The 72,089-nt window shown below is 35.2% G+C and overlaps 1 long non-coding RNA gene across 1 annotated transcript; it reads left to right on the plus strand.

Moving 5' to 3' along the window:
- The first annotated feature begins 37,642 nt into the window (after nucleotides 1-37,642).
- On the plus strand, nucleotides 37,643-51,958 carry LOC113843277 (uncharacterized). The gene is made up of 3 exons (XR_005265074.2): nucleotides 37,643-37,680; nucleotides 41,557-41,843; nucleotides 51,214-51,958. It is a non-coding gene; the product is annotated as an uncharacterized lncRNA (long non-coding RNA).
- The last annotated feature ends 20,131 nt before the right edge of the window (nucleotides 51,959-72,089 follow it).

Below are 72,089 nucleotides of genomic sequence, written 5' to 3' on the forward strand. Positions count from 1 at the left end.
AATGCATAACAATATTGACATTTATTGAATTAGTGTGAATGAAAAAGACTAAAAGACTTTTAGTCAAGTCAGATGAAGTCTGATATAAAGAGAATTATTGCTTTTTTTTAATGAAAGGGAAAGGGAAAGGGAAAGGGAAAGGGAAAGGGAAAGGGAAAGGGAAAGGGAAAGGGAAAGGGAAAGGGAAAGGGAAAGGGAAAGGGAAAGGGAAAGGGAAAGGGAAAGGGAAAGGGAACCTCTGAACCTAGCACAGATCTCTCTCTACCCACTTCTAACCCTGAATGTTATAACTGCTTGCTCATCCCATGTTTAGCCGTCTTAGAATGCAAAACCAAAACAATATATTTTTAACTGATTTTTTCCAATGAAAATCTAGGTCTTGATTCAGTTTCTCCTGGATACCTAACATCATTTAAGATGTTTTGGGACTCCTTAGGACCCTTTCTGGACCATCAGCTTCTTCGCTAGAAAAACTAAATTTTGTCATGTATTTGCCATTTTGTGCATGTCTAGGAACTTCAGGGAATCTCTACAAGGAGTTCAGCTTTCTGTCTTTAAGGCCAGATCTCTGCCAATAGAGATCTGCTCAAGAAATTTTGACTTGTCTTCTTTCCCTGGCACTTCTAGGAAAAGGCTAGAAAAAGCCTTAGCTTTTCCAAAGAAGACTTCCCTGCCTTCTTTGACCCTGACACTGGTCTGAACATTGTCTTGCCCTTGGCCTTGTCCCTCTCTTCAGTGTGCCTGTGGTTGCCTTGGTGCCCTCACTGTCCTGTTCCTGGCAGGAGCAGTAGGACAGGCCTTGGTGCCAGGCCCTGCCCTGCCCTGGGTGCTCCCACACCTCTACGGTGGAGTTACTTGGTCCTCAGAGTCTAAAATGGTAATAGGTGTTCAGTGCATAGGCAACTGAGTTATGACTCATTTCCAAGTAGCAGTTCATGTAATCAGTCACTAAGGGAACTATTCAGATGATGAATGTCTAATGTCATTTAAGATGGCACTGAGTGTCTGAGAAATTTACCCGTCGTTGCCAGATGTGACACATGACCTATACAAGTTCTATACCCTTGTGCAGTGGCTGCTGGAGGCATAGCAGGGAATTTTAAATCATTTCAAGTGTCACTATGCAGTCTAAATACAGATGCCTGAACCGTGCCTTAGATCAGCATTGCCTATAATGGTACCTTACATGCCACCTGCAAATTCAGACACCTATATCTTGGCAGGTAAAATTAGGTGATTTGTTATTCAGAGATTCAAGATTTTCTACCAAGTCAAAATAACTTGTTTTGTTTTGTTTAGGGTATTTAATGATTGTTTTAAAAGAAATTGCAACAAGAAACAGAGGGAAAAAAAGTCTGAGGGCTTGTTTCTAAGGTCATACTGAATATACAAGTCACCTGTGTTATCTTCCTCAAGGTTTTTGACCTCTAGGAAAATTAGCATAGATTGTTATTAATATTATTATTATTATTATTATTATTATTATTATTATTATTATTATTATTATTATTAATCTCTTAAAAAGATTTCGACTGTCTGTGGCTTGTGTGATCTGGACCAATCTTAGTAGGACATTTTTTATCCATACGTGTTCCTTTTAAGGCAATATGAAATGTTCCCTGTAAAAGCATTTGAATCAACAGAGAAGCAGCAGGTTTGAAGAGAGCCACTTGGTAGGAACCTGTTCAAAATGGAATCAAGATTCTGTTTATCTTGTAAATAATCAAAGGACGGTCAATCATTTTTGGCTTACATATAAGAAGAATTTGCTGTTTAGTGCCAAAATGACTATTTCTGAGTCTTTCTCTAAAGCGTGTTCAATTGAGTTATGCCAACATAGTGGTGACAAAATGGTGATCCATGATTCATTAAGATCCATTAACTGCAGCCTCCCCATATTTACCCATATGAGGTGAACTGCCAAGACACAGAATTATCTTAGAGCCAAGACAGATCTCCACTTGATAATAAATCATTTAATATTTCAGGCTAAATTGTGGACTTGTACCAGGTACTTGTAAGCCACATAAAAGTGTTAACAAACTCATCTGATAGAGGTCATTCCTACGGTTATAGACAGATTTGCCAAAGTCATATAGGCCTAAAGAATGAAGCCTTTGGATCTTCTGTAATCAAGTACAGTATGAAAAGATTTCAGATCAGATGGGAGTGGACAATAAAGAAACTCGTGTTTTTGTCTTATTGTCCATGAGCATGTATGCCTAAAGAGTTTTGAACCAAGTACATATCGTCTGTTACCACAATCCAAAAAGTGATTTTATTTTTATAATTAATTATTGTTATTATAATATCACTTGTTATTTTTTGAATATTATCAATTCTAACCTTGATTTATTGTCACTGGCTTGTCTAGCCAATGATTGACAAAACACTTATTAGGAACTCAATTAAAAAAAACAGATCAGTGCCTGCATTCAATGAAAAGCAAAAAGAGAGTAATGCCTTAAATTGAAATGTCAAAGGGATTACAGTTACGTCTAAGTAGATTTATTTTTTTTAACAACATGTAGCACATTTGACTATACACAATAATTTAATAGTTTGCCTGTGCTTGTGTTATTTTGAGTTTCTGTCTCAATGAAAATTTCAGGCTACTGGTACTTGTACAAATGTAAATCTTAATAATCCAGGCTAATTCCTTATGGATTTTACATAGTATGTGACACTGACATAGCATAGGACTCAATCCTTCTTCAGAGTCTCCATGCAGGAGACATTCAAAGAGCCAGGCAGCTCTTTTAACATTTATTGTACATGTTATTACTCTCCAGGAAAGTGACAAGAGAATTAAAAAAAAAATAAAATCGGCAGATAGCTAATAAATCTTTCAGATGAATGATTTTCCTCAGAAAGAAGCCTGAAGCAAGCTCTGTGTGGCCTAGGAATGAACAAATGAAAAATCCTGCTTGTCTAATATCTTAATCTAATCTCATTCCTGCTCCAAATAGTTACCTCCTTCTGAGACATTTGGATTCTGATTAAGCAAAACACTTATGTATCTGGTTAATTCTAACTGACTTCAGTGAAACTTGAGCACATGCTTCTTGAAAGATTGTTATTTAAGTACTTTTTTTGGCCATCCTTCTCCCTGACTATCCTTCTAGTTAAGAGAGAGAAGAAAATTGATAAAATTGCATTAATCTTTCAGATCAAGTTCAACTTGGATTTTCAACAATCAAACAAACACCTTAAGTAAACAGTTTGCATTCAATTAATAGAGATAAATATATAGAAATACATGAACAGGTGTGAAATTTAGAGCTATTGATTTTTTTCGTACAAATTAAAATATTATTTTTTCTTTTATAAAAAAGAATAAATAATAGTTTATATATTAGTCTAGTAGCAGACTGTGCTTGAAAAGAAAAATACCGTTAGATTCTCTCTCATGCTAAGGGTTTTCATATCCAGATCTTCCGTCTCATTTGATAAAGCTTCACCAAAATTTGCCTTGTAAATTTTTACAGTGAGAACACCCATGTAACTGTTGCTCTGGTAATATTTTTGGTTCAGATAAATGTTGATGTTTCTACCATTAAAGAGTAAAATTAGAATATTGCTTCATCTTAAAGGAGATTTTGGTCTGTACAGATAATTCCAGTACAGTAGGGAAGAGAAAAGACAGAACATAAAAGTGACTACTGTCAAGAAGTTTAATGTTAATGAAATTATATTGCCTCTTTGGAGATGTTTTAGATACTTTTTTTTTTTTTTTTTTTTTTTTTTTTTTATCTAGTTCTTTTGCCAGGATTAAATCAAAGAGGTAATTTCTAAATGGATAAGCAAAGAAAGGTGAAGTGAGAACTCAATACCGAATGAGAAATAATAGAATAGTGGGCAAATGATCTAGTTGGGATGAGGATATTCAAAAAGAAACCTGTGGACTGAAGTTTCCGTTGTAGTGTTCAGTCCCTGCTTGAACAATCACTTCTGGACTGCCTGCTCCACCTACAGTCCCTTTCCCCAAACCCATCTTGCTGAAATAAGGGGAAACTTCATGAGATCTAGAAACAAAGAAAAAGTAACATTTTTCTGGTCCTGGGGAAAAAAAAAAATGTCTTGAAGTCCTGTAGGGAAAACATTTCTGAGTTCTCAGTTATGAACATCCAGGCATTTGATTTTATTGAAATTTGGCTCAACATTTCATATACTAGTGACTAATGAGCCCTGAGCACCATCAAACTTTTATGAAGAATATACAGACTTTTATTCTTTGTGGAAGCATCTCCAAAATGATCTTGTATGTAATGATCTTCAGGTATGTAATGCAACTGATACTATTGTTAATGTCTTAAATCATTTGATAGTACTATACTGGAATTGGAAAAGTTTTCAGGGGCTGCAAAGGTGTCTTCCATGAGAAGGGGACAGCAGCTGCCAAATGTCGGATAAAAGCCATTTCCAGCTTTCTCTGAAAAGGACCCATTGCTGGCCAAAGCTGAGACAATCAGTGACACTGGTGGTGCCTCTGTGATAACATAATTAAGAAATGGTTAAAAACACTGTGCTGAGAGGAAAAAAGTGAGAAAATGTGAGAGAAACATCCCTGCAGACACAAAGACTTATGAAGAAGAAACAGGAGGAGATGTTGCAGATGCAGATGGAGAGGTCCATGGTGTAGCAGGCTGTCCCCCTGTAGCCCATGGAGGACCATGCTGCAGCAGATTTCCACAATGCAACCAGTGGAGGAGCCCACAGTGCTGCAGGTATATATGCTCTGCATGAAGATGCAGCCCATGCAGAGTTCATGCAAGAGGAGGCTTCTGGGTGAAACTGTGGCTCATGGGGGATTCACACTGGAACAGGTTGTTCCTAAAGGACTGTATGCCAAGGTATAGGTCAATACTCGAGCAGTTCTTGAAGAAGAACTACATTCTGTGAGAAGGAACAGTTCATGAAGGACTGCACCTTATGGGAGGAACACCATGCTGGAAGAGGGGAAAGTGTGAGAAGGCAAGAGCAGCAGAGACAAGTTGGGATGGACTACCTACAACCCCTCAAATCCCTTAATTCCTATGCTGCTTGGAAGGAAGTAGAAGAGTGAGAAGTGAAGCTGAGTTTTGGAACTAGGGGTTGGGAGGAAGGTTTTCTTATTTTTGTTTGTTTGTTTGTACATTTCTCAAAATCTTACTCCGTTTTAAGTTAATAAGGCAATAAGTTAAATGACTCTTCCATAAGTTGTGTCTATTTTTCCCATGATGGCAATCGGATCTCCCTGCCCTAATCTTGACATAGGCGCCTTTTTATCTTATTTTCTCCCCCCCCGTCTTGCTGAGGAGGGAGATTTAGAGTGCAGCTTGATGGGTACCTGACCATCAGAGAAGGTCAACCCACTAAATGCAAGTTGTTAAAAGAAGATTTCTTTCTGGACATGGACATTATTACAGATTTGATAAAGTTGGTAATATTTGTTAACCAAATATTTAAAATGGCCAAACTAAAAAGCAACGAAATTAATGTCTTGTTATTTTGGACATTATGATAGTAGAACAGAAGTGATAACCATTTATACTAGGGTATGAATTAACCATTGTTAGCACAGGAATATAATTCTGAAGTTCAGCTCAAGTGCATTTCAATATCTGACTGAACCATTCAAACATATCTGGCACAAATTTCCATCCAATTAATAGCTTTGTTAGGAGGGCATCCCAATTCATTTGAAGGTATCTATCAGAGTATACTTGACTGTATTTTCTACTCAGTGGATATTTTATGATATCCTCTGATCTCTTGAAACAATAGTAATCATTTTGCTGATCAGTTTTGCTATGTGAGTGAAATGGGACATTTCCTCTTGTGAAAGCATTAATTTCATTCATGTACATGAAAATTGTGGCATCAAATCTAAATTGATCCTTCTATATTTTATGGGAAAAATAATACACCTACTCTAAATTAAGTGCCTAAAATAAGAAGGATGAATTTTTATTTATTTATTTTTTCCTCCCCATTAATTGTGAAGGGGGGAAGAAGGCTGGATGCCTAATTTGATCAGTCCTTGGGCAGCTAAAGTTATGCAATGACTCCTTCAATGTGTGATTTTCTACATTGTACTATTGAATATTTTCAGTTCTGCCACAGATCATCCACCCTTTCTGTCTGAAAAGCTTCTCTCTTGTGTGTTAATGGTATCCTAGCTTTGTGTCTGGAGTAAAAGCTCATGTAAAAACTTCTGAAAAGTAGGAAATAAAAATGCAAAGTAATTTAAATTTAAGGCTGAGGAACATTGCACTGCCCACTTCATAACTTTCTTTATCTTCCTTCTGTTGAATGTTAATTTTCTTCATGATAATTCTAAACTAAAATTAGAGCCTACATATGGATTTTTGAGATCTTTATTATATTTTTGCTTTTAACTTCAGCCAGTCTTGCATAAGCAGTCCCTATACACAGAATGACTGATGAGCAAAACAGGTGTTCTTCGAAAGTTGCTGCTACTTACAATACATGGATAATGTTCAGATTCAGAGTATGTCACTTTAATCATAACTTTTATGCAAACCCCTATATAAAAAAGCCTTCATTTGCTGTCCAAATATAATTCCCAATACTGTCTTAAGTATTTCTGAGAGTATTATTATTTTACTGTGAAAGTATGTTCAAATCTGCTCTGAAAAGATTATATTGGTTAGGCACTGCATGGTTAAAATACGTGCAAGTACCGTTAATTTTTATTTATTTATTTATTTATTTATTTATTTATTTTTATAACTTCCATTACTATGCATTGAATCCCCTAATGACAAACTAATTTTCTTCAAGCTTCTTGGGAATTACTTGATGATAGAAAGTTTTGTGTGTTTTAGAGCAAGATTTTATTTCACATAATCTGATGATATCTTGGAGCTATTTGTCAGATACGTTGAATGCATTCCCAAAAGCTACACATTGACCTATCACTACAGATAACATTATTTATTTTTAAGTAGCCTATAATAACCGCCAAAGAAGTCAGGTCTGTAAGAATTTACAAAACTATCAGTTAAGTTGCTTTTTGTTGTTTGTTTTGCATTGACTTTTAATATCATAGACAGGATATAACAGAATTTATGTCAGAATATGGATTTATTTAGGTAGTAAACATTTGAAAATACATTAAAGACAATTTTATTATTTGACTAACAATCATGTTTCTATAATCAATTAAAAATATGCATTCTTACAAAACCATTAAGAATTGTTTAACCATAATGTTTATGCATTCAAGTGATACAACCTTAAGAAAATTTACATTTAAAATATCAATATATGGAAAAGGGGAAACATGAAGTGCACCAAACGGTTGTGAATTTGTAATTAAATAACAACAAAGTCCAGGCAAAGCACATAGGGTTTTTCAGATACCTCAAACTTGGACCCACAGGCCAAGGAAAAAATAAATTTCACAGTGACATTTTTCACCTCGAATATCCAGATTTTTTCATTACCCTCTGTGATCATTTATCTAAAGGAACTGTAAAACATATACAACTGGATGGGAGATCCTCCTGACAAATCTGATCTGGTCTTTGGTGGTGCAGTTTATCCCTCTTAACTTCAGTTACATCACAGTAAGGCTTTCAGTCATCCTCCTTGCCTCCCACTAAACTTCCACTGAATTCAACACAGCAAGCCAGAAGAAAGCTCATCTCACCTCTCACATCATCAGGATGTGCCTTATTCTTATCTCTGACCTAGGAAGGAGCACAGGCAATCAGATTTGTTCTCTAGTAGCTTCGGGCAACCAAATACCAATCATAGATGCCTCAACAGAATACAGTTTACCATCAGAGGAATAAGATATGAACCTCTCAATGGGAGCAATGCGAAAGGCTTAGTTAAGCCCATTAACCTCCCTTATGGGACAGGTACATGACTTCTGGTGTACTGGCCTGTAGTGTTATAGGAGCAGAAATGATGATCTGGAGGGTGTCTATCAATAATACAATACTAAATAAGATATCCATGCAGCTGACTTCTTCTAATAAATAATACTTAAGAGTGTATAATAAAATGTATTTCATACTTTTGTTGTCCTAATATTTAATATCATTAAATATTAATATTTTTATTATATAATTAATATATTAATTATTATATTAATATTAAGTATTAAATACTTTTTTATCCTAATTATTCCCAACAACAACAGTTGGGAATAATTAGGATACTCATGTTTAATACTTTTTTGAATACTGCTGATATATAATACTAAATTAAACTGTCTGTTATAAGCTTAGGTAATATGCCTGACTAGAATGTATCATGTTGAACAATTTTCTTCAGAGAACTTTATCTTTCTGTGAGACGCATTCTTAGAATTAAAACTCATACTCACAATTACAATATTAAGAATAAAGAAATGAGAAGTGGACTTTACATTTGAAAATAATGTGGCAAGGCTTAGGAAGAATATAAGTGAACCACAGAAATGATTTTACCTCGGTTAAATTCACTTTTGGGGAATATACCCATGAGATATGTCCAAAGATTTTTTGAGGTGATGTGTATCTTCTGCTAATTCTCTATTTTATGTCACTTCTGTAGCATTTTTAAAAATAATTTCAATAAGTTAAAATGTAACAAAACTATTGCTGAAATATTGAAATTACTGCCTTTTCAACAATATATTCTGAATTTTGATAAAATAATAAAATTATACAGGTTTAATGAACATCTTTTGTGAATACAGATGGCTTAAACTATTCATTGCAAGCAACCTATTTGACGAATCTTCCATTTTTTTCTGTTTCCCAAGTGTTTGTGAAGAAAGTGTAATTTTCATAAACTTGTTTATTAAGGGTAATTGTTGGACTATCTGCCTAATTTCTGAAAATGAGTAACAGCAGAATATCTTAGTACAATAGCTTTCCTCCATAAATAAATAAATAAATAAATAAATAAATAAAAATCGTTTCATACTTAAATAATCAGTTGTAATTGTAAAAACTATATTTTATTAGTTTATAATATATTGCATATATGAAGATTATAAACATGTGTGTCAGAGTAATTTTACCCTCCTTGGGGTGCAGGCCTTTGGTTTATAAACTAATAAAATGCCAGGTCTGATAAAATGCCAGGAAGTGAAGCTCCAACCCTAAATGGTAGCTCTCCTTCCCAGAGGAAAGTCTTCCTGTCTCAGAGGTGACACCATATATTCCTTTATCTTCCATGGAAGCCCTTCTGGCATATTTTCCTGTTTACTCCTAACAGCAGACTAAAAAGACTAAAAGACTGGGAGCCTTCTCTCTTGTGTATCATCCTGTTGGCCAAATAAAATTTGCAATTATTTTCCTATTTAAGATCCTGCTAGTATTGGATGGTTGAAGAATAATTGTTGTAGAGATATTTATTAGACCAGTGATTCAAACTGAGGTATCTGTTGAGAATCACTATTTCCTCCATGTTCACCTGTTTGGATTTGTTCATGTGCTGCGTATTCTTCTAGTAGTGCTAGGAAGGAATATGGGGGATGGCACATTTTTGCACCTTGTTCTTGCAGGTAGGCACACGTTCTTGTATGCCAGAATCAATTCAATCAAATTTAAAACACTCACTGAAAATGTCTAAAGCTAAGATATAGGTGTTTTGTTTTGTTTTGTTTTCCCTCAAGTGATATTTTTGGTGAGATAAGTAACTTTTCCAGTGTATCTTTTTCTCAGTACTGACTATCATGATTTGGTTTGTCTAAGATACTTTTTGGATCTGAGAGGAAAGCTTAAAAATTCAGGCTTGGAGTAGATTATCAACATCAGTATTTTGTGCATAGAGTAGATGGTTCTATTTTAAGTGATGATTCCTTTCTGTGGGAATCTGAAGCCTTTTTCTCAGAAAACATTTATATTGTTTTATTGCCTGACTTGGAAGAAAAATATAATCACACAGAAAAATATAAGGCCACACATGCAGAGCACTTTCAGACTGATAAAACTCCATTAAAGCTTTAGATTTAATCTGAGCATTTGGAAAGTATACTTCTTAGAGATTACTTTTTTTCTATAACACTTCTGAATGTGAAACACCAAGCTAAAAACAGGCACACTCTAACAGCAATAGTTTTCCTCTTCATTCATAATAAATGACCAGTCACAGAAAGAAGGTCAGTGTAAAAAATGCCAATAATGTCTTGTAGCTATATTTTGTTTTCTTATCCAGCCTGTTCTATTAAAGGACACAGAAGTTTGACTTACCGTAATTCTCAGGTGTTGTAATAGAGTTTGTAATACAGTTTGCTCCAATATGAACTACATTCATTTTCGAAGTGTTACTAAGAAGTACAAGTATGACACTGCTGTATGGAGACACTCTTCAATGTATAAAATTCTGAGAAGATTATTCAGTCCAGCCTTTTTCATACTCCACAACAACCAGAACTCTACACACACACATGCTTACACTCATAACCTGATTCAGAACCCCTCCAGGTCAAGGGTACTGATCTTACCAGGGGATAAAAAAGAAGACAGATAGAAATAGAACTTGGCTTTAAAGAAACTTAAAAATAATTATTTTAATTTTATCTATTTTGAGAGTTTAATTACCAATATGCCTGGAGTAAAGTGCCTAAAATTACTGGTTTAGTAAGAAATTGGATTGAGCCCCAAGCTTGCTCTCGTTCTCTTCTGTGGGACTTTACCAACCACAGAGATACTGCTGGGCCAAATGAACATGACACTCATAAGAGTTTTGAAAAGTTATAAAAAACAAGTTTTTTGCTTAGATCATTGTATACATTTTGAGAATTTAGATTCTTCTGAAAGTTAAAACTCAATGTGTAAAAAAACCTCAAAATTTATTGCATTAAGTACAGTGCATATTTTTCCCTATCTGCAGAGTATCAAACTTCTTGGAAAAGATAAAACCTTTACCTTATTTGCTGATTCTTTTAAAAAGAGAGACTCTCCTAATTTTTAAGTATGCTGGATAAGATTAAAACCAACAAATTCCATTAAAAAAAACTTTTTCTGAATTAAAGATTTTACAGTCTGATTTAGTAAATGAGCTTCCTAAAATTAATTAATTATTGTATATTGAAATTTATATTTATAAATATATATTTATATTTATATCAGAATAGAAGTTTTGATGCTCAATCAAGATTTACACAGTGGAAACACTGTTGTAAGTTAAAAATGAGGTAAGATTTGTACTGAACCAGCTGGTCTAGAGAGAAAATGAGAAAGTCCAAGCTCATTGAAGTAAATCTCTTTATGGCAAAATATCTAAGATTTTGTTTATCCAAGACAAAAGAGAGTGGACATCAAGAGGGGAAAAAATAACAGGCAAACAAACTACAGATCTTATCACACTTGTTAAATCTGGACCTTAAACTGTCTTCTTTTTCATTTTTTGTTTGTTTGTTTTCTTTTTTCTTGCTTAGTCTTTTTGTTCCGTGCAAAAGCTATTCATAGGTATCTATACTGAAAGAAATGCACTGAGATACTCATGCAGAATGTGTTATACATAAGAGTGTTTGCTGTGCAAACAGTTTTATGCTTTTGAAATTAATTCTGCTGTGCTGGATTTAGCAATGTCTATTACAGAGATAATAACTATTATTATTATTCTCCCTTCCTTTGATGTCCTATTAAACTGTCTTTATCTCAAGCTATGACTTTTACCTCTTTTTTTTGATTCTTCCCTCATTCCAAATTAGGTGTGAATAGCAGTATGGTGCTTAGCTGCCTGCCAGGTTAAATCATGACACAGGGCAGTATGAGAAGCCAAAATATACTTGTCTCTTTGTAAGTACTCAGCAATAACTAAAATGTGTGCTACCAACCTTATTTTCCTCTTAAATCCAAAACATGACAGCAGACAGAATGAAGAAAATTAACTTTTAAGAAGAGTGAAGAAAATTAACCAGACAAAACCAGGACACACTTACACAGTTCACTTCAAACAGACAATGCTGTATGAAACAATAAAGCAAAGCACCCAACAACCAGACTAAAGAAGAAAGGGAAAGGAATTAAAATAGAGTAGGAAAAAAACAATATAGTGAAAAACAACAGAGAGTGTATATATATATATATATACATATATATATATATATAATCTTTGTAACATTTTTAAACAACAAGGGGTGAAAATGCTGAATTGATCTGTGAAAACCACACAATTTTAAGGGAGATCAGCCAAATGTATTTACAGTGTTATTCTTTACTGCCCAGGATACAGAGCAGAGGTTGGGAAAATTTATTTCTGCCCATTCTACTTCAGTGAATACAGGAAAGGCAAAGTGGCCTTTTAGCATCTTTTACCCTTGCTCTCCCAGAGGATATATTTTGGGGCATATAAAGCTGTTCCACCACACTACACCATTACAAAGCCACTTCCCATTCTGCCCTTTCCCAAGCATTTCACTTCATACTATCAGGAAGCCAAAGATGCTCTCTGTGAGGAGTTGCAGCTGCACGACCTTCTTTATAAGGCTACTTACGAGCCTTCGAACTTCACCCACAAAGTTTTCACACATTATGTAGCTATAAAACATTATCATACCAGGAGTTGCTTCATCCTAATGCCTCACCTAGAATGCATGGGGAGATTTTTGCTGTTTATCTGACCAAGAAAGATGTTGTGCAGCATAACAATAACTAGATGATTTATTGCCAAGATAATACAAAGGTGAATTTATCTTGTATACCATATCTGGACTGATAAACTTTGTTACAATCAATTTTTTTAAGCTTAATTGTTAAAATTATTATTTATTTATTTATTTTTATTAATTCATTTATTTCTCTCAACTAAGTTATTATACCTGTGCTTTTCAAACTAACTTATATCAGGAGATCTTCTTGGAGTTTTCTGGAGACTGGCTGACATTTCTGACTCACTGCTAAATATTTCAGAGTAATAACCATTCTATAGGGTAATATCAGTAGGAAAGAAAAACCTAACAGACTCACTTGACAGACTACAAAAAACAGTATAGAACTTCATCTTTGGTATGGATAAGTAAAGTCATGTAAGTCCAGCAGAGTTATAATTTTCTTAAAAAGGAAAGAAAAAAAAAAAAAAAACAGTTCTTACAGTAAAACCCAAGAACCCTTTGAAAAAACAGTGAAACCACCTAAGCCAGCATATGTCCACAATCCATATTAGAAGCAGATCACATAATCTACTCTGATTTTAGTATTACTGTCTTTTTCACATTGTAAATCTTCCCTTCCATTTGAAAAAAAAAAAAAAAAAATCACAGTTAAAATAATAGCTAAATATTAATGGTACTTGACTGATCTATTATCATGCTTCCCAGAATAGATAGACGAGATACAGGTAATGCCTGTTTTAGCCTCTCTATACCAGTTCTTTAGTCTTTTTAGTTAATCAGTTTTAGTCACTTCTGCATGGGTGGAAGAATGGGAAAATAGGAATTCACTTGGTGAGACCATATGTACATGTATTCCTATCCCTTAGTAGAACCAAACATGCTGCCACACACCAGATAGTGTTTGCTGATTTCCCCATCTGATTCTGTAGTTCTTGATTACAATACTACTTTGCACATTTATGTTCTCAGCAATGTCAGTGACTACTCTTAAAGTAAGAAGCACTGTCATCTGGAATGGGGTTTTGCAAGAGGTTTCATGAGAACTGAACCAACTGAATGAGTCTGTGAGTCTGTGAGTCTGTTAATGCCTCTTGGAGTTGTTGGTGTATTAGAAGTAGAGCTTCTTCTTTCCTACAGAGGACAAGTTCTGATGGTTTAGATTTATGATCTTACAAAATGAATATTCTTACACTGTGTTGGGGTCACTGTCACTGTTATGTTCTTGTGATCACTGTAAATTCCTGTGTTCTTTGCCTGAGAAAAAGATAATTTTCCATGGGTACAATGAACGAATAGTCACTATCATCCTGAGAAACTTTTGCCCCACAGTGCTCTCACAGACAGGAACTTCAGATTTTTTGTCATCTGGCAATGATCTTTGCAATGTTTTCTGGACATTTGATTACTTTTATCATGAACCAAGTCTTATACCAGCTGAACTTCAGATTTTCAAATCTTGTCATCAAAAATATGAACCTACTCTCTCAACTCCAGTAGTTCTCAACAAGACTGCTACACTGTTAAATACAAAATGAAGAGTATAACATTTTGTGTTTGGAAAACTGTAAATAATATGCTTTATAGTTTAATCTCACTTTTTTACTGTTACTTATTCATTGTACAGGGGCTTCATTTTCCTCTGTATAGTATCTTCCTGTGAGTTATTTACCATTTATTCTCTTTAGAACTAGTGCAGCAAAACAGGCACTCTTATTGTACAGTTTGAGTGACAACTATAGGGCATGTTATGAGATGATTGAACCATACTTCAGAAATATCTGTTTTTCTCCATAATTATAAAGGAAACTTGTCGTGATTTGTTCACAAGTAGTTCAGATTTCCATCTTTAGAACCTGAAAAAAAGTTTAGGAATGTAATTTGAGTTACAGCTCTTATTATGTACTATAGAGAAGACATGGTCCAGACCTGTAGAACATGAACAAGTATCTTTTTCTTCCTATATCACTTTAGTGATATAAAGATACAACGATATAAAGAAATAATACGCAGTATCATAAGCTACTTTATAGTAATTTAATTTAGTCTACTTCTGTTTCTGAGAATGCCACTTGCAGGAAAAGTTTCCAAATTAAGGGAATATAATGTCTGTTGTCTCCTTCTTATCTATCAGGCCAGTACTGCATTCCTCACATTTCAGTTTGTTCACTTGTCTTCCTTGGGTTCTTGAGAATCATCACAATTTACTTGTACTTAAAGCTTCAAGTGTTTATCTCTTTAGAAGTAATACTACACTTATATAATTATATATATATATTTTTGAATATAACTGTATGATTTAAAGTCATTTATATGGCAATTAATGGTATTCAGTTAGCTTTCTAATTTTCCAATTTCTACATTCACTGTAGTACTTCAATAATCAATTACATGGTTGTTGGACCAAATTTATTTTATTTACAATGCTTTCATCTTACATATTTATTCCATCACTAGAGAAAATAAATGTCTTGACAGCTCTTTCTCCTATATGGAGACTGATTTATATCCTAAGACACAGCTATGAGACCCAGTGTTGGTATTACTATTGATCATTTTCTGAGTTGCAACAAAATCTCAGGCACAATAACCTGACAATTTACTCTTTAAAAAGATGATTTTTTTTAATTACCAGTATTTAAGAGACTTGGGTGCATTTCTCTTATATCTAGCAACAGACAATACTTACTTAAATTCTTTTGTTGTCCCCAAAAGAAGACTATATAAACCAAAAGAAGACTATATAGACTTTCTAGAAATAGTTCTAAAAGGCTCTCGTTCAGTTTCTCAGCTTTTTTTCTCTCTCCTTCAGTTTTACTGGCGCATGGTCTGCGCCCTTTACTTTTTATCTGGAAAATGTCTTAACTTTATCATTAGCCTTTGGCCACTTGAAGCTTAAGTTCTCAAAACTCTGTATAGATGACTTCTGGGGAGTTGAGAATTAACTTTTCTTTTATGCAGCTGCTTTGCAACACAAAGTAGCCTCCAACATATTTGACATTCTCCACTGGAGTCAACTCCTTTGCCAGGCCTTATCCTGAAAGAGAGGACTTAATCCTCGGAGCCCCCTAAGGACCATTCAAGCAGGATTCCCCTAGTCATTCCACCTGTGGGCTTTAGATAGGTCTTCTGCATATGTAATCTTTTCACTTGACAGTTACATACTGAGTATTTGTACTAAGCAATGCATCTGCTTATCATCTTTTCTAGTGACATTTTTAACTCAATTTATGATCATTTATGGTCTGAAAATAGAGAAATTTACCTGACAACCTGTCTTAACTGTTATTCATGGTAAAACATATGAACTGTGATTTATAAAAGTATTTACACTGCACTTCACTACCGATGTTTTGATATTAAGTGACTCAAAAAAAAAAAACAAGCAACAAAACAAAACCACAAAACATATGTCTGAGCTTTGCCATAACGATACGATTCGTGGTATGTCTGGGGACATTATTTAATGAAAAAGACTAGGAAAACATGTATACATCTGCATTACAGTAAACATATATACAATACACAGGGAATTTACAAAAGCGAACAAAGAAATCTGCTTTTCCTTCTGTTGTAGAGGAAGGGTTGTAAATCTAATACTGTTAAATGAAACATTTTATTAACAATTAAAAAAAAATTACAAAATAAAGTGAATGTTATGTGAAGCACTTGTGTGGATTTATATCTTCCCCCCCAAATCTGTAAAAAGCAATTAAAAATATGAGATATTCTATTGCTACACTTAAATAAAAATAAAACTGGGCATTTTAAGGGCATATTTTAGATGTTTTTTACACATTCAAAACATCTAAAAATAATTCCAGCAGAATAACTATTTTCTTCACTCATGGATGAAAATCTTATTTTAAATAAAAGTTCTGAATGCTGGTTTCAGTTTAAGTTCAATCCCATGTAAGTAACAAAATGCAACATTCAAGTACAACACATTTTGCTCTTTAAGAACATTACAGTGTAATTTATTAATTTATTTAACTAATATTTTAAACATGTAAGAAACAAACTTGTTTCATACATAAAATATTAAAAAAAATGTCTTCGTTATGTCAGAGGTCTTCATTGTTTTCAAGCAAAAAAGAAAAATATTTTATCATCATCATCATCATCATCCTTATGAAAAACAAGATGATGATGAAATTTTCATGTACTTCACATTTTATCTACCCAAGAAAATATTCTGTTTTAAATGCCCTTTCCTAAATGAGAGTTAGAGATTCTTAACTGCAGATACTAATGATCTTTTTGATGACATGTCCATAAAATATTCTTCAGAAAATTCTTTTAAAGAATCAGGAATTTCTGCAAAACCTTTTCAGTCATAGGACTCCTGATTCTAATTCCACTAACTGAATCTTACTCTAATTTTATTCATTTGGGGTATAAAATCCAGAGAAATGTTCGACCTTTTTTTATTATTATTATTTGTTTAAATATTTTATTATGTGTAAGTCTATGCTTTTAAATGTTAAAATCAAAGTAATTTTGAAAATTACCAAATTGTTCTCTTAATTAATCCAAAGTATTATTCCTTTATTTTTGTTTCAACATCAAAACAAAATAAAGAAAAGGAAGAGGAAAAGGAAAAGGAAAAGGAAAAGGAAGAGGAAAAAGAAAAAGAAAAGAAAAGGAAAAGGAAAAGAAAAAAGAAAAAGAAAAAAAAAAGAAAGAGAAAAAGAAAAAGAAAGAGAAAAAGAAAAAGAAAGAGAAAAAGAAAAGAAAGAGAAAAAGAAAAAGAAAAAGAAAAAGAAAAAGAAAAAGAAAAAGTAAAAGAAAAAGAAAAAGAAAAAGAAAAAAAGAAAAAGAAAAGTGAATACGCTCTCTCTCCTTCCACCTCTTTTTTTCTTTCTTTTTTTTTTTTTTTTTTTCTTTTAAGTAGAGAAGCTCAGGAATAAACCAGATATACCATACATATACATATATACATACATCCTTACAATTAACATGTACAACAGTTCGGCACTAAAATATAGCTGTATTACAGCACTGAGCTTCATTTCTAGAAGAAAGTGTTTTCAAGCAGAACAATGAACAACTTCTGCTCCAGTGTTTGGAAACATAACCCTTCCTTCTTCAAATGAGAGGGGAAAAAAAGAAAGAAAGAAACAAACATATGAGGACATTACTGGATTTATTGCCCATTTATTTTTCAGATGCCTTGTCAATAGGAAATGAGCAACACTGGCTTTAAATATTTGAAGAAGTGGGGACATGTAAAAGCCACACAGCAGTAAGCAAACATTCTTGAAAAATTACCCTAATTAAATCTTTGTCACACTTGATAATGAGATATTTGCTTCCGTGGCCTTTTCTGTTTTCCTTTAATGATGATGATGAGGTGGATGTTGGTTTTAATTTAATAGTATCATATAGATTTTACTTAGTTAATATCTTCACAGATCAGTACACTCAAGACTTGCAATTAACAACTGATGTGAACTATTTACCTCTTCCTTAAGGTTAGCCAAACAATGTGTCTTTTTGAAAAATCGTGATTGCATATTAATAAACAGCAAAGCATAGCCATTTTTTCATAGTACATGAATATTAAACTCATAATCAATGTATTAAAATGGGTTCTCCATCTGTCAAAAGTATTTCATAATAAATTGTTAAGATCAAATAAGCTCTTTAATAATTAAATGAAACCTAAACCAGCAACTATCAGAATCTCTCTCATGAAAAATAGAATAGAAAACTCTGTTCGTCAATATGATGTTTGATGGGAATTCTGCAGACAAACCAGTGTCTGCACTGTCTTGGCTTTTCTGCCCTTGAGAACTTTAGAGACTAAGAAAGAGACTTCCTTACAGACTTTGTAAAAATGAAGTCTTTGAAATTCTCCTTGCTGTGGTATATTAGGTTTATTAAAAGGGTGAATTTAAGTGCCATGTTAAGTCACAATATAATTCCTGGATTCAGGCTGATTTTTTTTTTTTGGTTTGGTTGTTTGTTTCTTTGTTGTTGTATTTCCCCCAAGAAACAGCTCACAGTTTGTAACTATTCATACACTGTTGAGTACACGGGTTCTGTAATATTTTTGTAAAGGAAAGATTTTTTGGACAAAAGTCAATGAAAATATTGGCCTAAACAAGTTTATTTTTCAGAGAAGTAGTAAGTTCCAGGTAATTGTAAACATAATTTCTGTATTGTCAGAATAGGGCTGAGTGCAAGAAAATATCACTGTCACATGCAACATGCTTTAAAAAAATTGTTATTATTATTTTTAAATATATCATGATGCACTACAACAATTGTCTGTGTTATCATGCTCTTTGGAGGGAACAGTGTTTTAGCTTTTCTTTTTCCTCTGTCCTGAGTTAACTGACTGCCTGAAAGTAGCTGTAAGAAAAGTAGACTGAAGTTGAACAAAAAGAGACCTGAAACCTTATTGGTTAAAATAATATGGACAGCTTACTGTACACAGAGGTGAAAAAAATATAATTTTGGGAAAGAAGGATAATATTTTTTTTCCATTTTACCATATACTGACACTAATGAGGTTGTTTAATTATAACTCACATAAATGTACTCTACACCGTAAAATACATTTTACAACAAACAAACAAACAAACAACAACAACATTGTATTGTTTTTAATACTGTATTCATAACCTCTCGTTAATTCTTTAATTATTTTTAGGTTGTGACTTCAAAGCAAACAAGATGTGATGTATTGAGGAGTCAGCTGGGTCTTTTTTCACTATTGTATCTCAGCAAGAGAGCGAAGGTAACGTTTCTAAAGAAAAAAATAAACAAGCAAAAAAAAAAAACCACCTGTATATTTTATTGAATATACCAGTAAAATGTTTCATAAATTTAGTCACATTTGGCTAACTTATGAATATCTAATTCTAAATTTATTTTTATAAAATTATTATATATAGATATATAAATAAAAATAAACTTAATATAAATATTTTAAATATATTTTATTTTTATAAAAATAAATTTATATTTATATAAATTCATTTATATATCTATATAAAATATTTATATTTAAATAAATATAAAATACTTAAAAATAATTTTATATTAAAAATTATTTGTATAAAATATTTCAAACAAATTTGGTACTAATCAAAGAGTCAAGTTCAGTATTTTCAGAGCTTTTGCTAAAGTAGCATTTGATCCACTGGGGCTGCTATTCTCAGTAAAAGCTTCACAAACATGTAAGACCCTAGCTTTCACTACTCAGAAGGGAAGGAAAGGATAGATCTCAGCAAGCTAAAAGAAAGTACAGACCACACAATATGCAGATAGAACAACTGATACAATAACAAAATAAAATTTATCATTAAAGCATGGCAGTAGGGAACTAGGAATACATCTTTACAAATATACACATGAGGAAACCAAAAGGTTTTCAGAGCAGTATTATATATATGACCAATCCTAATCCAAGTCAGTGTTGATGTACATGACTGAAATGTGGCTCTTACTAAAATAAACACTATAAAAGTTCCTAACATTCACTACACAAAATGTGAATCAAGTATTTCTTAAAGAACACCGGTTTTGCAAGTTCTTTACCTAGAAGCTGACATACTCAGAAAAACTACTGATGTCAGTGGAAAGTAATCCATATATTCTGAAAATTGGCATTTTGCCCATACATGCTATAGCTCACCAGGTCACTAGATGATTTTTCAGTGCAAAGCTATCAACTCTGATAGATTTGGTTACAGGTTCAGTCAGTGATAGTGGGGTAATTTTAATTGAAAATCCCCCTGCAAAAAAAATAATTTAAATATTTATGTTGTCTACTGAAAATACATTACTAGATTGAGATCTACAAGCAGTCTTAGATTCACCTCTGTAAGTTATTACTTACATAAATGTCCTATATTATTAAAATTAATAACAACAGCAAGCAGTTTACCAGATTAGATAACAGAAAAATCGCTCAAAGACCAAGGTTTCTTATTAAATCAATATCACCTTTTTTAAAGTCTCTACTCAAGCAGACACTGATGTTCTACATGACTAGAGTTTCAGTTTTAAATTAGAAAAATTGAAACTATAAGAAAAAAATAAAAATAGAAGCAGAGAAAGAGTAAAGAGTAGAGTAAGAGTAAATCATTACAGAGGGACCTCAAGAAATAGATGGGTGAGGTCATATCATGTTCTATACTGAAGCATTTGAAACTGATGAATGAGGGTCATGTAACATGCAAAATATATTTTTTCTCTCTTAAAAAAAAAGGAAAACAAAAAAGGTTTTGAAGAAAGAAAAAAGAAGAATGTTGTGACATTATGTGTAAAATTTTTCCTGGATCTCTTTGAATTGGGCTTCCACTAGTATTTTGTATAAAATTAAGAGATACAACACAAAGTTGATTGTTAAAATCTGGATCTTAGAGGGGGTTGATAGACAGGTAAACAGGGGCTGCAGCAAGAAAAGTTGTGGATTGCACCAGAGTCTTTAGTTTAAAACAAACAAAAAAGCAAACAAACGTAGTTTTGAAAGGTGATCTCCTGAAAAAAAAGAGTGTTTTCAGCTTTCATAGCAGCTGGAACTTTGCAATCCACTGACAAAATGACTGTTGGTTGTACTGAATTGTGTCAAATTACTGGCAATATTTATCTAATGTGTATTACTGTCCATGAGGGACAAAGATGAAGCCACTCATTTTACTTAGGACTGAAAGATGGATTTAAATTATAGTTCTAGGGATGAAAGGCTAGTGCTTCATTAAGTAACCTGTTCAACCTTCATGGTTACTCCAGTTTTAAAACTATGATCCTACAATCACAGAGAATACCTTTGAAATAAAATAGTAGTCATTCTTTGATAAGAAAGCCATTTTTTTCTTTGCTCTGCCTTGCAACTAAATAGCAGATACATAATTTATGTTAACCTTGACTTGTTCTTCACCTACATATTCTCCTCATTTTATATCATAAGGGAAAATCCTTTTTTCTCCACAAGCGAAAACATGAATTAAATATTTCCCTTATACAGATGCTTTCTTTTATTTATTTTTTTTTTTTTCCAGAAGAATCAGGGTTCATAAAACACTATTCCTAGCTTTCAAGAAGTAACAGCTTGTTTCTAGCCTTCAGATTTGTCCAAAATCAATCTTGTCACTTTGGCTTGAATTTGCATAATATTCCTCTCTGAGTGGAGTTTCTAATGGCTTACATACAGCAGTACTACTGGGAATAATGGGGAGTTCTGTTTAAACGTTTATGACACAAAAGTGCTACTGGCATTTTCAGGGGTTCATTTGACACACCTATGTTCTTTGCAGAGTGCTAAAAACAGTACTTTCAAAAGTTACACCAATTGGGTTAAGAACTGCATTTGTACTGAAAGCATTGTCATTAGAATGTCTAATTTCCTCAGTACAAAGGTTCTATGTCTCACTGCTCTTCTGATATTTCAATTATTTGGTTGCAATCACATAGCAAAGCAGATATTGATTTCCTGGGTATTCAAATTGCACCTCTAAATGCAAGACCTAGTAAAAGGGCTTTATCATTTAAAATTATACACTATTTGGCAAAGCCAGATTGTTCCAGTGTAAAGGAACATGCTTTATTTTAGATGTGATATTATAAAGAAAGGCTGTGGGAGTGTTTCTCTAAGACTACGTTCAGATCCAAAAATCTGTACCTATTTTGAGAAATAGTTTTCTCTCAGGTAGCTTCTGAGACTTATTCAATATAATTCAAGAAAATTAAAGCTGACCATTACGTTTTTAATTGTACGTGTATGTGTGTGTAAATTTAAAAATTAACACAATTAGAGTTGTGTTAATTAAAAATTAAACACAATTAGAGTTGTGTTTAAAATACACAACTCTAATTTATGTTACATATCAGATAGGAATGGGTTACATTCTCTTTCATCAGTCCTCTTTCACATGGGACAGCCCAACCCTTCTTTCCCAATATGGGGCAAACAGCAACCTGTGAGAAGTTAATGTCTTCAATAAAGTGAAACTAAAATGAGCTTTCAAGCTTTGATAAAACCTCTGTCATTCTCTGAATGCTCTGAACATTGCAAGTAAGAACATCTTCACAGTGTGCCACTCTAAAGACATCTATTAAATTTGATAGCGTTTTTTTTTTTTTTTTCACTCATGCATGTAATTACATAGTTACAATGTATTTACAAAAAGTATAATAATGTTTGTTGCATCATATCCTTGCCCCTTTTCTGTGACAACTGTACTGAACAAAATCTTGTTTAATCTGTATTTTGGGACTCCCTTTCTTGGTCAACCTCTGAGTAAAATGCAGACAGAAATTTACATATCAAATGTTAGCCTGAATTCTGTTCAAGAATCTGTATAGCATTTGACCCAAACAATCTTTGCATTTGTTTATAACTTTTCTCTTTCAGGAACAAACACTATGAGATGACCAAAAAATAGATGAAAACTAAAGGAGATTCACCTTTCTTACAATAAAATGTGTTTGCTTCCATGTGTGCACCTCTGCTTACACAATGTATTCATCCACCTTCACCCAATTTCTTTTTTTCCCACTCTTTTTGAATGGGAAAAGCATATGTTCCCTATATGCCAATCTATTGAAAATCAGTGAGGAGATACCTTACTCACTGCTAGTCAAACTATATTCATTTTTTTTCTTATACATGATATAAAAATTAAATGTATTGAGAATTGCAGTCCTCAACTGGCTTCCCGGTTAAGCCAAAATTTAGATTCATTTTCATATTCTAGTCCAATGGCTGTTACATTAAACTGTGGAAGCAAGGGGGAATTACTCTAACATGAGAGAGTTTTAACAGAGAGTTTTGATTTAACCTTAATGGTCACACATCACACAAACAGTCCAACATTCATATCTGATGTGAATTTCTCACCTCTGTATGGCTCACAGCAATATGGTCAAAACAGTGTCTTGAAAAGTGGAACATTTTAGGCTGATGAACAAGTTGGCACCAGGCACCACACCTTGCTTTAGTCATTAAGACATTACATAAAACATGAGTCAACCCCAGTTATATTGGGCTTAAAACTGCCAGTACAAATGAAGAATGCTCTAAGAAGGAATGTTTAATTAGACTCCCCAGGGAGTTTAGGAAAAGGAACACTTAGAATGGGATTAATCTCATGCACCTTTAGACATAAAAAAGAGACAACAGAATCTGAACTAATCAGTCCAGTCTTTGTGAAGACAAGTCGGCATAATCTGAAACATCTACTTACACATACTTCAGATACTCATCTTGGATGAATGAATCACTTTTGGAGATACCCATGTCTCTCATATGACTGCAAAATGGATGTAAGGTGTTTATCTCAGTATGACTTCAGTTATTCCACATTTAGATTCTCAGTATGACTGAATGCTTGAGCCAGGCTCTGTATTGTTTTATCAGGTATGACTGAATGTGACCACTGCTTTGGGTATTATTTCCTGAATTCCTTACTACTTCTTCTGTCAGAACTCTATTTCCTTGTTGGGTATTATATTAACAACATCAGGCTTACATCGAAATCCAGTTCAAGGTTGTCAGAATAAAAATCCAGAATTTTATTGTCTGGAATAAGATAATGTTTGTCCCGTTCAACCAATTCAATATTACCATTTGAATTGCTTTCTGGGTCTAAGGAAACATTAGCACTGATGTGCAGCTTGAATTGCTCATGTTTATGACCACATACTAATGCTACAGGGATAAGTTCAAGTGGCACATCAATACCAGCTGCTTTTTATAATGAGACAGTCACTAGTAATTATAAACCTAATTAAGCAGAAATTGATTGTCCAGATACCCTGAAGTTAAATCTTTCTTTGATAGTCCCAACTGAGAGTTTCTGGCCTTTTCTATATCAGAACAAGGGCTCTATTTGCCACATGAAACAGAAGATTAAGGTTTGTGAGAACTGACTTGGTGGGGCTACCACAAACACATAAACAAAGCAGAGAAGAAGAAGAAAATTTTAGATATAAAAATCTTTCATTAAGACGTGCAAAATGTTGTGGGAAATAATCTAAAATACAGGTAAGAGACTTGTCATAGTTACTTATATGTGTCTGCTATGTAATAAATAAATACATGTAATAAATACTACTGTGCAGCTATTCCGTTAATAATCAGCAGTTGATAAATGAGGTAATATATATTGAGATTTTGTTATAGTAGTCTTTCAATGAACAGACTTAGTTCATTAGGGTGCTATGCCTTAGTATTCAGGTAGACAACCCAGTAATAATTTGGCAGTTATAGATGAACAGCACACTGACGGTTTTACAGGTAAACCATTCAGATGATTTTTAATTCCTAAATAAACATAATTTAGTCTTCAAAATGTTGAGCTAGACTGTGGAAAATTTAATTTGAGAGCAACTTATTCTACGAGTTACTCGTAGAATGACCTACACTGAACATTCAAAATCGGGACCTTCACAGTTTTAGCATTTCTTTTCATTCAAAAAGTCTCTTCAAGTATCCATCTCTTCGACTTTTCTGCAGCAGCTGAGTAGAGCTGAGAGTTGACTGACACCTTTATTGTTATTTTACAATTATTACATAATGATTTTGAATAGTCCTTAAAGCAGAGACTAAACTACACAAATTGTGTTCTTTCCACAAATTTGATTTTGCTTCTAGACTAAAAAGTCTCTCTTTAATTTATTGAAGATGCTATTATAGGCAGATCTCAGATTTGGTTCTATTCATTCCTGATCCTATTTTGACTGTAACACTAGCTTATCCAGTCTGGATTTCATTCTGCAGACTGAGCCAGGTTTATAAAGAAATCTGGAATCAATTTTATCAAGTAACTTTTAGTAAAATTACACTATAATTTTGGAAAATCTGAAGGGAAAAATGTTTCTGGAACCCAGTTATTTACATGAAAACTTTGAATCTGATATTGATTTGAAGCTGATATTCCTTAGGTAGAGGCTTAAGAAACAGAATGATTAGAAACTAATATACTCTCCTAGACTTAGATGCTTTTCACATTCTTTAAATAAGGACAATTTTTTATTTTTTTTTAATAAGAACAATTATAATTATAAATATAATATATTATAAATAATTACAGTCTTTCACTGAGAACCATTATCAAATCGGTGTAGGCATTAGGCATATAATTAGTGGTTAGATTAATTGTTATTTTTTTTAAAAGATTGTAGACCTGGTCAAGGGACTAATGATTAGATGATCAGATGTTTTAACTGGCAAAAAATATAAAATCCTGTGGACTCTCAGTCATCAAATGGACAGGAATTTTGTCAATCACTTTGATTATTATTTTTTTTAGTTTACTTAACTGCATGCAAAAGTAAAAGAAAGTAAAATTATACAGAGACATAATATACGTATTTTTCTCATTCTTTTTTCATTTTCTCCAACATCATTTTTGTGGCTCCCATACTTGAGTCATTTTTTTAAATAAGCCACATTTTCAAAGGCAGAGAAGAAGTCTTCTGATATAATTCCAAAGCCTAAGACATGGCTGTGTCTCCTCCATGGCCCTTTATAGGAAAGACAAGCATTTAGAGATGGAGGGGGGTGGGGGGAAATCAATTCCTTTTACAACCTCTTAGCTAACCCTTTTACATTTTCAGATTCAAAATTATCATAGTCAGTTTTCCTGTGATATATATTGTTCCCATAGAGAATCCCCCTGTGTAAGCTCTCAATTGGCCTCCAATTCTCTTCCTTCCAATTACTTTTGTGGCTAGATTTCTTTTTCCTTTTTTCCTTTTCCACTCAGAACAAAAACTCTAACACTTTGTGATGAGCCTCAGCTATTCCTCAATTCTGTTTATGCTCTTTAATGCAATCAAATAAAAACTGGTAATGGATAAAGAGGGTATTTAAGTCTCAATAACTACTAAAAAAGAACATTAAATGGAAAAACTCAGGGCTATTTAGAAAGCTGCATTTTTCAAGTAGGAACCTGACAATTAGTAGAAATTTGACAAAGAAGAACATTTCATTCAGGAAAGTGGGAAACCCATGGAGGTACTTGGAGATACTTTATGTTATGAATACACAGTAAAAAAATTAAATAATCTCAAGGAATGAGGTGAAATCAGAAAGATATTGGAAAGTCTAGGTGAGAGCAAGTAACTTCATTTTCTGATTATTTTTGAATACTTTGCCTATTAAAAGCACGAGAAGGCAAACTTGTCTGTGCAAAGCACTGTAATGTGGCCATGAATGGTTCTGCACAGGCTAAGCTAGATATACAATCACAGAATCACAGAATGGTTGGGGTTGAAAGGGGTATCTGAATATCATGTAGTCCTATACCCCTGCCAAGCAGGATCACCTAGAACACACTGCGCTGGATATCACCCAGAGTTGTAGCTCCTCCGAAACCTCATTTTACATCCATGTAAAATTTATACCATTAATACCTGAATTTCTATTATGTATTTTTCTGGGTTCTTTTGACAGAACGAGACAGTAAAAAATACAAAAGTAGAATATAGATATAATTCACAAGAAACTCTGTCAACTACAGATTTCAGTGAACTATAAAAAAGGGGAGCTTGAAACATAAAGGGTGACTTCAGAGACCTTTTTTTTTTATATATAGATTTATAAAATATCATTTTTAGATCTAATTTTCTATTTGGATCACTAGGCACATATCCACTTTGAGGAATCCTGAGTTCTATGCTAGATGATCTCAGATTCAGAGGCACTCTTAGGTCATTAGTTTTTCAAGTAACATTTTTAACATTTTTTTTATAATTTTTTTATGATTTTTTTTGCTCAATACTTCTTCACATGGCGTTCAGCTGAGTCCTCTGGGTAAACTAACAAAGAAAGGCCAACAACATTTGGGCAGCTGTGTGTATAAGCTATGTTTCCAAAGAACATTAAGTATCTTTTCATTTGACTAAATACACAGTTTCAAATATATACTTTGTAGGAAGATAGCCTGATAAAGTCATATGACAAGAAATAAGGGAGCTACTCACTTGGCACTTGGAGAAACAAGTACAACAAGATAAATAAATACCAGCATGTGTCAGAAAAGACCAGTTCTTCTGAAAGAAGATACATTATCAAGACACGTGGTCCAGATAAACTTTACCATTGTTTGGTCACTTTTTCCCTGAAACAGGAAACAAATGTAATGAAATAATCCACAGCAGATAAAATGAAGAATAGCAGTACAGCAGTATAAAAAAAATCATTATTCAGGACATACCCCAGTCAACTACAATATTCCCATGGGTTTCAGAAGCTTTCTATCTGTTGTGCTGACCAGCCTGATGGATAAGGGGAGAGCAATGTATATTGTTTTCTTAAACTTCAGGCCTTTGACACTATCACAGAATCACAGAATGGTTGAGGTTGGAAGGGACCTCTGAAGATCATCTAGATCACCAAGCAGGATCACCTAGAGTTCATTGCACAGGAAGGCATCCAGGCAGGTTTTGAGTATCTCTAGAGAAGGAGACTTCACAACCTGTCTGGGCACCATGTTCCAGTGTTCTGTCACCCTCACAGGAAAGAAATGCCCTCTAATATTCAGACGGAACTTCCTGTGCTTCAGTTTGTGCCTATTGCCTCTCATCTTGTTTCTGGGCACAACTAAAAAGAGTCTGGTGTCCTCTCGACACCCTTCCCCTCAGTTTTTATACACATTATTGAGGTCTCGATTCAGTCTTCTCTTTTCCTGGATAAACAGGCCCAGTTTTCTCAGCCTGTCCTCCTAAGGCAGGTGCTCCAGTCCTCTAATCATCTTTGTAGCCCTCCTCTGGACTTGCTCCAGTATCTCTATGTCTGTCCTGTACTGGGGAGCCCAGAACTGGACACAATACTCGAGATGTGGGACCACGAGGGCTGAGTAGAGGGGCAGGATCACCTCCCTTGACCTGCTGGCAACACGCTTCCGAAAGCAGCCCAGGATACCATTCGACACCTTGGCCAGAAGGGCACATTGCTGACTAGTGTTCAGCCTGCTGTCTAGCAGGACTCCCAGGTCCTTCTCTGCAGAGCCGCTTTCCAGCAGGTCAGGACTAGCAGGACTCCCAGCCTGTACTGGTGCTTGGGGTTATTCCTCCCTAGGTGCAGGGCCCTGTACTTGCCTTTGTTGAACGTCATGAAGTTCTCAGCCGATCTCTCCAGCCTGTCAGGGCCCCACTATGGCAGCACAGCCCTCTGGGTATCAGCCATGCCTCCCAGCTTTGTGTCATCAGCAAACTTGCTGAGGGTGTGTTCTGGTCGATCGTCCAGACCGTTGATGAGCAAGTTGAACAAGACTGGTCCCAGTACTTACCCTTGGAGGATACTGCTAACTACCTGCCTCCAACTAGACTGCACCGCTGAAGGGGCACACTGAAGGGTCTTGAATGCAGTCCCTCAAATACCAGTGTGCAGTCCCATAGCTAGTGGGCGTGGTTTTGGCCTTCTCTCTCTTCAAATCTAGTTTAAAGACCTATCAATCAGCCCTGCTAACTTCTGGGGAAAAATCCTTTTCCTACAGTGTTAGGGTTAAAAACTGTTAGGTTTGGTCCTATGTGAAACAGGCATTGGGAACAGGCAAGGGGAAACTCTGACCTTGCAACGATACATATTGCTTGCTCAGTGATAAGGCACAAGGCCGCAAGTCATCCGGCATAAGACAATGCTGCCATCTGCACAACATGCACTGGCCAGGTGGCTGTGTGATCGAAGTAGCCTATGTGGTGGTTTTACTCGGGTGGGCAGCCAAGCTCCACTACAACCGCTCTCTCACTCCCCCTCTCCTCAAAAGGAAGGGGGAGAAAATACAACACAGAGAACTCGAGATTTGAGATGAGAAAGGTTTAATTAAAGGGAAAGGGAATGAGGAGGAAAAACAGAAACAAAAGAAACAATCAGTCCGCGCGGAAGCACAGAGAGAGAAAAAATTATTCTCTACTTCCCATCAGCGAGCGGTGTTCGGCCACGTCCTGGGAAGCAGCGCCTCAAACGCGTAGTGGTTGTTCAGGAGGAACAGCCCCCTCCCCCACGAGAGCCCCCCTTTTTATTGCTGAGTGTGACATCAGGTGTTATGGAATATCCCTTTGGTTGGTTTAGGTCAGCTGCCCCGGCAATGTCCCCTCCCCATCACTTGCCCACCCCCAGCCTTCTGGCTCTTGGGGGCTTGGAAGGAGTCCTGATGCTGTGCCAGCACTACGCAGCAATAGACACAACACTGGAGTGATATCAGTGCTGTTCCAGCTACGAGTGCAGAGCACAGCACTGTGCAGGCTGCTGCAGGGAAAAGGTGACTCCAGCTCAGACAGACCCAACACAGCCTATCAAGGACTGCTGAGTGCTCCCCTGAAAATGCCAGTTGTGCACTGCCCTGGGTTCAGGAACGTGCAGGGGTAAAACCTGTAAACAGGGCAAGTTGTTCTGCATTGGTGAGGCAGGAACATCAGCTGAGGTCAATGTTGCCCCCATAGGGATGCCTGCAAGACGTTACTACCTACCGCATCGATGGGATGCTGACCATGACCTGGCTAAGTATCTACAACATCATTGATTGGGAAAAGCATTGCACTCATCAGTACCCTTGTAATCACCCTGTGGTTGGTATGTTAACAAACTAACTCATTAGTAAATTCTTTGTCATTTCAATCGCTGCTCAAGTGTGTGTGTGTGTGATATTGTATTTGACATCCCCAAATAGCTCGCTTGTTTTATATACATATATATTTACATAGTCAGATCCTTGCTGGGCTGAGCCAATCAGCTTCAGCCCCTGGAATCTAACTAGAACATCCACTTAGAGAAAGTGCATCTGAAGTAATATCTTGGATAACTGATCTCTTTAGGTCCTTTAAGTGGTCATCAGACACCTTTAATATATACCAAAGAAAAAGAAAACAAAAAAGGAAAGAAAAGGGAAAGAAAGGAAAAGAAAAGAAAAAAGAAAAAGAAAGGTTTTATTTAATTAATTAAAATATCTGTCCATCTTGCACCTTTTTGTGCTTGCAGTATCAATTTTAAATAATGAAGATTCTCTGCCATGGTAACAAAGCAGTATTAGCTTACAAGTTCTTACAGATAATCAGGCTTTCATCAATCAGTTAAAATACTCATATATTCTCTCTTTTTGTATGTATATCAAAACAGTGTCTATTTCACACTCTGCAAAACAAGAACAATCTCAACTTTGTCCACATTTCTTCTTTATTTTGACATTGTTTTTGTGAAGATGAGGGCTAATCGAACCAAGCTTGTTCCTTTTTTTTTTTTTTTTTTTAACCCTGAATTCCACTATGTATTATCTCCCACAGTGTAAAGTCAGATTCTGATCCTGATCAAGGCTGACTCCTGTGGTGGAATTCTGTCTTCTGATGCATCTGGTAATAGCCACTGTCTAAGGCTGGAGTTTATAATGAAGATTGATACAGGATGGCAGTGTTTGTGAATGCATGAATACACAAGATCAAAGCCCACAGTTATGAAATTCAGTAAGCAGTCATAGAATCTAGAATGGCTTCGGTTGAAAGGAACCAACCAGATCGTCTAGTTCCAACCCCCTGCCTTGGACAGGGATGCCACCCACTAGACCAGATTGCTCAATGCCCCATCCAACCTCATCTCAAACACCTCCAGGGATGGGGCACCCACAACTTCTCTTGGCAATGACAGTGCTATGTAAGATTTTATCTTCAAATTTGGCATTTTTATTGATATTAGCTTTAATAGAGATGTCTATAAAGATAAAGGCTAAGAGAATAATTCCAAGTTTTTATATGTGCAAGTGCACAGGTGTCCAAGAGCATAGTCTACTTGCCTAGAGCCTAAAGCCAATGGCATCCTGGCGTGTATCAGAGGTACAGTGGCCAGCAGAACTAGGGAAGTAATTGTCCCCTCATAAGTGGAACCTTGAATATTGTGTTCAGTTTTGGGCCCCTCATTATGAGAAAAATATCAATTTTCTTGAGAAAAGCAATGAAGCTGGTGACAGAACTAGAAAACAGGAGCTATAAGGAGTGGTAGAGGGAATTGGAGTTGTTTGGTTTGGAGAAAAGGAAGTTGAGGGGAGACATCATCACTCTTTACGTATACTTGAGGTTGTAACAAGGTGAGTGTCGGTCTCTTTTTCAGGTGACAAGTGATGGCATGTAAGGAAATGGTCTTGCATTGCATCAAGGAAGATTTAAATTGGACTTCAGGAGGAATTTGTTCATGAGAGGGTGGAACAGGCTGTCCAAGGAAGTGGTGGAGTACCCATTCCTGGAGGTATTTAAGAAATGTGTGCATGTGGCACTAAAGGCACTAACGTTGAGGGACTAAGGTCCCATCATTAGATGGGACTCAGAAGGTCAAGTTGATGGTTGAACTTGATGATCTTGAAGGTCTTTCCCAATCTAGATTCAATAATTATAAACTTGGAAAAAAATAAGCCTTTTAAAAAATAATTTTGTAATATTACTCTCTTGTATTGATTTGTATTGATACCTATGAAGTTTTGGTGGGATATATGAATACTAATATCAAGAGGTAAGAATATTGTTTATATTTGTAATATTGTATCCAAATAATTTTTTTTGTTGTTGTTGTTCCTTTGTTCTTGTACTACACTATAGCATGAGAGCAATCATTTCTCCTGTACTCAAATCCCATTTGAGTATTGAGGTCTTCAAAGCCCTGTGTGCTCTCATTGCTAAGGGGTGGTAATCCTGTATCTAAATCTCTCTGTACCTCTTTGGTTTACTTGGATAATAACCTTGGGCTTCCTTTCCATTATAACAAGGTGAAGATTAGATACAATTCCTACTTTTGTTATGGTAAAATTCCAAAACAGAATTTCACAAATGGTTAAAGGATTGTGGCTATTCAGAAAAGTGGCTCTTGCTGGGTCTGACTGGAATGGAGTTAACTTTCCCCACAACAGCCCACATAATGCTGTGCTTTGCACTTGTAGCTAAAACAACCCCAGTATCACACCAATATTTTGTCAATCATTGAGCAGTGCTGGCACAGTGCCAAGGCTCCAACCAAGTCCTCCAAAATTGGTAGGCAGGGGGAAGACAAGGCATGAGGAGGGGACATCACCAGGGCACCTGACCTAAACTGGCCAAAGATATATTCCATACCATATGATGTCACACTCAGGAATAAAAGATTGGAAAGGGGAAGGAAGACGTCTGTCCTCCCAAACAACTGATATGTGTATTGAGGCCCTGCTTTCCAGGATGTGGATGAACATAACTAACTGATGAGAGTTAAATATTTTTTCCTTCCCTTTTTGCTTCCATGCAGCCTTTGATTGCTGTTTGTTTGTTTGTTTTCCCTCTTCCTTTTCCCTTTTGTTAAATTATCCTTATCTCAGCCTGTGAGACTTTTTTTTTTTTTTCTTTCCAATCTTTCCAATATACTTTCTTCTCCCTTTCTCTTCTTTTGAGGAAGGTGAATGTGTAGTGGTTTTACACAGCTGGGCAGATGAGCTCCACCACAACTATTCTCTCACTCCCCTTCCTCAAAGGGAAAGGGGTAAAAATACAATGAAAAGGGCTCAAGGGTTGAGATAAGTACAGGGAGATCACTCAACAATTATCACAAGCAAAACAGACTCAACATAAGGAGATTAATGTAATTTATTACCTATTACTTAGAAGCTAGAGCAGTGAGAAACTCAAAACAAAGAACAACTTTCCCCACAACCATACTCTTCTACATCCTCCTCTCCAAGGTGGATCACCTTGGAGATGACTGAAACTGGCCTTTATCTAACACGGGACAACTTCTGGACTCTTCTCACAGAGGCAGACCCCCTGCTACTGAAACCTTGCCATGTAAACCAAATACAGTGTGAGAAGTTGTAGTAGAGTGTTTATGTTCCCAGTGGGGTAAAACCACTATAGCATGTTCATACAGGCATGCTTTAAAGCTTCTGAGCTTGAATTCTAGTCACTGTGGAATCATCTACCATAAACCTGTCCTCTGAGTCCATATTTCATCACACATTAAATTCATTGAGATGGATCATAATATTCTATTATCAGCAGCTCACCTCTATTCCTTATCTATGTCAACATTAAATAATGCTGACAAGTTCTCTTGATTACCTTTAAAACACAGAAGACACTGAATAGATACAAAATATTTTAAAATAATGACAGTTTAGGAAAAAGCTTAAAACAGAATAAGGTGCTAGTCAGTGAAGTGCTAGGGTATTTCATAAGCTCTTACTGACTGTCACAAAGAATCAGAACTGCATGATCCTGTTTCCAGTGGGAATTGCCTTGACACTTGCCAGGACACAGTGGAAAAGCAAACAAACAAAAAAACTTCCACCTATTTACTAGCATTTTAACGTGTCACCAGTAGGAATCTCCCTAGAACAATTAATCCTTTCTATTTAAGATAGTAAACTGAGGGTGGGATGAATCAGCCTCTGAGGATGCTTGTATCTCCTTAATGACTAGATGACTATGTGTGACTATATGGCCAGATGATTCTTTTTGACTAGATACCTAGGTTTTAGATGGCTTAAAATAATTGGGATGAATCCTACACAGCTGAATAATCTAAAAAAGGTAGGTATTTGTAGTCTAATAGTAATGAAGCTGGCAAAAAAACTCAAATGGAATTAAATTAAAAGAGAATATTAAATTCAGTTTTAGTTGAACACTTTATTAAATTGTTCTTAATTTTAACAAATGTTTCCAAAGATAGATGATGCTTTCTCTTACAAAAGGCAGCACATATGGCCGTATTTAATAGCTGCAGCATGAAATGCCAGTTTCCTATAAATATAGGCTTTGGGAAGTTACCCTTAGAACCTGTAGCATGTGAAGTAAATAAGTGATAGAATTGCTAATTATTCATTACATTTAGGAAAATACTAAGAAAATATACAATATCTTGTGCCTTTGATTATTCCATTTTGTTCTCCCATACTTAGCAAAGGACTTTTATTTAGTTTTATAGTTCTACTAATTTCAGAAACAAAAAGCAGAGCTAATGTAATTTGGTTATAGTGAAATACCCCTTGAAACATTTTTATTTGTGTATTTTTAATATTATGTAAGAAGTCTGTTCGCCTGAGTAAATGAGGATTAAGATGATACATTTTAAACTAGATGTGTTAATCATTTCCTGAAAATCTGGATCTTTGATGTTGAGAATATTAAAGAAGTTATCAGAAAAAAAAAAAAAAAAGTAGAAATGGTTTTAATAGAATAAAATCTAATCAAATATAAAGTTTTAGTAAAGTTTTAAAATCAATTTCTGGCTTAATATCTGCTGCTGTCATAAAAAAAAAAAAAAACAGAAAGGAAAAGAAAAAGAAAATTTATGATTGTCTAGGGGAAGAGAGAAAAAACAAATGCATACAGTAGGGACTAAAACAAGATTCACAACAAGTGCTGCGGGGCTGACAACAGCATAAACCACAAGAAGAATTAGGCTTTCCTGAAATACAGTGAAAACCAAATTGCTTTGTGCTAAAGCAGAAAGTCACCTAAACAGGTCAAGCTGCTTAAAGCTTAGCCGCATGCATAAAATGTGCTGGGACTCACCAGATCTTTTCAGAATGCCGCTGCAAAGCCAAGGCTTACACAACTTCTAAGGCATGCAGTTTGAATGAGAAGCATTACTCTTCATTTATTTTTCAGAGAGGCATACAAAATAATCTGTATCTTTGGTGGAATCATAAAAAACCTATAGCAATACAAAAGAATATATCACAGGGAATAATGTCACAGGTAATATTTAAGATGTAGTGCCATCATTGTTTTCTACTGACTAATGGAGATCAGTCAAGTTTCACACAAGAATTAAGACTCCTTAGTCTTCAGTAACTAAACTTGCAGAACAGCGTGTGCTATGCTTATGTCAATGTGAGGCCAAGGGCTTTCCTCCTCCTGTAAGGGGAAGCCACCCTGTCTTTTCTCCTCTCAAGTATCACCCTCACAGAAAGAAAGAGGAAGACACTATAACAGAAAGAAAAGGTCCAAAAGGGAAATGTTCAGAGAAGAAGAATGGGTGTGGAAATTACTACTCTGTGATGTTAGCGACGACTGAGCAAGGAGCCTTAGTCTGAGCCTGGAAATCTGAGAACAAGACCAAGATTTGCTGGGTTAAGAAAATAAGACTGAGATAAGTAGTCAGCAGTTCAAGACAGACTGGTAGTTCAGATCAGAATTGAAGTCACAAAGAAAAGAGACTTTATTGGAATATATGTGATAGGATAACTGTGTCACGTTCCCTGCAATGAGATGATGGCAAACCATTGAAGTGAATCAGTACTACAGAATGAATGCATGTCACTAGAATCACCCAGGCTTTTTTTCCTTCAAAACTGGAAAGTGTATACTGAATAAGTAAGCAGGGGATGAATAAGTAAGCAGGGGATGGTTAATGTCCTGATACATTAACTGTGTTTAACTTTCTCTTCCATGAAACACTTATGGCAGTATTTTAAGCTATTAAAAGCTAGTGTGCTTTTCCAACACCTCCTGCTATGGGCAGTGACACCTCCCACCAGACCTGGTTGTTCAAAGCCCAGTCCAGCCTGGCCTTGAACACCTCCAGAGATGGGGCATCCACAATTTCTCTGGGTAACCTGTTCCATTGCCTCACTGCTCTCAGAGTAAAGAATGTCTCCCTAATATCAAATCTAAATCTACACTCTTTAGCTGTAAACCATTGCCACTTGTCCTGTTCTCACGCTGCCTGACAAAGAGTTCCTCCTCAGCTTTTTCTGTAGGCACACTAGGTACTGGAAGGCTGCTATAAGGTTTCTTTGGAGCCTTCTCTTCTCTGGGGAGAGAACAATCCCAACTCTCCCAGCCTGTCTTGATAGAGGTGCTCCAGCCCCTTGATCATCCTTGTGGCCCTTTTCTGGACTCTCTCTAGCAGGTCTATGTCGGGATCCTCTATGGGATCCTCTACAGAATTGCAATATTTAATTATTTTTATTTTTTTTTAATATATGATGTGTTAAGGATCATACTAATGTGCAGAGACTAAAGCATGTTAGTCTATGGGTACCAAAGAGAGGTTAAAGGAGTCATCTGATTCAGGTGATTATTTTAAATATGTTATATCTGGTAGTGCATTAATCAAAAGCTTTAAGAGTTTGGGGAGACAGCTACTGGATCCAAGATTATTTTTTTCTTTTTGATACCTATCTCCACTTGGTAGCATGAGATGATGTTACAAAAAGCAACAGAGGTCTGTCACAATGAGAGATAGGATGCTAGATGTCTTTGTGTAGGCAATATAGAATCTTTTCAGATAGGTCATGACTCTTATGTCCTCAGTGTTGAAGTCAAGGAGGTATTTCCTTATTCCAATAGCTCGGCTATTGGAATATTTTTAATCTCCTTTTTGTGGGTGGACGTAGTCCAGTTCTAGAATTGTTTGGAGTATTGCAGTTAACACAGTCTCTGTTTTTACATATATTTAAGCACTGGCAAGAGGTCTCTGTTCTTTTCTGGGGAAGGTTACTTTTGAAGCTTTTTTTTTTTCTCCTTATTTATTCATTTACTCATTCATTTATTTTAACTTAAGATCTTAGGTTGTATAATGTGCTGTTTCCTGTATGGGCTGTGGACCATAAGGAGAAAGTTCTTATAATTTTGATGGATTTATGTAGATGCCTGGACAAGTTTAATTTAGATTATTTATTTATTTATTTAATGATTTCAGAAATCTTTATGATGTGGAAATAGATGATTATTCACATTATAGTTTTAAGCAATGTTTTTAGCTTCCCAGATGAAAGAATCATTGAGATCTATCTTTACTGGCCATTATAATTTTTTACCATTGACATTGTTGTCTGTCATCACAGAAAGAGGTGCATGTGTGTCCTGGTTTCAGTTAGAACAGAATTAATTTTCTTCCTAGTAGCTGGTGGAATGCTGTGTTTTGGCTTAGGATGAGAAGAGTGCTGATAACACCCCGATGCTTTAATTGTTGCAGAGCAGTGCTTATACTAAGCCAAGGACATCTCAGCCTTTTGCTCTGTCCTGCCAACAGGCAGGCTGTGGGTGCAGTAAGAGCTGGGAGGGGACAGACCCAGGACAGGTGACCCAAACTAGCCAAAGGGGTATTCCATACCATCTGACGTCATGCTAAACAATATATAGGGGTGGCTAGCCGGGGGGGGAGGGGGGCCGGACTGCTCGGGGTTAGGCTGGGCATCAGTCAGCGAGTGGTGAGCAATTGCATTGTGCATCACTTGTACATATTATTATTACTTTCCTATTATCACCATTGTATTATTATTATTATTATTGTTATTATTATTTTTGTTATTATTATTTTCCTGTCTTATTAAACTGTCTTTATCTCAACTCACGGGCTTCACTTTCCATTTCTCTCCCCCGTACCAGAGAGGGAGTGGGGAGGGTGAGTGAACGGCTGCGTGGTGTTTAGCTGCCGGCCGGGTTAAACCACGACAATGTGCTAGTGTCCTGCTTCTCTTGTTCAATTTACAAACAGTAAAAGAAAGTTTGTCAGATTCAGTTGTTTAGAGCATGCTAGTTTATCATCATCTTGCCGGTTAAAAAGTCACCACATCAACTGCTGTGTTTTTTCTAGCAGAAAACAGGTGTATGTTGATTACTTCGTCAGCAGGGAGAGAATGACTTAGGCTCCCACTTACTGTGTCATTATGGTATAAACTAGCTGTTGAAAAATGGTGACAAGCTGATGTGTAGAAAAGTAAAGTTTCCAGGTGTCTACACAGTTTTCAGTGAGAACTGGAAAAACTTTTACAGTCCTCCACAGAATTTTGTAGTGTATCACAGTTTCACTCTTTTGATTTCCTGAGTAACGAGAAAAGAAAGTAAAGGAAAGACCAGAAGAGACAGGACAGGACTAGGATCTCATGCCAATATAAGTTTAGATCCAAGCAAAAAGAAAAAAACAAAACAAAACAAACAAACAAACAAAAAAAAAAACTGTTTAATTTTATGCACAGACTTTAATGACATCGCTTTTGGCCTAAAAATTAACATGTGCTGGCCTGGATCAGAGCCCAGTTCTTTAGTTTACATTCTGAAAAGAAACCACCTGCATTAAGCTGATAAATCAAATAAACTTCCAGCAAGCTTTGTTTAACCATAAACATTTCATACCCTGATAAAAGCAAAGAGGTATTGATAACATCAAAGGGAAATATTTTACTGATTAAATAGTTTTATATGTTTCTTCCTAACATGGAAAAGTTCTTTGAAGATAATTAAATAATATAAAAAACTATACACCAGCGTAAAAATAGTACTGTGAGAGCATGATTTATTGATTTTGCCATATCATTGGGCTTATAAGAAATAATTCAGTACATATACTTGGGCTATCTCAGGTGATTAATTTTGATTTTAGTAAGATTTTTTTTTTGGTTTTGTTTGTCTTTTGGTTTTGTTTTAATTCCCTGAACTAGTTTGCAATGTGTAAACTAAGCTGTAAAGAACAATGTGAAGATGTTTAAATTCCTTATGAATTTTTAAAATAATTAAATACTTCAATAATATATATAATGAAGACTTGAAGAGTGTACAGAAGAAGAAGAAAAACTCATAAATATGAATAAACTTTCTAGCATCATAGGGAAAACAAAATAATAAAAATAAAAATATTTTTAACACATCAAACTATACCTACCAGATATAAATGAAATGTATGTGTATCCATACATTGCATGTCAAATGACTGGTAGCTAGCATTTTAAAATTCTGTCATAATAGCAAATATATGCATAAATTATTATTTCTATGGAAATATTTGTATGTTGGTTTGGATGGGGGATGGCTAAGGATTTATATTTTTGTTTATACCAAGTTTTTACATGCAGTTAATTATACAAAGTTATTTTGTTGCTCATTGACTGATCTCATTGCATTGTATTGCAAAAGCAAATGCAAGCTAGAAAACCTCTTCTTGCACTGCTTTGTTTTTATGTAGATGAGAGAAAAAAAAAAAAAAAAGAAAAAGTGAGGCAGTGACTTGAGGGGAATAAACTCAATCAATGACATATCTGTTTCCATAGAAATAGGTCGTTGATATGGAAAAGTGTTGGGGCCACCTGCACAGCCTTTTCCCTGTCTTGGTATCCAGCTTTATCACCAGGTCCATGAAAGCAGCAGGAAATGTATTTTATTTTTTTTGTTTGTTTGTTTGCTTGTTTGTTCCTAGTAAAATACAAAGCTATAGTTTTGCAAGAAAAACTCAGAAACAGGATCATTCCAAGTCTTCATACACAGTTGCACTCACCACTGCTTGTCTTTAATGTTAATTACAAGCACCACTTAAACACCTTTTATTTGACTTTTACTAAAAGTTAAACATGAATATTTTTCTTCTCTGAAGAAAACTCTCATCAAGATTGAATACATGCCATTGTTACTATATTATAATACACATTAGTATGACTTTGTGAAATATGACATTCTATATGACATACAATTCAAGATAAAACATTGGGATTTATGATAATGAACACTCCATGTCACTATTAACTAAAAATGCAATGGGAGATTTAGCAACAGGGATATTTCCAATGGGACAACAGTGCTTTGTTAGCTAGATTTTTTCAATATTGTTTGTTTCAACTTTGCTTAAAATAAAGTTCATGTAAATCTGACACTGTCATGACAAATATGCAACAGAGTTGGAATTCCAACTACTAATACTTCTATTTTGAAATAATATGCTAATTTATATTCTAATTTTATTATTTTTTACCAAAAGTCATAAAGGCTGTAGGGATGATTTTATACTAGTGAGCTAGATCTAAATCTTTACCATTTACCACCTGCTGTTTTGCTGCATTAGTTTAGTTAGATGAAGTATTCTTTGAACCGCTAGATATTTAACTAGCTAAAAGTAGACTTAGAACATTTGAATGTTTCAGCAGGAGGCCTGTCTTTTGTCACTTATCTATATAGAGTGTTACTTTGCCTAGCAGCTATTAATGTAAAAGTGATGGATGAATAGTTCATAGGTGAAAACTTAAAATTGTGCCTTCATCCATTAAAAATCCCAGCATTTTAAAGTGGCCTAAACAGATTAAGGAAATAGATGTATGGACTGATTTTGTACACTAAAACTGCAGAGTGCCAAGCAAGATTCCCATGCAGTGGTACCTGACTTGTCACACTTAAGTTTTTAACATAGTCCCTGACATGGTTTTGGTTTATGCCAAGTAGTACTATTGAAACAATTCCTGGGTGCAGCTAGTGAATTAACATTGGCCATGGTCCATTCCCAACAAGTAACTGGCATGCTACTATATTGTTTTTAAAAACAAAAATGCCTGAAAGTGTGGTTGCATGGAGTCACCACATGCAAATAGAGTACCTTCTGGAAACATTCAGCTGATTAATATGGACATGTTTCCTAAACAGACACAATCTGATCTATACTTAGACGTGTTAAAAGTTTAAGCTGTCTCTAGTGTCAAGACAAGGTTGGTCATCTCTCAAACATGGTTCATCTCATCCATCATCATCTCATACATTTCATACACTTATGAAATATCTTTCTAGTGGGAGTCTAGCTGACAAAGCTATTAATTATTATTAATTAATTATTGAATTCTTAAATGTTCTGGGTGCAGTGAGACACCTAGTCTGGGAATCGGGAAGTTTCTGATCATCTCAAACATCACCAAACTTTCCAGCTTGTGTCTAGCCTTTCCTGTTCTCTTCCCCTTATTTTCTTTAACAGAAAGACAAATTCATTACTCACTGTGTAAGAACAAGAGACTGACTCATATTTTCTTATAAGGCGTTTTTATTATGTGAAAGGAAGCAAATGTACTGATATTGGTTTTTCATGTACGTCTACAGTTGCCTAAATACATGGAGGATCTGTTGTCTTCCATGGCAGAACTAAACACCCTCAAGCTTATGTTTTCCTCTCCAGGAGCTTCAAACTGGAACTCTAGCTCCGTAAGCAGGATTTGTATTTCTTGCTATATTAATAGCATGTTTTTTATTCATCTTTGTTCTTGTATAGCTTTGGGCATAGGTCCTGGTGCCTCACTGTGATAATGCTTTTTTTTTTTTTTTCTTCACATTTTGTTCAGAAACAGCTCCAGACCTTATGGACAGAGATAATTTATCACTGTCAGCCACCACTGATAGAATAATTCTTCCTCAACCCTAGAAGAGACACCAGTTGAAAGTACATAAAATAGAGGCCTACAGAGGACAAACAGCAAAACAGAATCATATCATATTAAAAGTGCACAAGACCTACAGTAATCCAGTGGAACAGTGCATTGCTGTATTGTCTGTATGAAGGGACTGTTCTTCTGGAAGCATTTAGCCTTGATGATCGTGAATGAGCAGAAAGAGTAAGGATATCAATAAGGTGAGGCTTATACTGAAAAAGTAAGCTAGGAAGAAGTTCTTTTTAGTGATGCTTCATTTCCTATCAGTTTGGGCATCTGACAAGCCAAACAGCCTAAGAACTTATAATGTCATTCATCCACTGGACCCCTCATCTCTCATGGGAAAAATTGTCACAGGTCCATTTATCACTGTATAAGGAAGGACCTGGCCTGTTACATCCCACTTCACTTCAGCTATGATCTGTCCCTGCACTCAAAACATATCTCACTATGTTCCTGTAATACCATCTCCTTTTCCTCCCTGTACTTTGCTTCCTAGTTGTCATTGCTTATTGCTTAAGAATGAGCTTTCAAACTCTTATTACAGTTCAAATTGCTAGTGAACCCCAAGAGGGGAGAGGAACATGTGGAAAAGTCAGTAGTTCATTTTCTACCTGTTTTCTACTTTGGGTCTTTTTATGTATTTGTGGCTACATAAGCAATTTTAAATTCCAGAAAAAAAGTATAGAGTTAACAAAAAATATGAGATAATTGATGGAGAAGCTTTATATTTTCTGCTTCTTGTTCTGTATTTCTTTGATCAGACTCTATTAAGATGCAGGTTAGATAGCCAAAATATGCTAAATTCAACAATCTTCACTAGACAGTTTTCTAGGATAGTGTGCCAGTTTTCAGTTGTCTAAACTTGCAATTCTCTTGTTATTTTTCCTTTAAGAAAAATCAAACCTTTAAAAATAAAATGTTGTATCCCTGTGTAGTTAAAGCTTCTATTATGCTTAAGAAACATTTTCAAATGAATGATGTCTCAGAGGTGGCAGATACAGTTAGTCACAGTGGATAAGTGCCATAGCCTATTGGTTCTGCTATGACAATCAGCATTTCTTCATTTATCAGTGTAGGTAATTACACTGTTGTATTTAACAATGCAATAAGATGAATGTGAAGAACTTACTCTTCTGTTAAAAATAAAGATTTCTTCTAAACACTTCTGAATGCAGTTAACACGGTGAAGATTTTGCATATTTATTTATTTAATTTATTGAAAATTTAGATTCTGAAAGATAGAGCAAAAGCTGCAGAAAGTCCGTTTCTAAGCTCTAAATCCTTTTGAAGCAGCAGATTTTCTTTACCTATACTTTCCTATTGTCTGAGAGCATGAGTACTAAATAGGATGAATTTGAATCAGTAATGCTGAAGGAAAAATGAGAAAATGTAGCAATTACTGCAACATGTTGAGATGAATCATACAACCAGAATGTTAAAATTAAAGGACATACATTGTGTTAATGGGAAGAAGAAGAGGAGTGAAAGGAGGAAACATTTTTTGTAGTCTGTTTAAAACCTAGAACACTGTAAAAGCAAAACAAACCTGTAAATAAATATGTATTTGATAATATATTCTCAGAATATGATAGCTGTGGAAAAGTCAAATATCTATGTGAATTTTAGTTTCATGTTCTCTTTTTCAGCCAACCAGGACTCTGAACTCTAACCTAGTAAAATATAGCCATGGAAAACTTTTAAAAAGGGGTTCATTCAGGATCAAGAATAGATGCAGAAATATATTTCCCATATTTTATGATAGAAGTCATCTCCATTGTAAGCAGAGGGACAGACTAGATGATTACTAGGGGTCTTGTGAGTTGAAAAGGTTACGTGATTATAAATGTACATAAATATATTTAAGTAATTGAAATACTTTTGCAACCATTTAAACCATTACATCAAAGATCCTCACCTGGAAAAGACCCTTGAATTAACACATAAACTTTTCTAGCAACATTTCTGAATTACAGAAGGATGTTTCTGACCACTCTTTTCAATGTTAAATATGTCTTACCTATCTTTCATGTTGGGAAACTGCAATGACTAATTAAGGTAGTTCGGAAAAAAAACAAAACACACCACATTAAAGGTTATTATTATTATTATTATTATTACTATATTATATATATGTGAACTCAATTTATACAGGCAATATCAGACTTTTCTGAAACAGAGTTTTCAGCTATTCTTTTACAGCTATTCTCCTACTGTTAAAGCCTATTGATGCTATGCTGTACAGAGATGTGCTGCATGCTGCTGCAGTAATATAATGAGAAATTGGCTTACACAGTATCCTAAGTGCATAATAAAGATATTAATTGCTGTTTAAAATGGTTGGAAAATTGCTTGTAGCAGACAAGGTTTTTTTAAAGTTCAAAGTCTTATAAGTTACTCAAACCTTCAACAAATACTCAGACACTGACTAGTTACTTGTTTTGTTTCCAAATGAAAACATTATGTTTATTACAAAATAAATCTTTTACATACCACCTTTCTGTAAGTAAATTAACATTTTAAGCTCTAATATACTATTTTTAAACTGCTGATAAAACTCAGATTGAAATAGGGTTCATTTTTAGAATAATATTTTATTAGTAATTCTAATGTATATCATATAAATTATGGAGTGGCAAAGAGAGTCAGATTTTAAAGGTGAACACTATGAAAGGAGACCTCAGCAAGGATGAGAGATTCATGAGGGATGTTGTGAGATGGCATGCAGTTGTGCTTCCTCTTGAAATTGCAATCTGTTAGTATGTGAGATAATTCAGATGTTTATGACACAAATCTTTCCTGGTACTTACCTTTTTCAGAAATATTTTTTTTTAAATAAAACCTACAAAACAGGTAACAAATTGCTCTCTAAATGGCATCTCTCTTCACTGTTGCAAGAATTATTGGAAAAAAATATTATGTCATTTTATTTTTATTTAATAGCAATTCCGGGAATGGCTCAATGTTAACAGGAAAGATTAGAAGGAAATTTTTCACTCATATGGTGGTGAGCCTGTGAGAACAGGTTGCCCAGAGAGGCTGTGGATGCCCCATCCCTGGAGGTGTTCAAGACCAGGTTAGATTGTTAGACCTTAAGCAACCTCAGTACCCTGGTGACCTATGGCAGACAGGTTGGAACCCTTGGCAGAGTAGATGATCGTTGAGGTCCCTTCTAACCCAGACCATTCTATGATTCTATGATTCTATGATTGAGAAGAATAACTCTGTGCTAAGTACTGTATACACAGGTAGGGTGTTTTTCTGAGATATTGGGTTGTGCAAAATAGCAAAAATATATCTTCATAATGAAGCATTTTAATCCCTAAGCAATTGATTATAATTATCACTTCCCCACTTGCAATTTTCTGAATAAAACAATGTTTTATTTTCCTTAGGAGCTTCAAAAAATGTTTTAGATTAAAATAAAAGCATTTTTAAATTGAATGAATTGTATTTTGATGTCACATTCAACAAAATAAAATAAAATAAATTAGTTCATTCTCAGTTATTTTTTTTCCCAGGCTTATTTTTATTGACTGAGCTAAGATAGATAGAGAATGAGTTGAGGGGACAAATAAAGCCCTTATCACCTTCACCACGGGAAAGAAAAAAAAAAAAAAAAGTGGAAATATTTCATCCACCTTAACAAAAAGACAATTTACTCGTGTTTAAGAATTTCATGGTCTGCATATTCATGATTTTTTTTTTTCCTGACATACCAAGTTAAAATAAATTTCATTTTGTGTTTTCTTGTAAACATTCCTTATCTGAAGTAAATAAAAAAATCTATGCAATTCAGATATATTTGTGACTCCTTAATATTTTTTTTCTGTATTGTCTTTTGACATCTGCCTTGCTACCAATAACAGAAATTATCACTATATTTTGCTTGTATTCCTCTTTGGATGTTGGCACTGTCTCTCTTTCTCTCAACCTCCAGCTGGAGAATATATTATAGTATTAGTTAATGTATTATTAATATTAGTAGTAGTTATTGTTATCATTTGTTGTCACTGTTTAAAGTACAGTACATACTGGAATGTAAATTAAAATTCTAATATGACAGTTTCAAATTCATTTTAAAGCTATTTCTTTTCCAGTGGTTTTAACTTTCATACATTGATTTCATGAACATTAAATTTAATGGAAAAGATGCATACGAGAGTCTAAAGAATGCTATATAAAAAATAAAAAGAAATCATAAGACTGTAATCAAAACTCCTTAGTTACAATTTCTAGGTTGTCATTTCTGTTCTCAGATTTTTTAAATGAACCAATGCATCCTTTTTTTTTATTTTATTTTATTTTTTTTTCCTGACTCTTAAGAATGAAAATTGTTGGGAGCTGCCTTGCATGTTAAAGCACAATGCGTATTCCCTGAAATGCAGATGGGCAAATATCATGATCACTGCCATCTTTGCACATTAAGAATATATCAGTCTCTCTGTCCACTGGAATTCCAAATTTCTTGAAAATGCAGCTGATTGTACCTGGTTCAATGTACTTTACCTTATGAACACCTGCAGCCCAGAACACCACTTTTAAAGTGGCATAAATAGTAATTGTTTAAAACAATTATTGCACATACATTAAATTAATACACATATTACTGGCATGTGTAAGCTCATCTACCTTGAACATGGCAATTAGTACCTACAAAAAATACAGAGGCAGGTAGTTTCTTTTAACAGTCATCTGTCAGAATTGCCAGTTCTTTTAAAAGTAGACATGTATGCAGTTTTTACAATGACAAAGGAAGCACTAAAAATAGCTATTTCAGGCTAATATTCTAATCATTCTGATCTTCAGCTACAGTGAATCAAACATTTTACCTGGGGCATATTTCGGTAAGAATCATAAGCATTTAATGCCCATGTTTTTTGCTTAACTCAGAAATATCAATCTGAATTTTGTATTTGCATATAAAAACTGACTGTGATGAAAATTGCTAAAACCAATGAAAAATTTTAGGCTTATTAGCCCCTGTGAATTTTAATTGGCCTTTTAAGTCTAAAACATATGAAAAAGTCTGTGGTAAGAGATTCTATTTGAAAATGATAAATACTGAAAAGATATAGCTGGCAAGAGGAAGCAAGAATAGTTACTGTAATTGGATACCAGGTCATGAATGAGAAAAAAGATGTAAGAGATTAAATGCCTCATAGAGAAAAAAATGAGGTTTGAGAGAAAGGAGATTGCATTACTGCAACCTGTCTTAGATGTTTTAAGTAGAACTAGAGTGCTCCTGCTCTCAGACTGACATATTCTCTTAACCTCACCAGTTTTTCTCCCCCTTTAACTCTGCTATTTTCCACAGTAAACTAGCAAGAAGAAAGCAAAGCATGCACAAAATTAATTAATTAATTAATTAAAATAATTGGGAGGAGCACTGTGGGAGGCAAGACAGGCTATATACTGGAGCAATACAACTGAACACAACTGTGCTAAACATGATAAAAACTAGAACACTTCTTTTAATCAGGATTCTGCTTTTGTCTACCTTCCCAAGATTCATCAGTCACATGCTTGTAGTAGCATCCTACCCCTGGATTTTTGCAGTCTTTCATAAAATACTGTTCCAAGCAACTAGGATGATAGTTGATCAGTCATTCAATGCAAACATCAGCCTCAAGAATTCTCAGTGTAAAAAACTACATTACTGAAATCCGGATCCTTTTGCCAAGGCTGGATAACTCTCTAGGATGCAGCTTATCTGCTTTTCATGATATCTACAAATGAACATGTTTGTTTAACACACCACTGGCTTTCTTTTTGTGTGTGAGAAAATACAAAAACCTGATTTTGGAGATTTCTTCTTTTTCTTCCTTCCTTCCTTCCTTCCTTCCTTCCTTCCTTCCTTCCTTCCTTCCTTCCTTCCTTCCTTCCTTCCTTCCTTCCTTCCTTCCTTCCTTCCTTCCTTCCTTCCTTCCTTCCTTCCTTCCTTCCTTCCTTCCTTCCTTCCTTCCTTCCTTCCTTTCTTCCTTTCTTTCTTCCTTTCTTTCCTTCTTTCTTTGCTTCTTTTTCTTTCCTTCTTTCCTCATTTCTTTTTCCTTCCTTCCTTCCTTCCCTCTTTGAGCGTATAAGGTAGAATACAGAAGCAATTTAAGAAGGAAAGAACTGATACAGAGTCAGTGCTTTGTGATAAGATATATGTTTTGTATAAATGCTGTCTTCTTTCCTTTCTGTATTGCCAATAGCAGTAGAGGTGATTGCAAATAAAAGTAAAAATTGAGGTACAAGAAAACAGCAATTTAAGTTTGATGTGGTCATTTTATAGAGTGGAGAAAGAGGACTAATTTTTTTTTTTTTTTTTTCTTGTTGTTTGTTTGTTTGTTTTATTTTTTCTAAGAAACTAATATTTTGGCAGCCCCTAATGTGCATTTTGAAAAACTGTTGCGTAGTCTGTAATTAAATAAATCAAGTGCTGTCTTCTCAACAGCATTTTGAAACTTGAAGACAGTGAAAAGGACCATAGTGCTTGAGTTAAGTAAAGACAGAACTGAAAGTTGTTTGCATGCTGATGGTACATTCTTTGACAAGATAATCTTGTTGCTGACAACAACACTGACAGCATACTAGGCAACACAATTTTCTCAGAAATATAGCTATTCTTACTAGACATAATCTAGTAAGAGAGAACATTAAATATTCTACTTTAAAAAGAACTTCTGTTACATTTCTCAACAAATAATTTATGTGTCTTATTAGTGTATTCAGATATAAAACCTGGATCATAGATTCCTTGAATTATAAAATGATTTGGGTTGGAAGGGAACTTAAAGATCATCTATTTCCAGCTCCACTGGCATGGGCAGGGACAACTTCCACCAGGCCAGTTTGCCCAAAGCCCCATCCAACCTGGTCTTGAACACCTCCAGGGATAGGGCATCCACAGCTTCTCTGGGTAACCAGTTCCAGTGCATCACCACCCTCAGAGTAAAGAATTATCTTATGTCTAATCTAAACCAACCATCTTTTAGTTTAAAGTTGTTACTCCTTGTCTTATTCCTATGCTGCCTGACAAAGATTCCCTCCCCAGCTTTTCGTGTAGACTTAAAAAGTATTGGTAGGCTGCTATAAGGTCTATCCAAAGCCTTCTCTTCTCCAGGATGAACATTCCCAGCTCTCTCAGCATATCTTGATGCAGTGTGCTGTGCTCACCTTGACTCCTGGCTCATTCCAATGTTGGCTCTTCCGTGAAATTTTGTTTTGGAAATTCAGCCTATTCTGATTGAGATTACAACAGAAGAAAGCCTTTATGATTCCTATAAGATCATAAAAGCTGACCTTGATTTTTCAATAAGAGTTAAGAACACAAAATAAAACTAAACTGCTTATTAGTAAGCTGTAGTAATTGTAAGGAATTATAAAAATGGTTGAAGAATGATATGGTCCATAAAGACACAAAGTGGAAATAAGAATACTATAGATATATAATTGTCACATAAATAATTATAAGAAAACAGCCAGTAGCAATGATTTTAGCACTTTTATTTTTTAATGAAACATATATGTATTATGAATAGATAGATAAACTTTTTTCACTCCAAAAAAAAAAGTTAAACTAATCAATAACAGCAGTTTATTACTTCTAAGTGTCACAGTAGTTTTCATTAATTTTTTAATTTTTATTTTTCCCCTGCAAGTCAAATCATAATCGTCAGATGATTGCTGACAAATTTTTGATAACAACAACTCCCACTGACTTAAGGGAAATTTCTCTCTGAAATCTTTTTTCCTGGCAGAGAAAGATTAATAGCTTTCCTAAGAAATGATGCCAAATCTATTTAACTGAAATACAATTTCATGAATTCACAATAGCAAAAAGAGGGTGGTCTTGTCCCATTTTATCTGTTTCACACATCACATTGCAAATCAGGGAGAGAGGATAAGAGAAAAAGTATTGATATCTTTAACAGGGCACATGTGTATACCAGCAAATGTGAGGATATGGATCAGGAAATAAGATCTATTTCAAATGACTTAAAAACCCACAAAGTAGTGTTTTGAATACTTCAAGATTTAATTTATGTTGGAAATAGTTTACAAGCAGTTTGAAAGCATGTATCGTATTTCATAAGTAATGCTGATCATTTTCTCTTGGGATCATACTTGATAATTCTCAGCCCTAACTTCCTGGTCTAAAATGACATGATACAATTAAAAAACTCAAGATTCAGGTCATTTGCATTTTAGGTCCCCACCCATGCTTTTCATTAATGTTTATCAAATTTAATTGAACTAAAAACTGTAGCAAACAAACGAGCAAACAAACCGTTCTACCATTACCATTTAAAACTTACAACATTCTCCCACTTTTGAAAAAAATGACCTGGACAGGCTGAAGAAAATGAACTGCACACCAATGTGAACCAATGTGAACTGCATGAGGTTCAAGAAGTCCAAGTGCAAGGTGCTGTACCTGGGTCGGGGCAATCCCAGCCATGAGTACAGACTAGGAGAAGAACTCATTGAGAACAGCCCTGTAAAGAGAGACTTGGTGGGTGAGAGGCTTGACACAAGCCAGCAGTGCACATTTGCAGCCCAGAAGGCCAGTTGTGTACTGCATCAAAAGAGGCAAGGTCAGCAGATCAAGGAAGTTGATTGTCACCCTCTGCTCTGCTCTGCCCCATCTGCATGAGGCCCCACCTGGAGCACTGCGTACAGGTTTGGGGACCCCAGCAAAAGAAAGATGTGGACCTGTTAGAGTGAGACCAGAGGAGGGCTACAAAGATGATCAGAGGGCTGGAGTACCTCTCCACTGAAGAAAGGCTGAGAGAGCTGGGGTTATTCAGCCTGAAGACGAGAAGGCACTGGGGAGACCTCACTGTGGCTTTTCTATACCTAAAGAGGTCTTGTAAAAAGGGTGGAAAAGGACTCTTTATTCAGGTAGATAATGATAGACCAAGAGGGATTGGTCTTAAACTAAAAGAGGACAGATTTAGACTAGATATTAAAAGGAAATTCTTTATCGTAAGGGTAATGAGGCACTGGAACAGGTTGCCCAGAGTAGCTGTGGATGCATCTTAAGGTGTTCAAGGCCAGGATGGATGGGGCCTTAGCCAGCCTGATCCAGTGGGTGGCATTCCTGCCTATGTCAGGGGGTTGGAGTTAGATGATCTTTATGGTCCCTTCCAACCCAAGCCATTCTATGATTCTACGATTACACTAATACATCTTCTAATTAAGGAACAGAGGGATTAAAAGCTCAGTGATCTCATCACTATTTTGTGAAGATATATGTTTATATCTTTATACATATACAACATTAAGCAATTTTTGAACAGGTTTCTGTGTCAATCAGTTTGTGCAGTGACTGACAAAAAGCTGATTATGTTTTGAGAGCTACGCATAATATTTAAACAATGAAACTGATTAAATGTCACTTATACTTTTACATTCATTTAATCTTCATGTTTGATAAAAGGGTTTTGTGATTCTGTTTCTCTAGATGAATTTAATATTATCTGGTTTTTAGATGACAAAAGTAACAGAGTTGGAAGAAAGTGAAAAATATGAAAATATGAGTAAAATGCATCGTAATATTTTCTGTGCTCCTTGCTGTTCCAGGACCTCTGATGTGAAGGAAGATAACTGTGAAAAGTCATTAATTTCAACCACGTTATATTTGTCACAAAACTGAGATCAGTGCTGAAATTTCACCAGAACTGCCTTAAGGATGGGCATTTCCTCTGTTAAAGGCTTCATCTTCAGGCTTTCTTGATGTTCAGTGAAAGTCTCTCAAGGGACTTCATTTTAACTGAGTCCTTTTTTTCTCAGAACTTTGAATTTGAGAATTCTTATGTAAATGAAGCATGATAAGAACTTTTTCTTTTAATTACCCATCTCTAAACATGTTTTAACATAGATAATAAATTGATATTAATTTGTGTTTTATCTAAGAATTCATTTTTCCACATGTAAACCTTTAAAATGTTCAATTCTTAGTGGTTTGAAATGAAATGAAGACTAATCCTGGACTTAGAGAAAGAAATCTTTATGATTTAAGCGCCTTTTTTTTTTTTTTTAAACTTGTTGACTTCTTTCTTTGCACTCCATTGAAAAATCAGCAAGAATGGTCAATGTGTAGATAATGTGTATTTCTCTTGCTAATTTAATCATGATTTTTCCCTGCTCATACTTTGAGGAGACTAGAAAGGGATACTGAAAGTGAGAGGAAGCTGGTGAAAACTGGGAACTGTTTTAATTGTGATGAATTAATAAAGGTGTTTTGATAACAAAAAAAAAGGTCTATTGTACATGCACCTTGGCTTTGTAGGTGAAGAATCTGAATTAGCCAAATAAAAAAGTATGATCTTTCACTGCTGGACATGCAATTTGTAGTCTCTTTTCCTTTTCCTGTGATCAGATCTTTCTAAAATCTATTCTTTAACAACCACTAGCAGACTGGAGTGGAAACCTAATATATTAATATTAAAAGTAATGTAAAAGTAAATGCTCAACCATTCTGTGATTCTGTGACAGTATCAAAGGTCTTACTGAAGTCTAGGAAGACAAGATGCATTGCTCTCCCCTCATCTGTCAGGCTGGTCAGCACAACAAACAGGAAGTTTCTGAAACCCATGGGAATACTCTAGTTGACTGGGGTATGTCCTGAATAATGATATTTTATTTTTTATTTTTATCCTGCTGTACTACTACTCTTCATTTTATCTGCTGTGCCAAGTGAGTAGCTCCCTTATTTCTTGTCATATGACTTTATCAGGCTATCTTCCTACAAAGTATATATTTGAAACTGTATTTAGTCAAATGAAAAGATACTTAATGTTCTTTGGAAACATAGCTTATACACACAGCTGCCCAAATGTTGTTGGCCTTTCTTTGTTAGTTTACCCAGAGGACTCAGCTGAATGCCATGTGTAGAAGTATTGAGCAAAAAATATCATGAAAAACGACACACAGAGAATCTAGTGACCTGAAAAAATGTTACTTGAAAAACTAATGACCTAAGCATGCCTCTGAATCTGAGATCATCTAGCGTAGAACTCAGGATTCCTTAAAGTGGATATGTACCTAGTGATCCAAATAGAAAAATGAAATCTAAAAATGATATTTTATAAATTTATATATATAAAAAAAGTCTCTGAAGTCACCCTTTATGTTTCAAGCCCCCTTTTTTATAGCTCACTGAAATCTGTAGTTGATAGAGTTTCCTGTGAATTATTTTTATATTCTACTTTTGTATTATTTACTGTTTTTTTTTTTTGTTTGTTTGTTTGTTTGGTTGGTTTTTTTTTTTTGTATTGAAAGAACCCAGAAAAACACATAATTGAAATTCAGGTATTAATATATGGATGTAAAATGGTATGCTATGAGATTTCAGAGGAGTTACATTTTTAATCTATTTTAAAAGATATACTACGTAAAGAAACTTACAGATATTTAGTTATGAATTGTTCTTTATTTTCATTTTGAAACTCTTAATCTGAAAATTAATTTTAAGAAAAAATACCTTTCATAATCATAAACTTTTCAAGACCAGAATAACTGGAAACTGCCTTATTACTGCCTCAGAATTTCATAGTAAGATATCAATGAATATGAAGATAAATTCAGTTTTCAGAAGCTCTAAGGAGAATACAAATGATTGACTTTCTGTTTTTCAACCTATAACTTATTGATGTTTCTAGGCCCAAATGACAAAACAAAGAGCAGAAATCAATAGTAGTGGAGTAAAGATCAGATCAATAGCTGAATTTCTCATTAATAGAATGAATGACAGTTTTACTGACTTTGACCAAAAAAAAAATTAAATAAATAAAAGCAACAAAACAGCCTCATGCTCTCTCTGATGGTGAGTGGAGGTGCGGAGGTCAAATATGCACAATGAATGTGGATCTGCAATTTCTTTAGACCAAAAAACTGTTGAATCTCTGAAATTCATTTTAAAACAGATATGTGATCCCAAGAGTAAAGTCCAACAGACATCATTAGAAATTATGGATAAGCACTTACAGTGCTGTTAGGGGCCATAAACCTGCTTTTGCACACAGTCAGATTTACAGTTCTAGGCTTCAGAGCAGAACAATGTCAGTAATTTTTTCCTTCACCCAAGTGAAGCAATTGTCTGTGTATGTGTGGTGGGGAGGGGAAAGCTCTGCTGTGTTCGTTACTTAAGTAAACAAAGGAACACAATCCTCAAAATTTTCTTTGCGCTTTTCAAAAAAGTGTATTGATAAGAAAATATTTGTCATATTTATTTTCTAATCTTCAGTCAGAATAGGCAAAAGGGGAACATCACTGATAATGACTGTCAGTTGTCAATGATTGCCAATGAATACAAAATAAATAAATAAGGACAAAAATCTATTGAAACGATTCAGTCTAATGATAAACAGTAGTGATTATACTAGTGTGGTTTAACCCTGAGAGGCAGCTGATCCCCACACAACCACTCACTTGTTCCCCACCCAGAAGGATAGGGATGAGAATCAAAAAAGTAGAAGCGGGAAAACTCACAGGTTGAAATAAAGACAGTTTGCTAGGTAAAGCAAAAGTTGCACATGCAAGCAAAGTACAATTAAGGCATTAATTCACTACTTCCTACCAGCATGCACTTCAGCCAGTTCCAGGAAACTAGGTGTCCATACATACATAACAGTTTCTTGTGGAGACAAATCCCATTGCTCCAAATGCTTTCCCCTTCCTCTTTCTTTCCCTCTGGCTTTTATTGATCAGGATGACGTCATATGGTATGACAGATCATATGGTTATGCCAGATCATAAATCAGAGCTCACAAGTGACAATAGTAACTAATTAAACCTAGGTAGTCCTGAGTAATAATTTTTACTATTTTGATTTGTGTTTTATTTTAAAATATGTATTTTTAATAGACATATGTAGATGATATAAAATATTTATATATGACTTGCTGAGTGGTCAGCAAGTTACAGTAAATTGCTATAGAGTTCAATAGATCAATAGGTTAACTGTAAAACCTTCTAGTTATATTCTTATAATTATCTGTAATACATGATACTTGAGCCTGTAACACACTCTTGATATTTTAACCTCTTATAATCTATTTATAAACACAATGATTTTCCATGAATAATAATGTATTTTCAATATGACGATTGATCTATGAATGAATAGAAAAATGTTAATGCTATTTTTTGTCTTCAAATCAACCTCCCATAATGTTCAGAAAAAAAGCCTAAGTATTACTTTTGTAAAATAAAAATGTATAAAGGTGTATGAACCTTCTGTGTAAATAACATATTGCAGAATATTTATTCCTGTATTTCTATACATCACACAGTGTTTTTGTTTGTTTGTTTTTTCCATATCATTACAAATAGCAGTAATCAGATGAGTAGTATATGAACTTGCAAAGCATTAATATGCCATCCAGAATTAGGTCATTCTTAGTTAAAATGTACTTATATGAGGAGAAATTGCTGTAAAAATTACAATTTAGTTTAGGTGGAACTATTTGATTACTTTTCACTGTCTTGTAATACTTTAGGCTTCATCAAAACCTGAATGACAGTCATAGCTTCTTATAGTCATCAGGACTTTGAAAATGGAGATCCTAAGTCATATAAATGCCTAAGGCACATCATAAGTATTCTACTTTCCCAGACTTTTGTACACAAATTTATTCTTGTTTCCACTAATACATTGCAATTAGATAAAGTAACTAAACTCATTAAAATGGTAAGCAATACAAATCAACCAGTCATGAAATAGTGAGGATCAGAGAAGAAATATGGTCAGGATCTACTTAGACAAGTGAAAGAAGGAAGAAAATGAAGACTGGCATGGATGATGGGGGAAGAGATACCCAAGTATCCATGATGCTAGAATGATGGAACAGTACTTGTTCTGACTAAAGAAACCTACTCATTTGATTGTATTATGGTCTGTTCTGGTCTTGTTGATTTCTTGCCACTGGGAAAATATAATGGTTGGGGAAAAGCAAATGGAAATAAAAGAAAAACAGCTTGAACTTTGTGAAATTTCCTGGGTATTCCAATTACATATACAGAGGACCAGCTGCTGATGAACAGACTCCAGAAATCTCCTTACATTTTAAATCAGTGGTCAAGCTCCAGCCTATAGAAGCAAAGAGAATACAGGGAATACAGGTGGAAATATGAAAGCTGGATAGCTGGATTTAAATAGTAGCTGTCCCATCCTAAAAAAAAGAGAAAAAAAAAAAGAGAGAGAGAGAGAAAAAAAAAAAAGAGAGAGAGAGAGAGATTCAGTAGTTATATCAACTAGTTAAAACAAGAAAATTCCTCACATATTTTATGGTATGCTAATCAACTTGAACTGAACTGTGAAACACCAAGCCCCTTAAGGAAATCTGAACCTCAGTGCCAGCTGAATCCAGCCTCTTTGGTTTGACTTTCAACCTCTGTCTCAGCTGCTGCATTTCAATGTGGAATCTTTGAGAGTGCTGCAGCTCAGGCTGGAGAAAATCTGAATGACTCCATGGTAATCTGAGGGTCCAGACTATCAAACTACCTATCCATGCCTCAGAAAAAGAAAAAAAAAAAAGACTAACTGCACTATTACCACATTAGTAATAGGAAGGCTTTGTTGTTGGTTTTGTTTTTAACCTCATTTTTTTCTCAAGTCATTCAAGAAAGGTTCAGTACAGAGTCGTTGTTCTCTTTTTGTAAAACTGAATTTCACTCACTTCTAACATTGAAATTTTTCTGTAGAAATGAAAATCTTTCTGTAGAAATGAAAAATGCATAGCAGAATTTCAAGTCTACTTTCCATCTGACTGTCCTGACCATTTACTTCGACCTGCTTTGGGCCCTATAATCTGGAAATAGAAAAAAAAATCGCTTTGAGAAAGATAGAATTGCAAGTGTCACTATCATGGGCGCACCTATCCATCCCTGGAATTTGGCTCCCTGTACTCAGCTTTGCTATGATAGGGAGCAAGTGAGTAACTGTGTGGCAGATCGCTGTGAAAAGAACTGGGCCAGATTTAGCTGTGATAAGTGGGACCCAGCCCCACTTTGCTTGGGATGTACAATTAAACACTGGTCTGAATCCTGACCCATGTGGACCTGGCATCTGTGTTGTCACCATAGTCTTTCCTGGGCACTACTGGATTGTGGCGGCCTCTCATTGCTGACACCAAGACTTGAGCCTAACTTGCTCAGTCAACTTTCTGACTTGTCTTCAGACCTGCTGCTTCACTAAGGAGGTGTGAATGATGCTAACAAAGTATATCCTGAGAATCCTGTTCAAATCTGTCCATCAGACAAAACAGAGAGAGAAACACTTTGCTTGATAGTTCCTGTGGCACCAGGCAGGATGGATCCATGCATCTGTGCAGACTGACCTGAAGAATTTGATGACCAGAAGTACACTTGACTTTTAGGTATCTAAACATATACTTAGCAAAAAATCAATCTTGTTAGCATCTAAATGTTGAACTGCTTTATGCAGGGCTCTGTGGAAGTATTTAAATCCCGATGCTATAAGAAATCAGTATATATATTGAACAGGGCCTGAAACAAACCCAGAATTCACACTCTAATTAAGAGTCCAAAAGTATCATCTGGATGCAAGCAGACCTGCTATTTACCTTTTTCTCATTTTGGGAAAAGAAGAATGTGAAAAAGAATTCAAGTTTATTATATCTGACTTGAAACATAGTTGTTGTAGTTGCTCATTCTTCTGCTTCCTACAAATATATATAATATATATTAAAGAAAAAATGATCTCACCATTCTTCCTATAAAAAAAGTCAGCTGTACCACAGATGTTTAGCTAGTACATTTAAATTAATACCTCCATGTCTTATGCTACTGATATAAATAGAAAACTTTATTTTTTTCCGTTTCTTTATTGTCTGGTTTCAGGGTTTCCTATTGAGTACTCTACTTTTCACTGTTGCTTTTACTAAGCATTTAAACAGAATCACAGAATCCTGGACACTTAAAGTTAGGCATTGTAGTTCTCCTCGTGAACCATGAACCTAATCCCTAGCTCTTCACCACACCCTTATCAATATGTGTGAGAAAAAATGACTTGACCTCACTTGTCAGCTTCTCAAACATAAGTACTTCAAAGAATAAAAACAGAAGGATCTTTGGTTTAAGTCTACTCGAACTTCTATGTTATCAGAGATTGAGTCCTTTTTTGGTTTTAAACTCATCAATGAATGGGGACTGTGAAATAGCCATTCCTTTGAATTTTTCTACGATTATACTTCTAGATCTTTCAAAATGAGTAAACACTGGATATTGACAATCTAGAGGATTTGCAAAGGTAGTCACAGACTCTCTGTGTTTTTACCTGCCTCACTGAGGAGAATCAGGGAAAGGACCTCTAAATCCTCAATTACCAAAGTACTGGTAGACAGAGCACATAAAGGATTTTAATATTAATAAGATAAAAGCCATTTTAATTCATTCACTGGTCTAAAACAAGCAAACAAACAAACAAAACTGGTTACTTCTGAAATCAATTATTTATTTTAAATATATTAATTTTCAAAATTAAGATTAATTTTAATGCATTCCTTTTCAAAACATGTTCTTAAGTTTTTCAAATTGAAAAAAAAAAAAGACCGTCTTTTAGTTTAAAGTGAAGATTCTACATAAGTAAAATAACATTGGCAACATGCTTAAAAATAATGATCTAATCACTTTATGTTTTTTATACACCATTTTTTATACACAATCATTAGCAAATGAGTGATCTCCTTGCACAGTTATAAACACCTTTAAAATGTCACCTGGGAAAAAGACATTTCCATATCACAGACATTATTATTAGCAAGGTATTAAATATCTGTAGGTATTTCCCAAAACCATTTGGAGGCAAATCACTTTAGCTGTAAGTCCCAGACAGCGATGTGAGGCTCACTCAATATCTTAGACCAGCCCCATCCTGGGCATGGTGCAATGTTTGATACCACAAGAAAATCCCAGGGAATTCCCATTTCAAGCTTGATGTTCATGAGCAGAACTTGGAATTTTATATAAGCACCTCCAGATTTCAGGACAACCTACTTTATTCTGGTTGATTGTCTAAATTATATAATATTTCAAAAGTAGAAACCTGTCTCAATCGTGGTCCTCAGCAAAAATAAAACAAATTAGTGTCTTCCTGTTACTGTTGGGAATGCTTTGGGCTGTGATCCAATGAAATACATGGATGCATAGTTCCTTCTAGCATTAAAGTTAAAAATAATCCTGTCATTTCAGGAAGAGATCTCCAAGATCACCTAGTCCAACCTCTGACCTAACACTAACAAGTTCTCCACTAAACCTAAAACTAAAAATATAGCATAATGATATTTTCCCCTTTCCCTTCTTCTCTCCCCCTCCCCCCTCCCCCCTCCCCCCCCCCCCCCCCCTTCTCCCCCACTGCAGGAAGGGTGTTTTAAGATTTAAATGAGAAAATAATTGATTGGATGATGCACTTTACTCTATGGATATGTAATCTACTATAGGTTTAGATACCTATATTTGTGTGTCTTTTACAATTTTGTTGTTTAGTCCCTGTTTTTCTTTTTATTTGGAATTTAACTGTCATAGATTCCTTTAAGAGTCACTGCATTGCTAACCTATTGTGGTTTAAATATGATTTAACCTGACCTCCACTAAGAAGTTGTTACACCAGACCTGATGAAATGTTACACATTATTGTTCTGAGTAGTTTCTTCAGGACTTGAAACATTCTCTGCTCCCTGAATGTTCTGTTCCTTATAATTACTCAAATGAATCAGGAAGTATTGCTGGTATCCAGTACACAGTTGCAAGACTGCTTTTCAGACACAAATTGCTGAATGATGCTTATACAAACACTCATTGAAAGAGACAGAGTCCAGAAAGTCAATCATGTTTTGATTTTGCAAACTTCAGAAATAAAGAAAATAGGATCTGGACTTTTTTATTTATCTATTTTCTAAAAACTATTTTTTAATTCAATATATAGCATTATGGGCACATATAATTCAGTGACAGATTTTTACAATTGGAATTGACATGTGCAGTTATTGGCTTGTAAAGTTTTAGCTTGTTGTTTTTTCATTTTGTTTGTTTCCCTGAACTGTAATAGAGTGTAGGTACTCTTCCCTTGATTTCAAGCTGTTCTGTACAGTATTCTGAAATCATTAATTTAATCTGCCTTTAATCATAATGGGGAGGGAAAAGAGACACAAAAGTGGATCACATTCTGTCATAGCTTCATGTCTGTAAATTGTACTGAAAATCCTGAGAAAAAAAAGTTGAAATTTTATATCTACTGTTTCTGCGTAGTCTTACAGGAAGAGTTTAAAGGGATGAAAGATGAAGAAAAACTAAGAGGTAGACTATTTTTTCTGTTACTTTTATGATCTAACTTGTTATTTAGAGATTATATCTTCCAGTGTCTGTGTTAGATATTACCCATAAACTTGGGAAGAAGGGAAAACTGTGAAGGAGGCTTTAACTTTAAACATCAAACATAAATGTGTTTAGGTAGGGAATAGGCTGCTCGTATTATAAAAGCGTGTATCTGATATACAGAGATAACCAAGCAATGAATCACAGCACTAGCTCACACTTTGCACAGAAATACAGTCTGACCACTTCATTGTCAGGCTAAGACAAATCTCAGCAATCACATCATGCATACTCAGCATGCAGTTTAGTGGTTTGCAAAAAGTTGGATTAAAAAGTACTGTTTATCAAAACCATAGCAGACTGTAGTTAAAGACTGGAAACTATATTACATTTCATATTTATATTCCCTCAGACACTTGAATTGTATCCAGAATTATTATTACTATATTTTGTTAACGTAAAAATATTCTTTTTTACTATATTTTTAAACTGAATCATTTTTAACTATTAGAATTAGAATTCTAACACTTAAAAAACCTATTTTGAATTGTCCTGCTGCAATACATTAACAGTCAAAGGTTAATTTGTAATGCATTTTAAAATGGGTGAGGTGTGTGAAGAAGTTGAATTAGATACATCCAGAAAAAGAGATAAAATACGTAAACTGGAAGAAGGTATGTAACTACAGATCATTAATAATCATGTAGAAAAAAAAGAAATAAACCCAAAGATTTAAGATGTAGTGTTGATTTTAAAGTCAATATTTTCACATTTAGGGTGAAACACACTCAAATCTATAGCTGATACTGAATCTTCAAACAAGACTACTGGAGGGCAAGAACTACTGAAGTTTTTGTTACCTAACGTTTTCTGCATGCAAGCTATAAGTATTGCAAACAAGTGCTGAGTATTTCCACCTCTTACTGGCTATGGCAGGAAATGTTACATACTATAATTCATTGGGAACCATTTCTGCTTTTCATGGAAAGATCTTGGGTCAGTTTTACTTGTGTCACAATTCCTCGTTATGACTGAGACCTTCTATAAAATTAGGAAAAAAATAACAAAACACATAAAACTCAAACATGATTTTCCAGGATGTTCTAAATATATTTTCCATCAAAATTTTCTACAACCTGTATTAGTGAGACCCTTAAGTGAATTAGTTTGAAGCTAAAACATCAGTTTTCTAATCAAATACTGTATAGCAAGTTTTCAAGATTTTTAATACCTACACAGCTCCTGGTCTTGAGCCTTATGTTGCTATTACACTGATTTTAATATAACAATATTTTTCATTCTTTGGAAAAAGGAAGCAAGTGTTTTACCCCACTAGGCAGTAGAACTCCACCACAACCTCTCTCTCACTCCCTCTCCTCAAAGGAGAAGGGGGAGCAAATACAATGAAAAGAACTCAAGGATTGAAATAAGGACATAGAGGTCACTCACTGATTATCATCATGGGCAAAACAGACTCAGCACTGGAAGATTAATATAATGTATTGCCTATGTCACTAACATACTAGAGCAGTGAGAAACTGAAAGCAAACTAAAAACATCTTGTCCCCGATTCACTCCCTTCTACGACCTCCCTCTGAGTGGTGCAGGTGTGTAGGGAATGGGGGCTGTGGTCAGCCCCTAACACTTCATCTCTGCAGCTCCTCCACAGTCACTCTTCCCCTGCTCCACATGGGGTCCCTCCCACAGAATGCCGTCCTTCCTGAACTGAGCTTGCAGGGGCTGCCTGCAGGCAGCAGATCTTCAAGAACTGCTCCCACATGGCTCCCTACCATGGGGCCATCCCCCAGGAGTAAACTGCTCCAGCACGGGTCCCTTAGGGGTGGCAGCTCCCCCCAGACCCCCTGCTCCTGCGTGGGCTCCTCTCCACAGGCTGCAGCTCCAGCCTGAGACCTGCTCCTGTGGGGGCTCTCCATGGGCTGCAGCCCCCTCCAGGCCACATCCCCCTGCTCCATCGGGGGCTCCTCCACGGGCTGCAGCGTGGAGGTCTGCTCCATGTGTGACTCGGGCTGCAGGGGGACAGCCTGCTCCACCAGGCTGCAGGGAAACTGCTGCTGCATGCCTGGAGCACCTCCTGCCCTTCTGCACTGACCTTAGTGTCTGGAGGGCTGGTTCTCACTCCTCTCTTCCAGCTGCTGTTGTGCAGCAGTTTCTTTTCCCCTTCTTAATTTGCTCTGACAAAGCCACAACCGGTGTCACTCACTAGCTTGGCTGCGGCCAGTGGCAGGTCCCTTTTGGAGCTGGCTGAAACTTCTCAGAGGCCACCCCTGTAGGCCCCCTGCTGTGAAGACTTCGCACCATAAACCCAATACAGCAAATAAACTTCCTGGCCTAAAAAGTCCCAATCTGTGAAAAGAAAAATATATAAATTTATTTTTTCTCTTAAATTGCAGACAGTTTAAATAAAACTCAATAAGATTTATTGTAGAAGACAGTGGCACTGATAGCAAATCACACGGAAATGGATTTCAAACTGGATTCAAACTGGATTGTTATACATTCTGATCCCCCCTTTGTTGTTTTTTTTTTCTTCCCTAATTAGTGTTGTTATGTCTAACACGGGACTTCAGTAGCAATGTGGGTGAGAGAAGAATGGGCATGGGTGGGGCCATTAGTCTTAGACTGTTGATAAAACAGAGGACGTGTAATTTCATAGAAGTATAGACAAGCGAAGATGTGCAGAGAACAAAAGGTAGCAAAGAGTTTTGTTTTGTATTTAGTCCTTATGGACAGTGTTCCATTAATATTTTCTGATTATCTACTGATACCTTGAAGAAGTCATTAGTATCTGTAATAGACCCATTAAAGCTTCATGAGGAGTAAAAGGCACAGATGTTTTACATAATGATGACTTCTAGTGCAAAATCAGCTGTTCTTAATAATAACATTATCTAAAATATTGGGCACATTGAATTAACCTACTAAAAGCTTGTCTATTTTGGGGAGTGTAAGTAGGAAAGAATTGTTTCAGTGACAACAGTAGCTTTTTTCAGCAGATGAAACTATTTTGTAAAGGAATATTTTTATTAATTTGGAATAGGAATACTTTCAGAGAACAGAGTTCTTTGAGAGCAGTTTTGAAGGTTAATATTGAATACTGAAATACAGTTAGTATACTGTAGAGGAAGTGATTTATGAAACATAGGTGATAAATGCCTATTATTTTAGTGTATATGCTGTAAACTGTCAGAACAATTAGTGATTTTGGTTCTAGCAAGGAAAATGGCTGAATGATGTATGTACAACAGGGAAATTCTCCAAATCAGTCTTGCCCCAAGCAGCTAAGAAATCACATAAGAACTGAGATGGAAAGGGACCTCTGGAGATTGTCTATTCCAAGTCTCTGCTAAAAGCAGGTTGAAGTAGATCAGGTTGTCCATGGCTGTGTCCAGTTAGGTTTTATCTAGCCCCAAACATGAAGACCTCAGCAGGGAACCTGTTCCAGCATTCAGTAACCTACAAAGTAAAAGGTACAGTAAAATCAGTAATCATCTTGTTTAGTTAATTCTGACATGAAATAAATGTCAAAAGCCCTATGGAATAAAACATGAGCAGAGGCCAAATTCTTTTGTTCTTGGTTTGTAATCTCCTGAAGTGAGATATGGGTAAATCATTCTTTATTTTTCAATTAACATCCAAAAGTTCTAAAGACATAGTCTGTCCTGAAGACACCCCTGACTGAAGTGGTGTTCAAGCGGGCTAATGTCTGTTGAGTTTGGCTGTACACAAGCTTGTTGTTCATTCATGATGAAGAATACAGTGAGGAGAGGACTCCTCTAAGCTTTAAGTCATATTTCTACTGATATTTCAAAACTACAGAAGAAAGAGAACCAGAAACCGAGATGTATCAAATTTCCTCAGTGTTACTGGTAAAAGGGTAAAAGATGATTTCAGGGATGGAAGGCATGTGCTTTGAGAGGCTGAGGACATTTGGGTTGTCTAGTCTGGAAAGAAGGTTAAGAAGTGACCTAATCGCTCTCTAAAAATTCCTGAGGAGTGGAAGTGGAGAGGGAGGTGTTGGTCTTGTGTAATAGTCTTCCAAATACTTAGAAATTTTTATGCATCAGGAGTGACAAGAATAAAAAGCTTGTAGTCTACAATTAAGATCTCTTCATTAATCACTTTTATGAGATATAACAAAAAATAACATGAATATCAAACAAAAAACATTATTCTGGTAAACAAAAACAAAAACAAAAACATAACTGTGACCTTAAGTGGAATTAATTGCATAAAAATGTAAAGTAGCCAAGGAGTTCATTTTTAGGGCAAAATGAATCTACAAATGAATCTACATACTTCAAACAAAGCAGCAAATGAGAGTAGGATTATAATTCAAACAATAAAAAATCTATAGTATTTGTAAACTGTCTGGTAGTGGATTTCAGAACTGCAAAAGCAAATTTTAAAATACAAAGCAAATTTTCACAGTTGTAACATAATATAACAATAAAGTGATAAAGCAATACAGTCCTCTTTAGCTGTCCTTTGCCAGTTCAGCAGGACACATCCATGTTATTAAAGGCTAGAGAAGGTAGGCAGGCTATTTGGTATGTAGATGGAGGGAATTATTAGGGAACAGAGTTTGGTCCTCCAGCATGTCAGTCATCCTGTGTCCTTGAGTAGACCAGAAGAACAGTACAACTAGAGTGATTTTCTTTTTTTTTCTCCCACTTCCTGTAGATGATAAATAGGGTTTTTCTTCCACTTATCTTTCACACAAAATGCCTGCTATATTTTGTTTGTTAGTTTGTTTGGGTCTTTCCTCTTGCTTACTAGTCAGAGGAAAGAAAAAAGTGCTAAAACTTCAGTTTTTAACATTTGAATGGATTTAAACAGAAGACAGACTCTGAAGTCATGACAATTAATTTATGTTACTCCTGTGTCTAAGATTGAAAATTAACCATTTCAGATTCTTTCTTTGTGTATATTGGAGACACATGGACACTTTTAAAGAGGGTTTATTTCTCAAGATATTTTGCTTCCTTGAGAGTAGATGAAGTTCCAGCTCCTAATTTAATTAGTGCAATTAAGTGCCTGAGGTTAGGTGATAAATGTAAGTCCAAACCTCCAGAATTATCTGGTTAAAAATAAAATATTCTGGGAGAGGGGAGATTAGAATGCTCCAATTCAATTATGTTTATGTGCTACTTTAAGAACCTTTTGCTGGACATATGATAAAAAATAAAAATAAAAATAAAAATAAAAATAAAAATAAAAATAAAAATAGGAAGCTGTGTTGAAACAGAACAATTGTACCAAAGGCCACAGGGCTGAGTTGGTCAAATTATGAAGATGGAAAGATATACGATCACATTTTATTTTATTTTATTTTATTTTATTTTATTTTATTTTATTTTATTTTATTTTATTTTATTTTATTATTTTATTTTATTTTATTTTATTTTATTTTATTTTATTTTATTTTATTTTATTTTATTTTATTTTTTTATTTTATTATTATTTTTATTGGGATTCTAATTCTAAGAAGTTAGGACAAATTGGAATTAAAGTTCTCTAGGACATCTAACTTCTCCTCTCCATATATGTACCTGTTTTAACAGTCTTTCAGGACCTGATCTTATGTTATTATTATTTTATTTATTTATTTACTTATTTATTTTCTGTGGGATGCTGCTCATTGAACCATAGACTTAAAATGTGTTTTTTTATTAAATTTTTCTGCAAACTTTAGGTCTTTCACCTCAATTTTGTGCAGAAGTTGGCAAGTGTACAACGTTTAGGCAGGAAATTGGAGGATGGTTATGTAATTTAGGTTGCTGAATGTTATTCTAGGGAGTTGGATTCGATGTGAATCATTCTGTGTAAAAGCTTGTTTAATTCACAGTGCTGTTTTCGCATGCTGTTTGCTACTTTTATAAAAAATAGCACAATGAAAAATAACAAATACACAGCAATAAAACATAATAATGACACGTCATTTTGTTCACTCTTTTGTGATTGATCCATGTACAGGATTGACCTGTACACTAACCCAAATAGAGCAGTTCTTCAGTTCATAGATTAGCATCCTAACAGGACTTTTCCAAATCACATGTTTAGGCCATTCCTGGCCACGGTACAGCTGCTGTTCCTATACATATTTGCTTATATTTAAATTGGTTTTATAATATGAAATTCAAAGACTGAGTGAATGCTTTCAGACAAACCACTAATTGAAAATTGAGGCAATTTTCTGAGGTATTCAGTTTTTAACTGAAAGATAAGAAAAAGCAAACAAACAAACAAAACAACATCAACAAAACATACCTAGGCTCAAAGGTTCCTGTGTAAGAAGATGGCTTTTATGCTGTCTCAAACATTGTTTGCAGAGTTACCTGCCTAACAATGTAGATCTACTGATCCCTACACCCCTATGGCTAGCACATCTCTTCTTGATTGGCTGGTACCAGGACAGACTGGAATGCATGGGCAGGAGTAAAATGCCAGTACAACATGTGCTAGGAGCATGATACTGGAGGTCTCCCTGCACAGTGACAGCCGTCTCAACCAATTGGAAATAAGAATGTGCATAGTGATAGTGATGAACTGGCTACGTATTACCTTGGAAACCAGGTAAAAAGGCCACAATGGCACATTATAGAAAGGCAATGCCTTTTCAAGACATGAAGGACCCTCCTCATCACATCTTTGAAAACAGTGGACCACTGGGATGCCTCTTGATCCATAGTGGTGACTATCTCTTGCAATGTATAAGACACCTCCACTTATATTTCAATACCTTTTTGATAACTCTTCTTTCCTTAATGCTTGCTTCTCTTTTGATACTTTTATACAATATTAATAAACTACCATCAACATTTGACATTGTTTATGTCTTAATCTTGCTGTGGGTGACTCACAAATGACCCTCTGAACAATCGGAACAGGACAATTACAAAGAAAAACAATATGTAATCTACCATCCACAATGGATATTTATAATTTAAAACATTCAAATGTCTATTAAATTTATAATCAAGCTGGTATGTACCGAAAATAAAATAATAACAATGCTAAAAACAATATACAAGTATGTAGTCTCATTGAAAGAATTAACCATATTTGGATTAACAAGTTCTCAAAATTAAGCTTGCATTAATACAGTTTTATGGATCAGGGACCTTGTGAGCATTCCTTTAGAAGAAATAGTGTCACCATAGAAAAATATTAATGACCTCTAAGATTAAAAATATAGATATTGAAATAATACATTAGTCTACTTTTTAAGTCTAACTTTTTAAGAATTGTACTGGATCTGGCTGGAATGTTAACTTTCTCTGCAGCAGCCCATACATTGCTGTGCTCTGCACCCGTAGCTGGAACAGCAGTGTTATCACACCAGTGTTGTGTCTACTGCTGAGCAGTGCTGGCACAGCATCGAGCCTCTCTCTAACCCTCCTAGGGGGTGGGCAAGAAGTGAGAAGAGAAACATCACCAGGGCAGCTGACCCTAACCAACCAAAGGGATATTCCATATCATATGATGTCACACCCAGCAATAAAAGGTGGAAACAGGAAGAAGAGGGGAAGAGGGGAGGGGAGGAGGGGTGGGCTCTTGTTGTGAAAACGTCGGTCCTCCTCCCAAACACTGGCTTCGTGCTTTGAGGCCCTGCTTCAAGGACATGGTCAAGCATCGCTCATTTGTGGGAAGTAGAGAGCAATTTATTTCCTCTGCACTTCCACATAGCCTTCATTTGTTTTATTTGTTTGTTTTCCTCCTTTTTTTTTTTTCCTTTCTCCCTCCTTTTTCCCCTTTCCTTTTTATTTTTTTTTCTTTTTTCCCTTTAGTTAAATTGTTTAGTTCATAATAATCTTTCTTTAATTATTATTATTATTTCTCTTTAATTAAATTATCCTTATCTCAACCTGTGAGTTGTTCTTTGCATTACTTCTTCCCCTCCTCATCTAAGGACGGGGAGAGAGAGAGCGGTTGTGGTGTTTAGCTGACCAGCATGGTAAAACCACCACAAGAATTAAGTTCATTCTCATGTGTTTGAATGAATTTCCATTATTTTTATTCATTAAAAATAGTCTGGGAAAACAGTTGGGAATTGTCAGAAATGTCAGTTAGGTCTGAGATATATTTTATAACTTTTAGAAAATGAAATATAGGAAAACAGAAAGTGTAATTATACAAGACTTCTTCACAGACATTTTGAATTCACTTGATTTAAATTAACTGTTATACAAAGTGTGTCCCTTTCTATTATTTTTAGTAAAACGGATTTCTTGCTGTGATAAGTGATGCAGTTGTAAATTTCATCTGAAAAGTGATTCTGCTAAAGCAGTGGGTAGTATTTTTATTTAAGTAAAAATGATGTTGTTCAACAGCTACTATAAGTGGTCTGAAATATGACGCTATGGTAAAAAAATAATAATAATAAAAAAATTCAAACCTATGGAAATCATTGTTACCTTTTAGAATTCAGAATTTTTGTCCTTGGGAAGAAGTCCTGGGACATATAAGGATGAATTTAGGTGTGAATAAATTATAAGTATGAATAAAACCACTTAGATGAAAAGAAAGATCTGTTAGGCTTTTTTCATAAAACCATCAAGACTGAAACCACCATTTCTCAAATCTCTTAATTTAAAGGAATATTACAGGTTACATTTTTTAATTGATATTAGATACACTGTGATACAATAAATGAAGAGGAAAGAGCTCATATACTCAAATCAGTGTTGTCCATTAATCTAGAAGTCTTTTGTGTAAGTTTTGCCCTTACCAAGTCTGTTCAACAGATATAGAATGAAAAATAGACATGTCTAGCTTTAAGGAAGGCAAACAAGTACTCTAATGTAAATTCTCTATTGACATGCTATGCGTATTATGAAAATCTATAAAAGATTCAGTGCTCTGTTTTTCCCCTTTTTATCGCTTCCTTTAACCTATCTGAGCCTGAGTCCTTGTTTTTACTGTAAATTTTTATCACTAATGTATCAGTAGAAACTCCACAGAAGACTTGCAAGGGAGAACTGGAGCCACATGGTAACGAGGATACATAACCCTAACAAGAAAAGGACATTAGCAACAACCTAAAAATCTCTGATTCAGCTGGAGTGAAGAGCCAAACATTTAGATATGTAATCTGTTCACTGAAGCTATGAAGAACTGTTTAAGGAACAACTAGAATCATAGAATCATAGAATATCCCAAGTTGAAAGGGACCCATAAGGATCATCAAGTCCAACTCCCGGCACCACACAAGTCTATCCAAAAGTTTAGACCATGTTACTAAGTGCACAGTCCAATCACTTTTTAAATTCAGACAGGCATTGTGCAGTGACTACGTCCCTGGGGAGCCTGTTCCAATGTGCAACCACCCTCTCTGTGAAGAACCTCTTTCTGATGTCCAGCCTAAATTTCCCCTGCCTCAGCTTAACCCCGTTAAGGGATTAAACGTTACGGGTCCTGTCACTGGTGTTAATGGAGAAAAGGTCTCCTGCCTCTCGACACCCCCTTACGAGGAAGTTGTAGACTGTGATGAGGTCCCCCCTCAGCCTCCTCCTCTCCAGGCTGAACAGGCCTCAGCCATTCCTCATACGTCTTCCCCTCTAGGACCTTCACTATCTTCATCAGCTTCCTCTGGACACTTTCCAACAGTTTAATGTCCTTTTTGTACCATGGTGTCCGGAACTGCACACAGTACTCAAGGTGAGGCCGCACCAGAGCAGAGTAGAGCGGGACAATCACCTCCCTCAACCGACTAGCAATGCTGTGCTTGATGCACCCCAGGATACAGCTGGCCCTCCTGGTTGCCTGGGCACACTGCTGGTTCATATTCAGCTTGCTGTCAACCACAGCCCCCAGATCCCTCTCTGCAGGGCTGCTCTCCAGCATCTCGTCGCTCAGTCTGTACGTATTGTCAAGGTTGTCCCATCCCAGGTGCAGGACCTGGCACTCTGGGAAAGCGTAATAGATGTCTTTTCTGCCAGTTGCCTAGCTTCCTCCCTTCAGATATGGAGACATGAAGGAGTGTATGCTTCTGTATCTTACGGTATGGTTGGAATATACATCTTCACTAGTGCTGCTGTACAGGTGTAGCCAATCTACTCTCCCAACAGAAACAATCATCTTTCTCTGTTCTAAACTCTTCTCTACTTGCCCTACCAATATACAAGTGAAAAAGCAGATCATACATTGCATCTCATTCTTTTAAAAGTGCATCCCATTTAATTTGTCTGGTCACAGTTGTTGACACAAGTAATTGTTAGGTAACTGCCCTTTCACAGACAACTAACTATACTACAATTAGGGTATAAAAAAATGCCAGATTCAGGCCACGGTAACACAGTATAAATACCGAATCATAAACTGGAAGCCTAAGCATTAGCTGTTTAGTCCTAATAAAAATGTTAACAATCAAAAAAACACAGAAAAAAAGCTAGAGAAAAATACAACAAAACACAAAACAAAGCAAGCAAACAAAAACTATTACTGTCAAATAAGAAACTGAATTAAAAATATAAGTTTTAATATTTGAAATGGAAAAATATGTTGAATCAGAAATTTATTTTCAATTATTATTTGCTAGAGTCCATTTTCTACTGTTTTACCATTTCTTTATTAGACAGTTAAATTAATAAATGTAATAAATGGCTCAGTCTTCAAAATAGGACTATAATCAAAGTTTACAATTTATTAAAGGAATAGAGTTAAGCAAACAGTGCTGGGTGCGCTGGGAGTCTCTGCTCCACCAAGACGCACACCAGTTACATCAAGCAGCTGATTTTTATGCTCCTAGCTAATACATATTCATTACTACTTCTAAAAAAAAAAACAACAGGGTTATTATAACAGGTTTCCGGAATCCAAACCCTCCTACTGGAGCATGCATATCAGTCTCCGGTGGTCCCTCAGGGGGTCTCTGGGGGTCTCTCGTGCTGAAGTCTTCCTCCCTCTTATCCTTCTCCTTTGTCCAACTTGGCTGTATGTCAGAGACTTGTACAGCGTCCCCTGCAAGCTTTGTCTTTTAGTTGTTCTTCAGCTCTCCCCATCTCCTTAATCTCCTGGCCAGATATCAGAGACTTGCATAGTGTCCCATGCAATAGTCATAATAGTTTGCAGTTATTCTGAAACCCCCCCAGATATCAGAGACTTCAAGGAAAAGCCTACAAATCCATTTCCCTTCAAGCTCTCTATTGACACGAATTGCTAAAACATTCCTTTGCAAGATACAAGAACTATATACATTAACCACTCTGTTTTTCTTAGACTTATGCTTATACAAGGGTATGTAAGACAGAAGGTCACATTCATCATACCATGTGGCCCTAGCATTGTTCCATACTAACACGAATCAGATGAACATATTTCACAGACAAATTAATTCATTGTTGATATAAAGAGAGTCCAAGCTTGGAAAATCTATGGTTTTGGAAGCTGCTGATAAATCTCATGTTAAGGGCTTTACATAATGAATCTATACCGGAAAATTCATTGAAGAAAAATTCATTATATACATTATAGTGAAAAAATTAAGATGTGCAGCATACATGCTCTACCTTCCAGAATAATTAGCAGAAAAAAACAAATAACAATAATCTGTAACTATATCCAACTGCCTACTAAGCAGGAACATGATGTTACATTAGCTGAATAGAATCCTTTTGGATTAACATGATGTTCAGTATTTTTTTGTCATACGTGTTTGACAGCAATTGAAATGTAAATAATAAAATGGAAAACAAAAATCTACTCAAACAATTCTTTAACTGGCAGTATTGAAACAGAGCTCTGTCATGTTTTCTTTTCTTTGTCATAAATTAGTTGACTCAAAGAAAATCAAAATAAATGGGAATAAATTTAATTATTCCTATGGCACCTTCATGTCTCCAAACAGTATGGACTTGAAAACATTCAAAGTGTAAATAAAATGCATATTTTTAAATCACAGAATCACAGAATCACAGAATTTCTAGGTTGGAAGAGACCTCAAGATCATCGAGTCCAATCTCTAACCTAACACTAACAGTCCCCACTAAACCATATCCCTAAGCTCTACATCTAAACGTCTTTTGAAGACTTCCAGGGATGGTGACTCCACCACCTCCCTGGGCAGCCTGTTCCAGTGCCTAACAACCCTTTCAGTAAAGAAG

The sequence above is a fragment of the Anas platyrhynchos genome, chromosome 3 (assembly GCF_047663525.1).
Source record: "Anas platyrhynchos isolate ZD024472 breed Pekin duck chromosome 3, IASCAAS_PekinDuck_T2T, whole genome shotgun sequence".
NCBI classification, from domain to species: domain Eukaryota; kingdom Metazoa; phylum Chordata; class Aves; order Anseriformes; family Anatidae; genus Anas; species Anas platyrhynchos.